General features: G+C 33.1%; 6 protein-coding genes across 7 annotated transcripts; 2 read left to right on the forward strand and 4 right to left on the reverse strand.

The window, feature by feature from the left end:
* Nucleotides 1–8,395: 8,395 nt before the first annotated feature.
* LOC25501585 (ankyrin repeat-containing protein BDA1) lies at nucleotides 8,396–8,890 on the reverse strand. The gene has a single exon (XM_024773067.1). The coding sequence runs from the start codon at nucleotides 8,888–8,890 to the stop codon at nucleotides 8,396–8,398; it is 495 nt and encodes a 164-aa protein (XP_024628835.1).
* Nucleotides 8,891–15,820: 6,930 nt separating this feature from the next.
* Nucleotides 15,821–18,299, reverse strand: LOC25501587 (uncharacterized). Its single transcript, XM_013590868.2, has 2 exons — nucleotides 18,144–18,299; nucleotides 15,821–17,656 (listed from the first exon to the last, which is right to left on the reverse strand). Exon 2 carries the CDS (start codon nucleotides 17,322–17,324, stop codon nucleotides 16,182–16,184), a length of 1,143 nt encoding a protein of 380 aa, XP_013446322.1. The 5' UTR covers nucleotides 17,325–17,656; nucleotides 18,144–18,299; the 3' UTR covers nucleotides 15,821–16,181.
* A 5,984-nt stretch (nucleotides 18,300–24,283) lies between these two features.
* LOC25501588 (uncharacterized) lies at nucleotides 24,284–30,281 on the reverse strand. 2 transcript variants are annotated; one of them, XM_013590870.3, is made up of 9 exons: nucleotides 30,125–30,281; nucleotides 29,832–29,944; nucleotides 29,360–29,488; nucleotides 29,129–29,244; nucleotides 28,531–28,612; nucleotides 27,980–28,039; nucleotides 27,790–27,897; nucleotides 26,726–26,771; nucleotides 24,284–24,744 (listed from the first exon to the last, which is right to left on the reverse strand). In XM_013590870.3, the coding sequence occupies exons 2-9, from the start codon at nucleotides 29,904–29,906 to the stop codon at nucleotides 24,530–24,532; spliced, it is 831 nt and encodes a 276-aa protein (XP_013446324.1). In that variant the 5' UTR covers nucleotides 29,907–29,944; nucleotides 30,125–30,281; the 3' UTR covers nucleotides 24,284–24,529. The 2 variants fall into 2 exon arrangements, with proteins under 2 accessions (XP_013446324.1, XP_024627698.1); XM_024771930.2 differs by lacking the exon at nucleotides 30,125–30,281 and having other exon boundaries at nucleotides 29,129–29,185.
* A 5,377-nt stretch (nucleotides 30,282–35,658) lies between these two features.
* LOC25501589 (uncharacterized) lies at nucleotides 35,659–46,477 on the forward strand. Its single transcript, XM_013590871.2, has 24 exons — nucleotides 35,659–35,849; nucleotides 38,261–38,394; nucleotides 38,599–38,683; nucleotides 38,950–39,003; nucleotides 39,119–39,210; nucleotides 39,304–39,407; nucleotides 39,554–39,623; nucleotides 39,744–40,140; nucleotides 40,715–41,038; nucleotides 41,151–41,354; nucleotides 41,472–41,567; nucleotides 41,667–41,715; nucleotides 41,817–41,944; nucleotides 42,069–42,315; nucleotides 42,633–42,787; nucleotides 42,881–43,005; nucleotides 43,842–43,965; nucleotides 44,044–44,102; nucleotides 44,424–44,520; nucleotides 44,618–44,795; nucleotides 45,170–45,277; nucleotides 45,640–45,764; nucleotides 45,962–46,021; nucleotides 46,139–46,477. Exons 1-24 carry the CDS (start codon nucleotides 35,808–35,810, stop codon nucleotides 46,244–46,246), a joined length of 3,165 nt encoding a protein of 1,054 aa, XP_013446325.1. The 5' UTR covers nucleotides 35,659–35,807; the 3' UTR covers nucleotides 46,247–46,477.
* A 966-nt stretch (nucleotides 46,478–47,443) lies between these two features.
* Nucleotides 47,444–48,994, reverse strand: LOC25501590 (HMG1/2-like protein). The gene is made up of 7 exons (XM_013590872.3): nucleotides 48,792–48,994; nucleotides 48,533–48,634; nucleotides 48,374–48,431; nucleotides 48,191–48,235; nucleotides 47,992–48,072; nucleotides 47,816–47,884; nucleotides 47,444–47,709 (listed from the first exon to the last, which is right to left on the reverse strand). Exons 1-7 carry the CDS (start codon nucleotides 48,830–48,832, stop codon nucleotides 47,677–47,679), a joined length of 429 nt encoding a protein of 142 aa, XP_013446326.1. The 5' UTR covers nucleotides 48,833–48,994; the 3' UTR covers nucleotides 47,444–47,676.
* Nucleotides 48,995–51,381: 2,387 nt separating this feature from the next.
* Nucleotides 51,382–59,063, forward strand: LOC11428291 (protein GET1). The gene is made up of 7 exons (XM_003629083.4): nucleotides 51,382–51,670; nucleotides 52,395–52,474; nucleotides 53,742–53,812; nucleotides 54,375–54,433; nucleotides 54,519–54,600; nucleotides 54,842–54,891; nucleotides 58,550–59,063. The coding sequence occupies exons 1-7, from the start codon at nucleotides 51,566–51,568 to the stop codon at nucleotides 58,622–58,624; spliced, it is 522 nt and encodes a 173-aa protein (XP_003629131.2). The 5' UTR covers nucleotides 51,382–51,565; the 3' UTR covers nucleotides 58,625–59,063.
* The last annotated feature ends 1,529 nt before the right edge of the window (nucleotides 59,064–60,592 follow it).

Below are 60,592 nucleotides of genomic sequence, written 5' to 3' on the forward strand. Positions count from 1 at the left end.
CATGAATCTGATGCCATATCTGATCTAGTCACTCATCACATCCCTATCTGCAAGAAGGATCCCCTGGATGTGCAAAGGGCTTACATCTTGGACTTCTACAAAACTTACAAGAAGAAGATCAGCTTGAAAGATGTCCCTGAGGAGATGTATGGTGGTGATTTGCATGTGGCCAAAGGCAGAAAGTCAAAGAAGAAGCAGATCACCAAGGAAGAATATCTTGCTGAGGATGCTACTGAGAAGGGTGCTCAGAAGCATTAGAAAGCTAAGAAGGAAAAATCAGCACTATCCATTATTCAAGAGGAAGTGGAGAACTTGGATGAAGTCCCAATCATCAGAAAAAGGACAAGGAGTGCTCAAGAAACAGCAGAACAGCTTGCTTCTGAACAACCTGCTTCTGAACAAGCTGCATCTGAAGAACCTCAGAGTCCTAAGAAGAAAAGAGAAGCTGCTCTTCAAACCATCAAAAGGAAGAGATCTTCAAGAAATCTGAAGACAGCTGAAGGACGAAGGGAGGAAATGTTGGAAGAGCTGCAAGAAAACTGGGAAGAAGACTCAAGTCCTAATAAGGCAAAAAGGACTATAAATTCTGAGACTATAGTCATGCCCAGTTTTGAAGCTTCTGAGGAACTAAAGCAATATGCTAGGGAGTATTCTGCATCCAAGATAGCAGAAAGGAAACGGATGAAGGAACTGTATGAGAAGCAAAGGGATGAGCGTCTCAAGGCTGCAGGGTATGTGCCTACTCCTGGCATTGCTGCTTTAGCATCTGAGTTAGAGCAAGAAACAGTTCAGTATGGAGCAACTCTGCTTTCACAAGCCTTGAAGAATAAGCAAGCTTCAGGAGCTACTTCATCAGAACCTGTTTCAAATGCTCCAGAAGCAGTTCATCCAGAAGCTCAATCTTCAGGTAATTCATCCAAACCTGATATCTATACTCAGATTCCTTCTCTACCCTCTTCACCCTCATCATCATCAACTGAATCAGATGACCAACCCCTTAGCCAACACATAGACAAACTTCTAAAAACCAAACCTACCAAACTAACAGAATTTGGAACACTTGACTATGAGCAAACTCAAATAGAATTTTCTAAGAATAGGATTAAACTTTGTGAGAAATTCAATTTGTCTGCTACTCATCCACTTTATCCAGAAATTCCAGAACTTGTTAGTGTACAACACCCTGAACCCAACCAAGAACCTAACCAAACAAACCCACAAAATGACCAAACTCCACAAAGAGCCTCTGAAGTAGTTTCAGAAGCAACTACTTTAGAAATCCCCCAACAACAAGAATCCTCAACCCTTCACAATCTAGAAAAACACTTAGGTGGTGAAATGCAACCTACACCTACAAAGGCCTCTAAGACAGTCCCTGGAAAGACTGTTTTAGAAAACCAACAAACAGAAACCATCCCTGAGCAAACTGTTCCTGAGCAAACTGTTCCTGAACAAGCTGCTTCTGACCATCAAACAACAGAACAACAACAACAACCAGAACCACCAATAATTGACCTAACCTCTTCTGACCAACAAACAGCCTCTGACCAACCCTCCACATCTCATACAACTCAATCTGAACCTTCAACCATCCCTGACTCTATCCTTGAATCTGAGTATATAGATGAACAGTTAATAAGGCTTAGTGATGAGATTCAGACACTGATTCTTCGCAGAACAGTTCTTGTACCTCCTATTCACTATCTTGATCAGTGGATGGATCTGAAAAAGAGTTTTGATGAGCTGCTGGATCAGCTAAGCTCTAAGTGTGTCTCATCTCACTCTGCCATGCTGCAAAAGATGTTGGATGATATGCATGAAGCAGCTAAAGTGAAAGAGCTGAATTATGTGCCTCTGCTGGACATCACTCCTTTCTATCCAGAAGAAGAGTACATCACAAGGGCTGCAAGAATTCATGCTGGGTTTAAAAGAAGAATGAGAGAAAAGGATGAGCTACTTAAGAAGAAGGATGAGCAAATTAAGTATCTTTTGGAACAGATGTACAAGCAAGCCCAACCTTAGTTGCACACCCATTTATTCTTTGCTTGTTTTAATCTTTGTTCTAAGTACTTTAGTTGCCTTGCATTTGTATCTTAACTTTTCTATATATATATATATTATCATTGTTTCTGGATCTTGTGCTTTTCACTTTCAATATGTTTTACAAGCTTTAACTCTGATGATATTTACTGTTTTTAATGTTGTGTGCTCTGATATACTGTATTTTAAAGGTTATATGTTTATTGCTCTGATACTCTTTCTTTTGTTTTTATTCTTTTTGTTGATGACAAAAGGAGGAGTAAATGGATAGTATTTTAAGGCATTGAGCCCCACTATAACCACTTCTAAACTTTTTTAAATACTTCTGATATTATTTTTATGAGTATTTTATTGAAATTTAATTAATAAGAATAGAACTCAGGGGGAGCTTACAAACCTCACCTTAAAGATCTATTAGACTCAGGGGGAGCTTACAAACCTCTATCCCAGTGGTCAACTTATTAATTAGATCAACAGCAATTGAATTTTTTAAATACTATTGTTTGTCATCATCAAAAAGGGGGAGATTGTTGGAACAAAATGTGTTTCAAAATGAACCTTATTAAGTTTTGATGATAACAAGGTATTAAAAATTGTCAATTGGTTATTACTAATAATTGTTCAAGTGTACATGACCAAAGGCTACTCAAGTTATTTCAATAGGTCTTGGAAGAACAATGGAAAGAAAAAGAAATTTTGAGCATCTGAAGAAAACTGCTCCTGAAGCTGAAGTGCTTCTGAAGTGATGACGTCATCAGAAGCAGAAGGTCATCAGAAGCAAAAGTTTTCATCAGAAGCAATATCTTCACCAGAAGCTACGTTTGATCCTTTAATCAAACTGAAGATTCAAAGTAGCTGATTCTCAATTCAGTCTTATTCAAGAAGAACGAAGAATTGAAAGGGAGGTATCAACGGATATATGGATAGCACTGAGCACTTGTCTCTCGTTAATAGAGTTGACAAAGTACAAGTGTACAACCACTACCTCCACTACTCTGTTTTTTGTCTACGCTACAAGACAAAACAACAGCCATGCCTGCAGAAGTTGTACGTTCAAGATGGGAATGAATTTGAAGTTTATTCTTCAAAGGACTACACCCAAATCAGGCAAAGGATTACTGGTGGATGATCAAAGGATTTCAAACGACTCTTTAGACGTGCTGATTATCTCAACGTCTCTTTCACGCCTCTATATAAAGGTGTGAAGACTTGAAGATTAAAGAAAGAGATACATAAGTTAAAAAGCGCCAAAACTCTGTCAATTTGATTCTACAAAGCACACTGAATTTCTGCACTGATTTGATACATCTTAGAAATTCAAAGTCTAGAGTCTGTACTGTATTGTATTGTGAACACCACTGATTGTATATCAAGTGTTCAACTCAAACTCAATTCTCTGTATTTTTGTTTGATTAGAAGTCTCTTGCCTGCGTGCTTGAGCATTAGAAGTCTCTTGCTTAGTGCTTGAGCATTGGAAGACTCTTGCGTGTGTGCTTGAGCATTTTTGTGAAGTCTCATACTTAGAAAGTATTGAGCAGTTGTAATCTTTGTGATTATAGTGAAATCTCCTTGGAAGTGCAAGGGGGACTGGACTACTTCCGTGTTGTGGAAGGAACCAGGATAACTGCTTGTGTCTTTGTCTTTCTTTTCTCTGCTCTGTTCTTTTCCGCTGCAATCTGACTCTGATCATTTCATCAGAAGCACTCAAACTGCTTCTGAAGTTTTATCAAAAGAAGTATTTTTTTTTAAGAGAAAAAGAAAACACAATTCAACCCCCCCCCCCCCCCCCCCCCCCCCCCCGTCTTGTGTTTTTCACCTTCAAAGAGCTTAGAGAGAGAAACTTGGATTACAAAGGAGGAAACTCTAGGGTTGAGTGTCTTTGTAGTGAGGATCTCTTGGGTTGGGAAAAACATTGTAAACACCTTGGGTAGTGAGATTTCACCATTGGAAGGATCTTAAGCTTCCTCTTGTGTCTTCTCTTTTAGGGTTCATATTGTGAGAGTGGGGAAACACAAATGGGTAGAAACTAGGACTTGTTCTTGTGTAAGCTTGCAAGCTATTTTTCTTGTAACCCTTTGTAACACTTTCATCATAGTGGATTGGAGAGCTGCTCTCTCCCCCAGATTAGGTCATATTGGACCGAACTCGGTCAACAATCTTTTTGGTGTGTTTGTTCTTCCTTTCTTGCTTATCTTGGTTGCTTTGTATTTGCTTGTGGTGTTGCTCTACACTAGACTAGGGCTGTTTTTGTTGTTGTTGCTTGGAGACACTTTACACATAGATTACCACTTCCTTTTGCTCCACACATCTTTGTTTACATTGGTGTGAGTTTTTATCCGAATTCACAACAACACCCACTAGTTTTTATGTGGGAGTGTTTTAGCAAGTTATAACTAAAAAATTAATAAATACACCTTAAGGTGTATGTCGCTATAACACACCTTCTAAAAAACAAGTGGGTGTGTTCTAGCAAATCCTATAGGCATTTGCTAGAATACACCAACTTATTTTTTAGAAGGAGTATTTTAGCAAATCAATAACTAAAAAGTGGTTAAATACACCCTAAGGTGTAGCTTTGCTAAAACACTCCCACATAAAAACTAGTGGGTGTGTTCTAGAAAATGCTATATATATATATATATATATATATATATATATATATATAGTTAAGACTTGAAGTCAATTTGCATTGCATTTTAATTCAAAATATCATGTGACCACCAACTAAGAACCCTAATTGGTCCACCACCCCTGTTTTGATTGTTTATGTTGTTCTTATTGTTGGTGGTGTTGTTATTCAGTTGTGTTGTTAATTTCACCAATGTTGTAGTCAGAGCATTGATGGTCGTGGTAAGAGTTTTGGTTATGCCAACAAACTTTGCACTCGTCACTGGTTGATGTTCCATGGCTGATCATGTTACGAAAAGAACTAGAGAAAGTTGCTCTGATACTAACTAACGCAGTCAAAAGCGTAGGCTAGCAAGCGCTAAACCTAGATTGAGAAATTAAAAAAAAAAGTTTGCAAGAGATAAACTTATGAAAATAGGGTTCTGCAATCCAACCGACACTGAGAAAACTCTCTAAAACATTATTGAAGGAATAAAATTTTCCTTTTAGACTACAACTGTTAAGCTTAACTAGGAAAATAGAAAAACCCTAATTGGCAAGAAATCCAAAATAGAAAACAAAACAGAAAAATAATAAAATTGGGCTGAAATAATAAAATACTAAGGAAACTCTCATACATCATAATGTCTTCATAGTTGTAGAACCGTTTGACTGAGAGAGAAACAAGTTTAGAATTTCTTCTCCTAATTGAAAATGATATTTTAACATTGATGCAATAGATTTCTCACTAATCAAACAAGAAAATAGGGAAATCATTCTCATTTTACTTAAGAAAAATATATATGCTAGAAAATATATATTATTCAATAGAATACAAGATATGATGCAATAACTGAGACGTAATTTGCTAAGATTAACACACACAAAATATCATAACAATGAATTCAGCCAGCAGATGAATTGCAGTCTCATGGCATCAATGATCTTTACCATGCTTTCTTTGTAATGATAGGGGCAGTGGACTAATACTAATGCCCTTAATGATCCCCACACATCAAACTCATAAATTTGCATCTAGGAAACACCTTGAGTGAAAAAGTTGTTCCACAAAGTCTAAGATTGACCGTTATTGGAAAATCATTTATAACTTTTACAACGAGCGGTCTTTATGGTTGAGATGGTGACCTTTTCAGAGTTAATTCGACAACAAAAAAATAAAACAAACATAAGTTGAATTTTGAGACAATATAATTAATACTTGTTTTTCATATATTTTTTGCTAAACTAGTTGCCATTGAGTCACTCTCTCAGCCTCGAGGATAAGTAGTAGTACTATATGAATTATTATTACTTACAAGGATTTGATACTTCAAACTATTTTCAAGCATTGATCCATCATAGTTCATATGAAGCATTTCTCCACACTATCGTCGCCTTACAACAATGCCATAACTACCACTTATTTCCTACTATTCTATTCCTAATTTTGAGTTCCTTATTCTTACCATTACTCTTAAGTCTCTTGTACACAATAAGAAACGACCAATACACAAAAGAGTAGAAGAAGGTGCAAACAATCACCATAGCTAAATTCAAAGTTGAAGTGGCAGAGGTAGGAGATATCAACCTCATATTATTGATATAACAATATGCAAACCAAAACATTGGTGTGAACAATAAACCACCTATTGACCTACTTGGTGTCAAAAGATTTATTTTCATGGTTGATAACAAAAGTGAAACTGTATTAAAAATTGACAAGGAAAAAAATTCACTTTCATTTATAACCGATTTACCAACATATTCATGGGGCATAGTTGCATTAGAATTGAGAGAAGTGGTGTTCACATTATTAATATTGTGATCTCCAGCATTACCTTGATAAACTCCACCAGGGAGTGTTGTTTGATAAGTAGCAGTTGCAATAAGAGTAGCAACTATTAGAAAAGAATTGTGTTCTTCCTTTGATATATCTTTTCTAATGTGTAGTACATAAATTAATATTTTGTCCATAAATATGACATATGATCTTAATTTATCTTCAAGTTTGGAAGCATCTTTTACTTTTGAGCAAGGTTTTGCTCCAGCACTTAGTAATATACCCTTGATCTCTGCACTGGCTGCTATGTCTAATGTTGTTGAGTTCTCTGAATTCTTTGCATTCAAATTTATCTTAGTCTTTACCAACAATTGAAGTGCTTGTGAATTGGAATAACTATTTATTGATTTGTAAATCAAATTTTATTATAAAAGAAAAGAGTAAATGGTTACTTTAATCCCTGACTCTGCATCTTGCTGTCACAAAAGTCTCTGACTCTGGATTAAATGCAAAGTAGTTTCTGAATGTGCACTTCTGTTATCACTTTAGTCTCTGGAATTAAATAATTTTGTTAACTGATGATGTGGCAAATGTTTTATGCTAACAAGGGGTATGAGGTGTCACGGGGACTAAAGTGAAAATAGAAAATGATCACTTTGGTCCCTGACCTGAAAATCATTATCACTGGAAAACAATATCCATGAACCGAAAATCAATATCCCCAAACTCGTCCCAACGAAATGTTGCTCTTCGTCAAGAACTAGGTCATCTTCCTCGATGAAGTTGTTCTATGGTTGTGTGAGATTTGATGTTAGGTCCCTGACTATGCATACTTACTATCAGTTAGATCCTTGACAGTATGCACTTACTGTCACTAAGGTCCATGAGAGTAAACACTTACAGACACAAAATAGGCCTACTATGATCCTATTTTATATCAATTTATCAATTCTAGCAAATAGTATGATCTTATGTCAGGTCTGGTTATGAATCACATTTTCCCAAATTTTGTATTTGTATATCTTGAATTCCTTCATGGTTTCTTCTTTATAATCTCGACGTTAACTTCAAATTATACTGTTTCGTTTTTTAAGAAAGATTATTAGCTTCAAGAATACATATTCAACTAAACTTGAATTGATTATTTACAACTATTGTCCTAGTATATTTATCTAAGCATGTGCATTTTTGCAGCATGATTGCAGAACAAAAACTCAAGCCACTTCATTCAGTATTTATTTTTATATTAGCCATTATAATAATAACTTATATAACACCAAACATGTTATGTGACTTGTTAGCTAATATTTAGTGTTTGCTGTCATATTTTTAGGCATGTTGTGTGTTCATGGAGCAGTCATTACATGAAAGCATGATAAATGTTGTAGGCATGGAATAGCAGTCATTGCATGGAAGCATAATAAATGTCGTGTGTTTGTAAGTGTTTATTGTCAGGGATCTTAGTGACAGTAAGTGTTTACTATCAGGGACCTAACTGATAGTAAGTATGCATAATCAGATATCTAAAAACAAGTCTCCCGCCACCGCAGAGCAGCTCCATTGAGGAACATGGCCCAGTTCTTGACGAAGATCAATACTTCGTTGGGACGAGTTTTGGGATATTGATTTTCAGTTCAGGGACCAAAGTGACCACTTTCTACTTTCATTTAGTCCTTGTGACACCTCGTACTCCTTGTCACCATAAAACCTTTGTCACGTCATCAGTTAATATAATTATTTAACGTCAGTGACTAAAGTGATAACGGGAGTACATATTCAGGACTATTTTGTATTTAATGCTGAGCCAAGAACCTTTGTAACAACGAGGTGCAGAGTCAGAGACCAAATTGACCATTTACTCTAAAACAAATCATTTTTAAGTAAAAATAAGTGACATAGCAAAGTTATAAGTTAAATTATAATGGAGGGTTAAAAGAAGAGATAGATAAAGAGGACATGTTTATTAAACTAGAAAGAGTAAGATACCTTTGAGTCATTGTTTAGAGATGAAACGGGCAAAATAGTGTTTCCCATCTCATCCATACAGTTGAGTGTTAATTTCTCCAACTCCCCAGCACCTTTCTGGCGATTTGTCTTCAAATTATACTGTTTATTTTTTATAGCAACATGAAGTGCAGTCTCACCCCTCACAGTAACATCTTGGATCGAATTTGGACAAACAAATAGGAAATTAGCTACAAGGTCAACTTCTCCATTTTGACAAGCAATATGAAGAGGAGTTAAACCTTCCCTTCCTTTGATTCTAACAAGTTCCTTATTCATGTCTACGAAACGAAGCACCATACTCTTTTCAAAATAAGTTCCTTGATTCAAAGCAATATGAAGAGTCTTTTGGTTGTTTTGCAATGCAAGGTGGATTGGACTGAACCCTTGTTGATTTAGCTTCAAAGCAAATGAAGGTTTCAATCTCATAATTTCAGTGGCAAATTGAACATGTCCCATAGATGCAGGCAGCAGCTATATGTCCCATATGGATCCTCCTCAATTAGTGTATAAAGAAGGTTTATATCACCTTCTTGAGCTGCAAACTTCACCTTGTCAATAATATCATTCCTTGCGTTCATGTTTGAAGCTTTAATTATATTAGATTAGATTTGGGGCATATTCACATCTCTTAAATAAGCATCCACAGGAACAACTCTTGTTTCACACGTAATATTTTTTTCCTATAATAATAAGTGACATTGGATTATTATCATTTGTTTATTTATTTAAATAAATTGAATACTAAGACAGTCCCTTAAGTAGTTTGCATCAATAATCGTGTAATTATTGTAAAGACAAAGGTAAAAACTTATTAAATAAATTGACGCATGGGAGCATTACAAGTTCATGCTCTAAAAGTGTCCAAACCATGGGTTTGATGATGAGACCCAAAGACATATCTTCAGTCCAGCGACACCTAAAACTGACTAATACAGTGCTACAATTTGTTGACAGTTCTTGCATAAAGTTATGCGGAAAAAGTTTAAGATGTTCACATACATGTGGATAAATTTTTCATTCTTGGAGGACCTTTTAGTGATGAATATGGAGGATGGGGAAATTTCTCGCTGATACTGAGTCGTCCTTTTATCAAAGAAGCTCGCAGCATTACAATGGATGAAGACGTTAACAGATTGGCCATAAAGGATCAAAATGAGGAAGTTTGTTACAATTTGTTTCAAAAATCCAGTGCAACTGTTAAAGCCTAGGAACTCATGGGAAGAGCTGTGAAATCATCCTCACTACCATCTTGTTTGTTGTTGCAATAGGTGTTGATCTACTGACGTAAAACAAGTGCTTATTGCGACGCAGCCCAATTTTCTTTCTTTTGTTTGCTTAAATTATTTATCAATTTTTGCAGTCTTTTCAATATTGAGCTTAAATATAAAATTGATAAAGTGCTTTGATGATGACAAGAAGGTGATTTGAGCTTATATTTGTTTTAGTTGAGTCATGTAAAGAAATCATTCAAAGTGTCATGAAAGGACAAAATGAGGGAAAAAGCCTTGAAGCCATGAAAATCCACCTGAACTAGACAATTTTGTGACCGAGATATACTTTTACAAGTTTAACATTGATGGTGCTTGTGGCATAGTCGTTACGTACATTCTGGTGAGAAGAAATGAGCAAGGAATGAAGAAATCAAGGAGTCAGCTACTGCATCTCTCGCATTGCAGGCCATTAGCCTCGCTTCGCGAGAATACGATTGGAAATCAAGGTAATCGTCACTGTTTATCTCACATTGTGGTCTATGAGCCTTGCATTGCGAGTAGAACATGAGGCCAAAGAGATCAGGTTTGTTAGACTCGCATCGCGAGTCAATTTCCTAAAACTTAGAGAAATGTGTGCCTATAAATATGGAACCCCTAGGTCAATGGAAAAATACCTTTTAACAAGCAGACGAAGGCATAAACATGATTTCTTAAGGATTGAAGCGATCATAGCCATTCGGGAGCCAAAGAATTATCAATCGGTGATCCATTTCTCATGCTTTCTTATTCACATCTTATTGTATATGATTAGAAGCTATGAGTGGCTAATCATTTCTAGATCATGTCATGAAAGATGAACTTTCTTGTAATTATTTGATCATGTAACTTTAAATTACTTTATGAATTCAGTCGATTACTTTGTTATTTTATTTAGTCAATATTATTCTTAATGTTTTTATGCATTCATTCATGTTCATAAATCAATTTAGGTCATAACAATTACTAACCCCAACTTTGTGACTTGACCTATTTTATCCGTTCAATTATTGATTAGATTTAAACATGAACTAATTACTTATTTTGTCGTTCTTAAACCTTCAATAGTGATTGGTCACATAAGATATTAGGATTTACACTTGTCGACACACTAGTACATTTGCTAGTATTTTATCATCATTCGACTCAAAACTTTGTTTTCTAAGAAAAAGAGAACCTTTTCTGTCAGATTCGCTAGACTAGTGGACATGCTTGCCATGAAAATTGTGACCTGTTTAAACTTAAATCTTTGAGTCACAATTCACCATAGACAGTTGCAATTCTCCCAGAGAATTACCACAATCTAACTGCTACACTTTTGAAAGTACTCACTCACTCAATTAATAACTCATTAATCTTAAAAATATTAAATATGAAACAAAGTATGTTTTACAAAATGAAACCAAATTTGAGTAGTGAGGGCAATTTCACATTTTTAAGTAGTGAGGGCAATTTTTAAAATAATGAATAAATAATTTCTATTTAGATTCAAAAATATTAAACAGAGCATGTTTTACAAAATGAAACCAAATAAAAGAAAAATAAATATGAAATCATAAATAATATTTATGGTATATTTTTCTAAACGTATAATTAATAAAAGAAAAACAAAAAACCCTTAAAGAAACAAAAGGGGAGAAATGGATGTCTTTCCTTCTTAGATAGACGAAATGGTAAAGTTATTGTAAACTTACACACGTAAGTGGATGTAGGTTTGAACTTCAATCATAACGTTTGGCTTAACAATTTCGATATTTTTATCAGTTAAGTTAGGAGTTGTGGACATAAATAGATGGCTTTAATGGTTGCATATGGTATTATATTGTGTTATATTTATAAATATAGGACATAAAAGAAAAAGGACCAAAATTACAAGCAAAATCATCTAAGAAACATACATGTATGGTAGAAAATGATTAAAGACCGCTTCTTTTTTCATCCTATGAGTTTCTCACGCGTCCTATGCAATTTGGATAATCGAATCTGAACGGCATAAATATTCCATAAAAATTTCCAAAACACGTTAAAACATTTCAAATTTTAGAGACCAAATAGGATGCGCGAGAAACTCATAAGAAGAAAAAAATAATGGCCAAAATTAAAATGGAAGTAAGGGACTTAGCCCACAATGTTGGCTAAGTGGGGTTCGTCCCTGTGAAGGAGATCGTATGATTGTTTTTTGTGATAAAGTGGAATAAAAAATTTATGGTGTTAGAACATTTGTGTTATGGATGTTAATAAAGCTGAGCAATGTTGCGTACTAAGGCCCATTTAGATTGAGTTTATTTTAAGATTGTGAAAAGAGCTTATGCAAATAAATAAGTTTTTATCTTAATTCATAAGTTTTCACTATCGAAAATTGTAACTTTATAAACAGTTTTTTCGTAAACTACTTTAACAAACTTAAAAATAATACATAAATGCATATTTATTACCATAAGCTCTAAAATAAGCTAATCCAAACAGAGCCTGCAATTTTCATGTTATCAGATAAAATTTGTTTCAAGTTATCAGATTATGATTATTGGTAAATTTTAGAAATTGTTGAGCCTGATATAACCCCGCAAAACCGGCTTGTGAGGTGAGGATTGCCCTCACTTCTAAACATATGTTCAGGCTATATTTTTTTTCGATGTGGGACACTTTAACATAGCTCATCACCGCCAACATTATTGGGCTTGGTTCGTTCACATAAATGGTGGGTGGCCCGATAGTGGAAATCTGATAACATGTGGTCCAATGGATCTTGTAGAGGTTTTGATACCATCTTAGAAATCTTTATTGGGCCTAACACAGGCTTGTGAGGTGAGGATTGCCTCCACTTATAAACACATGTTCAAGCCATATTTTACCCGATGTGGGACTCTTTAACACACCTCCTCACGACCATCCCTATTGGGCTTGGTTCGTGGACATAAATGATGGATGGCCCGATAGTGAAAACCCGTTAACATGTGGCCCAACAGATTTTAACAGAGGCTCTTATACTATATTAAAAAACGTGGTTGAGTCTAACACAGCCCCACAAAACTGGCTTTTGAGGTGAGGATTGCTCTCACTTATAAACATATGATCATGCCATATTTTGTCCAATGTGGGACTCTTTAACAATAATTTATAGTTTTAAACTAATGTGAATTGTGTAATTACATATGCATGCAAAGAGAAAACAAAAACAAAATGTTTCATTTAGATCAAGACTGAATGCACCTTTGTGCACCTCGAGAAAGCCATTGGCTCAAGGTGGCATGTCACTTCTAATAGTTTCAAACCATTTACATTATGTCGTTCTCAAACAAACAAAGTTTTGAACGCTAACTTAAAATGATTAAAATAGTTGAACAGTTTACATTACCAAGGAGTAATGAATGACAAAACCAAGGAGTATGTTTCTGCTTATCTCGCATCACGGGCTATGAGCCCCCCATCGCGAGAATACGGTTGGAAATCAAGGTGATCGCATCTTTCTATATTTCATCAAGGGCTTTTACCCCGCTTATCGAGATAGAACGACGGGCCAAAAGTGATGCTCATTGTCTACCTCGCATAGCGGGGAATAGGCTCGCATCACGAACCAATTTCCCTAAACTTAGGAAATTTGGGGCCTATAAATATTGAACCACTAGGTCGGTATAAAAACACCTTTTGACTAGTAGATGAAGGTAGAACCACTTTTTCATAAGGATTGGAGTAACCAGAGACACTCGGGAGCCAAGGAATCATCAACCGATGATCCTTTTCTCATGTTCTTTTATTCATATATAATTATATGTTTAGAAATCATGAGGAGCTAAACCCTCTCTAGGTTTGTTCATGAAAGAGGAACTTCCTCATAATTATGTGTTCATGTACCTTTATGATTCTATCAATATTCAGTCGATTACTTTGTATTCTATTTGTTTAAGCTTGTTCTTAATGCATTTTATGTGTTCAATGACTATTAACCTAACTTTTTCCATGAATCGATTCTAGGACAACAAGAATTATTAAACCTAATTATGAGACTTAACTTATTTTGACTGTTCAATTATTAATTGGGTTTTAGACATAAGACAAATAATAATAGGTGCTTACTTTGGCGGTATTAAATCTTAAATGGTTATATTGAGCTAAGATATTAGATCGTACAACCACTGAAAAGAGTTAGTGGGCAAGACATTGGCCTAACTATTTAGTTCAAAGGTTATAAAATCAAATAATCAATAGCATTTATGTTCGTAGTTTGTAGTTACGCAAATGGTTCAGAGAAGGAAATCTAACATGACCTAATCGCTTCCTTACTCCCTCTTAAGAAATTAAAATTAAAACCAACCACTTTGTCACGTGCAAACCACCCCATTTACTATGATTGCTTCTTTAAACAAAATTCACACTCATTGATAACATATACTCCCTTCGTATTTTATCATAAATCATTTTGACATTTCTACATACGTTAAAAAAATTAGTTAATTTTGTGTTAGAAAATAGAATTATGAATTATTTTTGAAAACTATCTCTTATCTTTTATTAATGATATAGAAAAAGAGATTAAAAGATTAGAAAGAAGAGAAAATAATAAATGAGGCAGTAGTGACCAAAATTTGTATTGGAAAAGTGAATAATAAGTAATTTTAATTCTAAGGTTCAAATCAAATCAATTCTTCTAATTTTGTTATGTTATGTTCTTCCACAATTAAACTATTTCAACAAGAAAACCATAACTATTTCAACATATTTTATTGATTGATTCTACGCTGTCACACTTCTGTTCTTTCTCACGCTATTTGATTCCATAACTGTGTAAGTGTCACGTTGACACTTTCTATGCATATATATCATCAACCACCCATTCCTGGTCCAAGAAAACGTCTAAAATCAATTATTATTATTGCATCAAATCTATTTGTATCATGATCCACGTGGAAGACAACTATCACCGCACCCAAACCCTAAAATAAAAAATAAGTAAAAGATAAATTGTATTCCCTTATTTGTTTTGTAAGAAGATTAATTTTATTGATCCCTTAAAATGAAAAAAATTAACTTTATTGTTTATTGTGACAAACCAAGTTTTTTCTCTAAGACAAATCAAGTTTATTAAATTTGTTTTCTGCAATGAACAAATTAAGATTTTTTTTTTTAAAATGGTTATGGTTATGTCTATAATTAGGTAAGAAAAGAGTATTTTTAATTGATTTTTTTCAAATGTACTCTCTAATTAATATTTTGTGTATCACTCGAGTTATTATCTTTCACTTTGCTCATAAATACATAAAAATTATTAATAGGAATAATGAAGTAAAATCATCGTTCTCTTTCTTTTATTTATCACATTTTCTTCAATATGTGTGAAATAATCAAATGATAATTTAAGACACTTGATTTTGTTTGTTTGTATGACTCTGTGTTTGTAGAGTAGCTCTTTTGGCACACCTTGTGCTACATAAGTTGTTTTTGGTGGTTAATATAAATTCCATTTTTTATTGTTCAAAAAAAAACTTAAGACACTTGATAAAAAGCTTAAAATGAAAATTTTATCTTGGAATCTTTGTAATCAACACATTTTATAATCAAAAAGCAATTTTTTCTACATAAAAGTGATCTATTGTTTCTATTTTTTACTCCTTAAACATTTGTTAGCAAGACTCATGCACAATCATGACATAATGCACAATCATGACGTAGTACATTGATGGTTACTACTACATAATGCACAATCATGACGTAGTACATTGATGGTTACTACTCCCTCTGTCTCACACAATTATTTTCCCTTTAGCATTTTTTCTTTTTCTCAAAATAATTGTCACTTTACAGTTATTATACCTTTATTTATTAAATTTCATCCAACTTAACTACTCCACTAACTATAATTAATAAGGGTGTTTTAGTAAATACCACTAATTTTATCATTAAAATCAAGACAATTAATCATTTCCTTAATTATCGTGCACAAACCATAAACAACTAATATTGTGAGACGGCGGGAGTACTAAGAAGAAAGTTTAATGTTTGTTCAAGGTAGGATTGCTTCCAAGTCTTTAATGCCCTAAACCCTATTTCAATTAAAGCAGCTAGTGGAAAACACATTCAACAGCATTAACATATATTTTGAGCATAAGGTGAAACAAACAGAGCAATAAAAAAGGAGTATAAATATAAATAAAAGACCAACACACTTTCACCTTTTATTCTCATTACAAATGAGTAATAGAAATATGCAGCAGCAGCACATTGAAAAGGCTGTCCAATTCAAATCATACTCCTACCTAAAACTCTCAACATTTCCTGTCAATTAAAGTACATCTTTAAACTGAAAGAAAATAATGCAAACCACTTATATCTAAATGTACATTAAATCGGTACAAATTCATTACAAAACATAAGATTTTACAAAAAGATAAATGCCATATTGTAAAAAAGAAAAAAAGAAGCATCATGGTTCCTACCTCAGCTATCAACATCTTCTATGAAAGTAGCACACAGTCATCACAATGTAGTGTAGTATATGAATATTATTATGACTGCACCGCTTTATTTTGTTTGATACAAGCCGGTACTTTGAAGTCCTGGCATTTCCATGTTGATGTTGCCTCGATCGGCTTCATTCGGTCAGTCGATGGCTCCACCGGAAACACTGGTATAGTATGAACATGCTGATTGGTAGTGTTCATTTCAGTCAATGAAGAACTTCTTCTGACTTTTATTTCTTCCCTCGGCTTCGCTTTATCTTTGGAGGTGCAAATGCTTAAGGGTAACTTCTTAAGCTTTGTCCTTCCTCTCTTCTTACCTATGGGAGGTGAATGTGAGTCTTCACAGTTTTTCGGTTTTGAGTGGCTCGACTCTGCTTCGCCGTTATCTATCTCTATTTGGCTAGACCTATCGTATTTGATTGCCTTCTTATCTTTCTTACTTGAGCATACCTCTTGGTTGGATCCTTCAGAATCAATCTTTCCGCTTATTGCATGGCCATTGTTCAAAGATAAGCAATCTTGTCCAACTGCCATGCCGCATTCAGAGCCCTCGGTCATTTCAAAACTTGAAGAGCTTCTAGGCCTCTTCGATCTACTACCTTTTGAGTCCGATTTGGGAGGGGTCTTAGAGATTCTAGGTGAACTGTTCATGGCTCGATGTAACTTTCGAGCCAATTCTTCATCTTTCCTACAATTTTCTATTGGTTTATTTTTCTTGTACAACAGCTGAACCGGGAGATGCTTCTTTGACTTGTTCTTTTTCAGATTTCTTTCCTTGTTGTTGATTGCATCCTCGGAAAAAGAAGCAACCAAATCTAAAGCACTCTTGGCCGCAGCAACCGCCTTTGCTGCTATCGCAGCTTTTTCTTCAGCTGCAGCTCTTGCTGCCTCGGCAGCCTTAGTTGCAGTGACCGCTGCTTTTCTCGAGGCCTCCGCGACCTCCTCAGGTGTAAGCTTAGGGTTATTCGAATGACAATTCAACAAATGCTTAAGCCGAGCTTCAAATTCACTTGAAAAGGATGTAGATGAAGGGGAAGCAACATCTGTAACACAAGAAGCAGCAACAGGAGATGGAGATGCAGTAGCATCACTTTCCGAACTCTGTTTTTTCAATCCGGCTAGAAGCCGTTTCCGAGGTGGCAAAAGAACATCAGCATCCAACTGATTCACATCGCACACGTTCTCCATAGTCCCCTCAATAAATTCAATTCAATACTCAGAAAACAAAAAATAAACACTCACATCACATGAATTAGATCACCATTTCATCGACAATCATATCAACAGCACAATGATCAAACTTTTCCCAACTCCACATCTTTGATCAAATCAAAATTTAAATAAACCTACAAGATCCTTAACAAACCCTAAATAAAACTTACACCAACCAATTCAAACACTATCCAAGGTGATACCATTTTCTATTGTCAAAATCAAAATCCTCTATAAGAAGAAAGAATATAACTCATACCCAACATCAATATCTTCCATTTCTGATTCTACCACTTTAATTCTTGAATCTGAGAAACAAAACAATAAATCAAACTCAAATCAAATCTAACAACAAAAGATTCCATAATCCATTCATCAGAATTACTTCATCAATCAAAAACCAAAATCACAACAGCATAGAAGGTCAATTCTCAAATTTCATCAAACCCTAGCATCCCAACCAATCCAAACAAAATCAAAAAACCACCAATTATACATAATTCAGCAACATAATCACAAGATCAACCACAGAACATGAATTAGAATCCAATCCAATCACCACCATGCAGCAAAAAACAGGGTTTTTTATTAATTTCCAACACCTCAATTACCAAAATGAATTCAATTCAATCCAAAAACCAATGAATCCCTTTCATCAAACAACATAACAAAGCTCAAATCCAGATTCATCAAAATCATGCAAAATCCAATAAACAATTTTCTTCCATTAGTCAAAATTCAAAAAAGATCAAATTATAGTTAAGGCAATCTAGATTGAAAGAGGTTGATATGTACCTGATCCTGTTGAGGAAAGGATAAAGAGAAAAGAAGATCCAGAATTAGGGTTTCAAGAGAGAGAACAAGAGGTTGTGTTGTGATGGTGAAGAAGAAAATCTAAGGCATGTAAAAAACCCAACATCTTTGTTTATATATCACATGTTATTATATATATCTATATATTTGTATTTATATGTATATATTTGTATATTTATTTTATAATTTTTATGAGAAAATGTGAAATTCAATTGGTTATTATGGTTTGAGAACGGTAAACACGCAAATCCCATAGAAAAAACTAGAATTACCAACACTTGATTTTTTTTTATTTTTTTTTAAAGTTTACCAACACTTGTTTTCAACCAACCTCGTATATTTATTTTTACTTTTGTTGCCACAAAAATATGTTATGTTATGTCAATGACAACGTTGGTGAAGACATTGTAGTTACCGATTTTTAAGTTGCTAGGAGTTTGGTGTCGGAGGAAAAATGTAATGAATGAAGTATGTGTTAAAGATTTGTTGTAATAAAATGAACATGCATATATCTCCGTTGATTTACTTACTTTTTATTTCCTATTTTACCTCAATCATGATTTTTTTTTGTGGCCGGGGTTTAAATCTCGGACCTTACATACATTATACATTGTTCATATCAACTGAGCTAAGCTCACGAGGACCTCAATCATGATTCTAATTCCTCGTTTTAAAATTTTAGATTTTTAGTCTTGTAGCTTCATAATTTTCAAGATATCTCATAATATAATTTCAGAGTTATTGTGGTAATTAACAAAGCAATTAGACTCTCAAACGGTGTCCTCGTGAACTTAACTTAGTTGACAAAGATAATGTATAATGTATGCAAGGTCCTTGATTCGAACCTCGAATACTACCAAAAAAATGACTCTCAAACGGTTTATGAGCTACAATAAAGGATGAATTGTTCATAAGAACTTGAGTTCGATTTTTAATAGATAATTCTTCGTTAGACTTTATTTACCTCAAAATCGAACTCCAAATTATCAATGTCTCTTTCCCCCGTAAACAAGGGTCACGCCAAAAAAAAGGGCCTAGTAATCCAAAGTTCAACCCTGAGGCAAAGATAGCATGGCCAAGAATTGTTCCACACAGAAATCGAACTCGGATTCTTCCATACGATTCATCTTTGGTGAAGCTCATATTATTAATTCTTTGTTGATGTTAGATTTGATTATTTAAATTATATAATTTTAGTTTTTTTTTTAAAAGGTAGAGGAATTTTACTAAAAATAACAGTGTTAATGACCATATTACAACAATCATCGGTGGTTTGAACCGTATCCATAATGTTATAAATTCAAACTCTAATTACAAAGCTCACACCTCTTAGACATATTTTAAATTACTAATCACTTAAAAGAAATTGAAAATATGAGAAGAAAACAAACTTTTAATGATTTTCTCTTTAAAGAAACTATTGTCATTTTCTTATTTGAGTAAGTTGTCCAAATGAAAAATATCTCTTAAAATACGTTTACTAAAGTGACTTTATTAATTTAGAGTTTAAATTAAGACATCAATTCTTAATCAATAAAAGTTTGATCGATAATAAACATTTAAACAACGGCGTCATCAAACCAAAAGAAAATTGAAATTCAAGTTATAGGTAAAGTTACTCATAAACATTTGAGTGATAGAATGCTCCAATGATAATAATCATAAGAAAAACTCTGAACTTTATACTTGATCATAGACCATATCAAAAGTTTATGGAAAATGCTTTTTTTTAGTGAAGAAGTTTACGGAAAATGTTAATAAGTGTCATTGAAGCACTTCTTTAAAAGTCAAAAAAATAAATTTTTTTTTTAAAGTTGTGTATTCAATACATTAAAACTTTAAAAAAAAACTTTTTCTTTATAAAATTTGTAAATCATTTCCTCTTTTGAACCTGTAACAAGTGCCCTTAACATAACCCTTTATTTATTTTTTAAGAAGTTAAATTAGCCTATTTAAATTGACACCGGAGATAATCGAACCTGAGACCTCGAGGAGGGGGATACTCCCAGATCCCAAGCCAATATCACCGAAACAACCCAAGTGGGGTTTGCATAACCCTTTATTTATGTTAATAACTTCAAAGTTTATTTATGTCAATAGGTGTACTTGTTAAACAATCTTGATGATTGAATACAATATGGTTACAATGCTTTCAAATTGACACATGCACACCAATTGAATTGAATGAAGACATTCTTTCACTTTCTTTCCATGAGATACCAAAATGTGAATTGCATGACAAAAAATACCGTTTATCAACGCACAACAGATTCCTAACCAAGAAAAAATATTCGATATAATTTATCAAAAAAAGACCAATGGCACAAATGATTGGATGTTTCATTCAAATTAAATTCTTCCACACACACAAAGACGGTGTTAAATTTGGCACCCCTCTTTAAATTATAACTTTTGGTTGGAAGTCGGACATTTAATCAACTTCAAGAAAATAATTATAACTTTGATGGAGCCAAATTGTTTCAAGTAACATTATACAAAGGAAAATATGTTATTTCTTCAAAATTATATATTAACAAATAAGCTTCTTTGATTGAAGATATAGCATCGGAATTTAGGTCTCAAATTCATATGTCATCCACATTATCCTGCAAAGAAATGTTAGATAATAATTATATCCACGTTCCTCCCCTAACTCACCTCCCAAACAAACAAACTTCTTATCCAACTCCAAAACAATGTTTTATTACCATTCCCTATATTTTTAGTAACATTATCCATAAACCACCTCCATCCGCTCACCTCGTCACTCCTCTCAATACTATAATAGGTTAAATACATTTTTTTATCCATATAAATATCTTAAATTGATTTTTTAGTCGCACTAAAAACTTTCATCAAATTTTGGTCCTCCAAATGTTTTATATGTCACGATTTTTAGTCCCTATTTTTAAATCAACTCATATGTATCCTTTACGTTTTTGAAAGAATTTATACATAAATGCTTATAATATTATAAAAATATCTCCCACAAAATTTTCGATTTTTTTAACAAAATATGAGTTAAATATGAATTTTTAAACGTTAAAAACTAAAAAATCCATCCCTTGTTAAAAAATATTAAGCTTTTGCAAGAGATACTTCAATAATGTATTAAACATGAGTGCAAAAAATAATTCAAAATTTCGAAGGATGGACATGAGTTTACTAAATAGAAAGGACAAAAAAATCATGCCAAAAACATTTGGTGGACCAATACTTGTTAAAAAAAAAAATAGAGGGGTTAAAAACGAAGAGATATTTATAGGGACCTAAAATTTATTTAATCTACTTTAAATATCCTTTCACCAAATTGAAACTTAATAGCTAATCAAAATAAGATCAATTCATTGAATTGAATACTTTTTCAAAATCAATTTTGAACATAATTAACCCATTTGGGTTGGCATGATATTGACTTGGGACCTGCGAGTGTGATTATCCTCGAGGTCTCAGGTTTGATTCTCTCTGATACCAATTTAGGTAGGCTAATTTAACTTCTTCAAAAAAAAATTGAAAATAATTAAATCTTTTTATTCTTCTTAGTTTTATCCACAATCTTGTTTGCAATCAAAATCCCGACAAGAATTTGTTTGTCCTTCACAAAAGTCGGCTAAGTTATGTAGACAACACCTTATTAATAACATTTTTTAGATAGTTTACCAAGCATTTTGAAAGTACCTTGTACACACATCCAACGGAAGAAATGAATCTAAAATCTGACAAATATCAAGGAGTTATATTCTTCGAATCAAACCAACTCACTAAACTTCCATTGTCATGGAATTTCTAAAAGAAATTAAAAAAAAATATTCTTTAAACACTTCCCAAAATTCTTGTCAGAAGGCAAAATTCGCACCTGAAACTATCACAATTTTAAACACAAAATGTTTTCTGCACCAATGAAAATATTTTCTGCACCAAATCTCTTAGGTGCAAATATTGCCTTTTGAGATCAAAACAATGTTTTCTGCTCCAAGCATTTTGAAAAGTCGTAAAGAAAATTTAGACTTTGATATTCGTTCTTCTATATTTTGTCTATACTTATTATCTCAATCACGAAGACTATCCTTCAACTTTTTAAATTTGTCCTTCAAAACAAAACCACCCTAACCAGTAACTTGAATATCATTTCAACTCCCTTTCACAAAGTCACAATATCCATCGAAATCATTTGAAGCATCATAAAAGCACAGAGGTTCTCCAATTAAGTTGAATACCATACAACACAATTGGCACATGATCAAAAAGACCTACGTTGAGAGTCCATTGGGAAAAAGTTTCTAGCATATTGCACCACTCATCGAAAAACCAAATATTATTTGCATTCAAGAAACAAAGATGGAACAAGTTGTGATCTTCATCTTTGCTGCATCTCCTAACCCTCTTATATATTACTACCTTTACAAGACCTTTTTGCCAAAATAACGGGAATTATGAAAGTTGATATTTGTATTAAAGTTGTCTATTGTTTTTACAATTTTATCCTTTAAGAGAGAGTTAGTTTATGTTTTCAACATGCTATTTATTACTGATTGAAGAAAAATATGTATAATAAATAAGAGTATGTAGGTAAAAAATTTAATTAATGTAGTTAAAAATAAGAAAGGAGTATTGCAATGAACACATCATCCAACATTCCTAACGGCTCAAACCCGTCATAAAGTCAGATACTATTTCAGTTTGATTCGGTTTGAATTGTTAGTTTCGTCAATTTTACCCAAACCACTAACATCCCTAGCACAAAATAAACTATTGAGCTTAAATCGCACACGAGTGTATTCTTAAAATAAGGTAGGATAAAATAATAATGATTTGCTTAATGTTTTGCTTGTTAAATGAACTCCTTTTCTTTTTATATATTGAAATGATGATTTCAGTTACAAATCGTACAAGTTGTTTCAACCAAAACACCTTTTTTCTTCCAAAAAGTAACACACGAGTGAAGCTCACGTTCTTTTTCCTGATTAAACGTCAACAATTGGGGACCCTGAAAATAAATGTCAATTGTTACCTTCCACTACGGTCAATATTATCTTACCCTTGCGTCAAAGAAAATCTTACAGCGTAAAGTAAGATAAATGTAATGTGCATAGGACGAACCATTTGTCAAAAAAGTATAGTAGTTGAGTAAAAAAGTAGTACGAACCATTGTACAAATTTTTGGAGAATTTTTATAAATTAAAAAATTTTAAATTTAGTAAAATATGATGAAATAAATAAATAAACAAAATCCAAACTCATAAATTGGTTCCAAATATTATTATTATTTAGTTTATTTTTTAAAGGAATTATTATTATTTTTTAGTGGCTAGTTTGGGTCGATATTAGTGTACTAGTTCAAATAAAACAAACTTTAGTAGCTTCATCAGGAAGAACAAAAAAAAAAAAAAAAATGGAAAACTTGTAATTTAATGACAATAGGCAATGGCATATGGTAATTAGAACTAACGTTTTTTACAAGGATACAACTAAGGTTGTTATATGTACTTTCCGAAGAAAAAAAAATTATTGTTTTTTTAATTTTAATTAAATTTACAAAACTATTCTCCTATTTAAAATTCATGGGAATAGTTGTTACCTTGCTAAAATAAAACAGACATGAAACAGGGAGACGATTACGAAGGGGTGAACCACTTGTGCCTTTTCTTTCAAGATTATTTCCAACATAGTCAGCATCACACTAACCTACAAGATCAAAATGTGAGCCCTTATTGTACCAAAGGCCAAGATCTATGTACCTATCAGTATTTAAAAATTCTGTTCACAGCTGTGTGATGAGATTCTTTAGGATAAGATCACCTTTTTTTTTCTTTTTCTTCTTATAATTTAGGTCAGGACAAAGAAAATGAGTTTTTTTTCTTATAATTTCATACATGGAAGGAGTACATATGAACAACAATGCGCACACGCACACACTCCCCCGCGTGTTATATGAGATAAGGGACCTGAATCAATTGCTATCAAATACATTATCAATTACTAGAATAAAGAGATATTGTTATGATGGACTAGTTTTTAATCAACAATGCATGATTCTCTTTAGAAATTAACTTGGTCCCTCAACTATAAATTTTTTAACTACCGGTAAGAGTGTTAGTTGAGGTGAACAAAAGTTAACTAGGAAAACATAATGTAAATACACAATTTGCTATTGAAGTTGAATTGCAGAAAATTACAGTTTTATTGATTGGTGCATCTAAAATGGCTTGTGCAACTGGTTTTTATACAGCAAAACAGACAAGGCCCTTATCTTTCGCCATTTACTTGCAAGAATGGCTGGCTATTACACATAATGTATACTCTACGGTTTGTCAATAATGACCAACAAATAAAATTATGCAGGCGGGAATACAGGATATGGAGTAATCTTAATAATCTTGCGTGAGTAACCGCTTTTCTTCCTCCTCTAACCTTGCAAGCCATTTGAATCCAAGATCACAGCCTGCTTTTGCAGCTATCTGAAATTTTTCTTTTGCCATCTCTACTGGATCAATTGTAATACTTTCTTTGTTCTTACCTCGCATTTGAGCAGCCGAACCTCTCTTCAAACTGAACTTTATTAATGATTCTGGAATTTTGACACCTGAGGCACAATATCCTTTCTTTTATTAATATCAGATTTTAAAAAGGGCATCCTAAAGATGCAAGAAGCAACCCACCAGAATCAGCCAGAAAACATAAAAGTACAGTGAAGCAAGCCATCTAAGGCCAACAAAGGTTGTTTGTTTTAAGGCCTACTGGTATTAATGTGTCTTGCTTCCTGTTTATAATTCCCAAACATGGTTTAGTTCGAAGTTATAGGAGCAATCCATAGTTTGAGACTGTTGAAGTTATGGTTTTTTATTAAAGGATGAGAAAAATAACAAGAGCTTGAATATCATAGGTTATAAATTGATATTCTAAGATACTTTGATATAGTATCGAAGATATTATAAGATATTTTCTTATTTCCAAGCTCAAGCCACACATTAACAAAGGTAGTAGCATTATATTACATTTCCTTGTTTCAAAGTGCTACAGCATCAATTAAAATTCAACCACAGGTAGTTAGATGTTCCCTCTAATTCAAAATATAGTATCTTTATATTAGGATTGTTTAATTTTATGTCACTATAGATAACTAAGAAGGCATTAATTATTTTTTTCCAACTTTATATTTGTCTCAGTACCATAACTATTGTAATCAGAGAAAGCAGTGCTGGAATAAAAGCGTAATTCACTCAATTGCTTGTGTTACCTAAACGCAAGCTAATAAATATTTCTGTGTTATGAAGAATGTGAAACAAGAAAGTCATTAACCAAAATGCTAAAACTTCTATTTATCAACAAGATTGTTACATTAGTCTAGAATCTTTAGATCAATTCATAGCCTAATGTTACTAAGCCTGTTTAACTCCATTTCTGGTTGTGGCTTGCTTAATCTATTTGAAAGGAATTGTTTCAGCTTTGCTACATCTTAACCTATTTGAAATTACTTTGCTCTATAGTACAAACAAGCCAGCACCTAACCTATTGATGTATATAACATGTTCTACAGGTGAATTATAGTAAACTCGAGATATACATGCATCATTCCTATTCATCATCGTGACTTTCGGTTTTAGAAAGTTTGGTGAATCAACTCTAACTCCACTAGGAAGGTCTGTTGTAAAGTGTAATTGTTCTTCTGCACAAATACACCCATTGTGCAAAGTATTCAATAATTTACCAAAAATGTTTGGTGTCGGGTTTATCTATTGACACTTTATCCGCTTTACTTTCAGCAATCACAATCATGTAATCAGATTCGTGTGTCGACCTATTTGACATTACTTTCCTCTATAGTACAAACAAGCCAGCACCTAAGCTATTGATGCCTATTACATGTTCTTAAGGTGAATGTGTGTACGAGAACATGATATTTCTGCCTGAGTGAGCTCTGGCGAGTCAAAAATTGAAAGTGTTTGGGCACAGAAGAATCGCCCGCAAAGCCGTAAAATCGGTTGGATTGTGCTATTCAAGTGATTCAATGAAAAAGATGCATGCGTTCGGGAACACATGGCCAGGTTCTACAAAAAATGCAGAGTTGGGTTAAAAAACCCTAAAAACGTGTTTTCTGATAAAAATGAGGCAGATATTTTGTATTCTCTTTTACAGGGATACCTTTTGTATTCTCACGTTTACCTATATAAGGCATACATTTTCTAATGTAACTTTTTCCTATTAAAAACGTGTAAACTTATAACCTGTGAAATTGGTAGATCTTACGATCAGTGTTACAATCTTGTGCCTCCTTCCTGATCCTGGGTAGGATCTCAATTCTGACTACTTCATAATAAATAAAAGACATCTTTTGTAGAAAACTACCTTTTAAATGGTGTACTAGTAGGCATTACAGAGAGCTAAGTGCCTATAGTTTCTGAATATTTACTTGTTATGAAAATATGGTTTTAGCATCAGCAATATACTCCCCATAACCAAGTGCAGCTTGAAAGGAAGTGGGGATGGGATGGGATGCATGGTTAAACTTTTCTACACAAACAGTGCATACCAAATCATAAATTAAATAAAGAACACAAGCTGACCTTTAAGAAGAAGAGATCCATATGCAATAGCAGCCCCAGCATGTCCCTACAAATACATGGAATAAATTAAAAAAACCAAGGCAAAATCTCTGAACAAGCGCAACTAAGAATTAATCTTGTTCACATTTGTGAATGAGAAGAAAGCAATAACAATCAAACAAATGGAATATCAGATAATTTTATAAATTAGCAAAAGTAAATAAATGTGTTGTCTTTAGCTAGGTAAAACATGATCATGAGAAATATATATTTATACACATCAACACATTTAACAAAATACTTCCTGCTTTAATTAGGACTCGGCTAAAGGGTCATCAAGATTCAATATTACATCCTCCCTGACTGAATGCTATAAATCACGAGTATAAACCATGCTTAAAAGCTCCTGGTTCCTGACCAGATGTTACCTTTCAAGATAACCCAGGTAACCACATTTCCCCCTCCCCATGTATGTTTATTTGAGTGCGTGTTGGCCACTAGGCCAATAGCAAAAAAAATGTTACATTACATGCATACTGAACCTTTATTGAAATTCTCATGCTAGAGCTATTTCTTGTTGGGCCAGTAATTTTAGAATACAACTCTTTGTTGAGTCTCAACAAACATCAGACATATAGTATAAATAAAATCACACTTAATTCTAGTCACATTAGCTCTTAGTAAACCAGTATAAGTTTTGAAAGAAAAATTGGACTAAAAGTGCAACTTTGAAAAACTTTAACTGCTGGGAATCAGCGTATGAGTAATCAATGAAACTCTAGAGGTTTAGATCTCATGAAACACTTCTTCTAAGCTTTTCATTAAGGTATAAAACTATAAATACTCCATCCCATGCGAAAACTGTCAAGTGCGATAACGTATTCACTTTAAGAGCAAGTGCAAACAAGCATTCATAACAGCAGAAACAAATGACATACAATATATGCTGAACTCATTCTAACTCACCACACGTGAAAAAGTACGAATATACATTTTGTCCATAAATACTAAAAAAATATTTAATACACAGTGCAAGGTTTTAAAGAAAATTAGTTCTTAAAATTTGATTAATTGATATATAGTACCTTCTCTGATGCCCTATGGAAACACCACAACGCCGAAGCAATATCTTTCTTAACACAGTCGCCAGTCAAATATACAGCACCCAGAAGGTAAAGAGCATCTGGATGCAACTGGAACATACAACATACACAATAAGGTTTCTTGATGCATTTTGAAATTGTGACAAGATCCAATTTACACAAGGTAACAAACCTGATCCACAGCTTTCTCCAAATAATAAAAAGCTTGTTGATCTGAATGGATATCCTCATTCTGTCTCCAAAAATATATATATTAAAACATTTCAGTAAAAAAATCTAACAAAAACTCAGGATCTTCATACTTCCTAATGTATTCAGTTATGAAAAAAAAATTAAAAAATAAATAAATTGAAGAAAGGGAGAACAAGATTACATGGCAGAAGTATTCTACTCAAGTAAACCTTAGAAATCAAATATAGTTGCAAAAATGTAATAGAGCAAGACAATAAAAACAAAGGAACCACTGGTAATTCAGCATTAAGAACGTATAATATCCCATGACCCAGGTCATTTTGTACGCAGATTAGCCAACCATTCTCCTCACCAAGGTCATATACCACATTCATTAACCACAAAAAGTTAAAATACAATCTAAATCTACAATGAATAGTAATTTGAGGAGGCATGGATGAATAATGGTTCAAGTGATTGACTCAATCTTCATGTTTGGCTATAATATACTTAAACGAATTTCTAACAATATAAGGTGTAGAGTAGCCTCACCTCTACTCTTAAATGACAACCCAATGCATACTGTGCATCAGGATCACCCATATCTGCTGCTTCTACCAATAATGCTGCCGCTCTGTTGCCAGGGAAAAAGCGGAAAAAATCAAACCACAAAACTAATATGAATGTCATTGGTGACAAAAAGAAAAATAAATTGTGTTTTAAACAGCTACTTCATCATACATCAAAAAAATAAGATTTATAATGTATTGAAGCATTCCTTTCCATTTAAAGTCTAATGTTTACTTTGCCATTCTTGTGGATAGCTATTCAGCTGAGTTCACATCATAAAGAAGATCAACACAAACAATTTCATAGCAAAGCAGAAACACCGTGTAATGATTTGGATAATAAAATAATAATCGTCAATACCATATTATAAAGAAACTCCAAAAGTAACTACTAGTTTTTTATGGACCTTTTTTCTGTTCAAATTTGCGCAAGACTCTTTCCACTAGAAATAATAAAAAATAATGAATGATAATAAATTTATAGATATGTTCTTGGCATGGTATAAATGCATTTCTTTGATGGGAAATAGTTGCGGCATGAAGAAACAAAACATAAACGGAAGACAAAAGAGTTGACTTACACAGCCTTATTTGCTCCAGGAACATGGTATTTCATATGCAATCTGGACAACCAATACCTAGCATGAGTATTGGAGTTGTCAGCCTCCAAAGCAAGCTCAAAATTCTCCTTTGCTGTCTATTTATGAACCTCAAATAAACAAAGGTCTATCTATGTATTGTTCTGTTCTGTCCTATAAAATCTTAAAATAAAGAAGTAAATGGTAGCAATTATTTGAGAAAGCGGCGATTACGTTAAGAAGAGGGATGAGACGCCTATCATTGAGCTCACAATAATCGATGACTCTATCAACCTCCTTCAAAGCATTCCATCCTTTGGCAATAAACTCCATGGCTTTCTTGTTCCTGCTATGCAATCCTCTCTGCATATAATTTCCAACAAAGATAAACAAATCTGTTCAAAAACAATAATAATCTAATTGTCTAGAGGACCGACACTTTAGATTGAATAACTGTCTCGAGTTCCACACGACATCGACACATGTGATTATATTATATTAGATTAATTCTATATCTTATAAATTATTTTCAGTGTCAATCTATCAGTGTTGTATCTAGTTTTTTTTAATTTTAATAATGGCAAGTATTAGCAGTTAGTTGTTAGATTAATTTTCTCTCATTGGTTGTTCGGGTTGAACTTGGACCTCGAAACCAGATGAGCTGCCCTTATAGTAGAAAGGTAAATGTAAAAGTGCAGTTACTTGCCTGTTGATTGAATTGGAAAAGAGAAACATTGGAGGGCTTGAGAATGAACTTGGACAACAATGCCCTATGCAACATGTTGTTCTTACAAAGAATGAGATATAAACAGAGGTTTCCTGTAACATAGAAACAAGAAAGGATTATAAATTCATCAAAACAGGAGAAAGAAAAGAAGACATATGTTACAGCAAGGTTAGAAAGAAAATGAAAGCACAATTACTTTAAACCTAAAAAGCTCATAATTGCCTAGTAGCATGCATCGGAATAACAATATAAGCTATGGCGGTGGTACTGACCTGAGATGAGAGAGTGAGACCCCACGGCGGTGGCGGTGGCGGCAGTGATCAGTTAACCCAGTTAATCGGAGGTATTTTGGTATTTTTGAGAGGTTAAAAAACCAGATTTAGAGGTTAGAAGAGCAACATCCTTATTTTTCCATTAAGTTTTTTGTTTTGTTTTTGTAAGGGTTTATCGATTGATATTTTGACCCTAATTGTAGGGTAAATTTGTAAAACAATTAATACAATAAGACTGGTGCTGGTCACACCCCAAAAAAAATAAGTTACACCCAAATTTATTTAAAATTTTACAATAATACCAAAATTGTCTTCTTCATGTAAATTTTTAAAAACCCATCTTTTATGAACCCTTACCCCCTTTCATCCACAAATCACCATAGATGTGCAACCAATATCTGAATCAACATCTTTGTTATTGATCTGTACTATATTCATAAAGGTTAGTGAATTTCATGAATTTCATTTTCGATGAGTTTCTATTTGTTTTTTGTTTGTTTTGGTATGAGATATGCCTGTCAATTTGATTTTAAGTGAGAGGTTAGTGTAAATTAAGTTTATGTGTATGTATATAAAAGGGGTTAGTGTAGTTTACGTATGTAGGTTAATGTAAAGTTTACGTATGTTCAATTTAGGTTAGTGTAAATTCAGTTTACTTACGTTCAATCTAGGTTAATGTAAATTAAGTTTACTTATGTTCAATTTAGGTTAATGTAAATTAAGTTTACTTATGTTCAATTTACGTTAATGTAAATTTAGTTAATTTGAAATTTTTATTTTAGTTAAAGGATATATTAGTCATTCTGGAGTGTAACTTATTTTTTTTTTTGTGTGACTAGCACCAGTCATACAATAATCTTCTTATTTTTTATCAAAGATTCCTACATTTAGGGAGGGATGTAGTACTTGTTTTGGATTTGATCAATGTCCAATTGCACGATTAAAAGACTCGTCTTGAAAAAAAGATCCATCAACGCCACACTTCGACCGTCATTTATCATCACCTCCGAATCAGTACTAATTTATTATGTTTTATAACTCTTTACATTTATTTTTAACAAATTTTGATTTATATAGGCATCAATTATTTGTTTATTGGGACAAATTTAAATTTAAATTATAAGACATTTTCAAACTTTGTTTTTGCTCTGTGGGGGCATATGCCTCGTTCTCATATGAATGCATCTCTCAGTGCATGAAAGTATACATGCAAACTTTATTTGGCGATGGTCAATTATGGCTAAACTTATTATTAAATATTTTGGATAATTGTAAATTTATTCTCAAAAGTACACTTTTGGACTAAGAAAAAGATAAGTTACTCTGTCACGTGAGTTTAGCTTAGGAACATTGCATATAATATACTAGGACTTTTGCCCGTGCTAACGCCCGGGGTATTAAAAATGGAGAAGCTAATATATTACAAAGAGAAATTACCGGGCTTTTCTTAAGGTTATGGTGAGTGATAATCGCAGACTTGACATGAATTTTGGTTCTTATCCGTTGTGTGTTTTATTTCAGTTCATGTGTTATGACTGTTATTTGCTTGAGAAATTTTTTCAATTAGACTGTGAATTTGGTTAATTTTGTATCAGAAGTTAAGTTCACGGTGTAAGCATAACAGATTTTATATCAAATGTAGCAGTATGTGCTTCATCCAAACTGCTATCCCTTGCACACACATTGGATTCCGTCTATATAATCCACATAACTTAACCACCAAGATCCCTAAGGCTTTAAAATATGAGATAATTCTTCATATACATATCTTCTAATTGTATATTTTTATATCAAGCTGCATAATCAACCTTCTTTCAAGATTCATAGAGTTGAATTTGTCTGCTGCAAAACCATTCAATCTGCAAAAATAGATAAGGAAAGTGTCAGTATTTTAGATGAACGGGTATGTGGTAGAATTGTCAAAAGACACATAGTAGTGATTTCTACCAACATACACTCAATCACAACAAATATAAACTAAAGAAACTGTGAGGGAAAATATATAAAGAGAAGCATAGAAAACTTTCACCACATCCTATTGAAAATCCAAAAACTGTCTGAAATTTCTTACATGGTAAGAAAGGAGTAAAACTTCAACAATTCATTTATCACTTAGACGGGTCTAGTGTGCTAACTATACTGCTGTACATTAGTAGATTCAAATCAACCAATATTGAATAAGTGATTTTTTAAAATGATAACCAACATATAAATTATTTCAAAAGAAGTAACATATTATAATTAAATTTAAGAACTATCAGAAAAAGAAAAAGAAAAATCTGCTTACTATTTGAGTTGGTGATCATATTTTAGGTGCTACTGTTATTCCATCTTAGTCTTGATATCATATTATTTTTTCCAGTTCTGGAACGTTGGATTGATATTATTTCTTCTGTTTTTAAAATTTAATTGATTTTTTCCTCAAAAAAAAATAATACTTGATTTTGTTCTTTATGTTCATTAATACTTGATTTTCCTTAAAAAAAATAATACTATTTTTATCAAGCAAAAAAGCATAGAAACACATGAGTAACACTTTCAATGATTAGATTATTTTGTGTTATCTTGCGCTGTAGATTTGTCTATTCCATGTAGTAGTAGCATGAGTAAAAAGGGGAAATATTTAGTTAGTTGCCAAGTTTATATATATATGATGAACGAAAGGTGAAGATAATGTTGCTGATAAAGAATAGAGAATTAGTGAAAAGAATTGACTATCAAACAGTTATTGTTTGTCTCAAAATGAAAAATATTTAGTTAGGAACTATGAGCATATTCATATCTGAGCAACATCTCACAAAATATTTATCCAATTGCATAGCTTCAAAAAAACATAATATGTTTGACTTTCAATAATTTGGATAGACCAATTATTACAACCAAACATCACAAAAGTTGGAAGTAGTAAAAAAATACACCATTAAAATTTACATCACATGACAGTTGACAAAATTTGAAAAAAAATATAACTCCACACATAAAAGGAGAGTTCCAAATCATTGTTTGATCTAATTTTCGTTCAAATCACTACTGGTTGGCAATATGGTTACAAAAGCAAAGTAGCACCAAGCACCATCTATCTCAAAATCATCTTAGAGGTGGAGAGTGATTAGACTCAAAACACAATTCAATTCATAGAAAGGAAAAAGCTATTACCTTGAGAGAAACTTTGCAAAATTAGCAAATCTGAACAGCGATGGCTTCTTTCTCTTTATCTGGAGTGGCAGATTTTAGGTGGAAAAATTGTGTTGTTCTTTTTGTTTGCCTGGATGATACGATGCCACAGACGACAACGGCGAAGGTGATGTTGGAATCGAGAGCATTGGTGAAGGGCGACGACAGGAGAGAGTTGCGGCGACGGAGAGAGTGGCGACGGCAAAGAATTTTGTTTGAATGTCTGAGAGTGAGGTGGAAGATGAACAACTCAAAGGGGGAAGAGATTTTTTTGAGTAAAAGCAATCTGAATTCCAACACATAAAGAAGGAATAATGGGAGAGGAGAGAAGAGAACTTAAAAATGAAGGAGAAAGAGGTGGGCATCGATAAGTGTGGAGTCAATTTGGGAATTGGAGGATAATTAATGAGTCAAAACTTGGATAAGTGCATAGGAAATATACATCAAATTTGAAAGTTTGACTCAGATTAGATCAAAGGATGAGATACATGCTTAACCAAATGATGAGATCGAACGGCCTCCCTTGTTTTGGAGCCAAAACCATTTAGGTTTAGGATTTGCAAAGTCATTAGCAATGTTAACAAAGATTAGATATAAGTATGATATATAAGGGTTGAGGTTCATCTCCTAAACATCCAATTTATTCAACTTAAAAAGAAAATTTCTAACCACTAAACTACTTAAAAAAAAATAAAAATAAGCTATTTCATTTCCAATCGTAAGCATCATCAAAACTTTTCACATCCATCATTTTCTTAAGCCTCGGTTACTGGTAAATCTCCAAATTTGACATTGGATACGTTGTTAAAAAGATGAAAATTGAATACGTTGAGTTAGTTATTGTAATTAAGGGCACATTACTTTTATCCAAAAAAAAAAAAGGGTCATTACATGTTCAATAAGATTGTTTTTCTTGGTCGTGGTATCAAGGGTTGCTTGACGTTTATATTTTCCTTTTGCTAAATATAGATATCATTGAAGTGGTTTTATATATTTTAAAAATATATCATTCCTTTAAAAAAAAAATCATATGATTGAAATGGTTGATGATGAAAGTAATTTAAAGATGATAAAGTCACAAAAATTTAAAAAGGAAAATTCAAGTTCATGAAGCAAACTCCTTTAGGTGGTGCCAAATACCTTACAATAATATCCGGGGTCCTACATGTTACTATCACAAAATGATACGTGTTATTATCCAACTTATCCAAGGAAAACGGTACAACAATACAATCACAATCATATTAGTATTAATTTTTCTAAATCTTCATTGATATTTTATAATAAAATCCGGCTTTTCTTGATCACTAAAGTGAAGATTAACGCGGTCAAATATTTGTTGTCTTTTGGACAAATCTTATCAACTACAACTAATTTTTTTTAAAAAAATTGGCTACAAGTGTTAATTAAGACTTAAGAGATGAAAAAAGTAAAAGATTTTCCAAATATTTTTGGTAATTATATTATTATTGGTGTAAAGTATACACTAACTTATCTATAACTAATCTTTATCTTATCGGAATAATTTAGTTGACCACCTTTTGTGAATCTTCTCTCTAGTTATAATTTTTCTTCCATAAAACTCGAATTTGATACATTGATCAAAGAATTTGAATGTATCTTAATTAATTATGGTATCTTAATATGAGAATAAGTTTATTATGTCACTGAAAACGTTTAACTTCTACATAAAGCATAATTATAAATAAATTGTTTCAATAATACAACATTTGATGACATTTAAATGAATAATGTATATTATAAAGGGACTTGTGTTTCAATTTTTATTCATTAGAAATCAAATTGGTATTCTAAAATTTACGATACTCGTACACCCTCCGTATCAATTACTTGCCCTAGACTACAATGGTATGCATATGTTACATTTGAATAAAGATATAATTTTTGTGCTTATTGTTAGAAGGTCTTGGGATCCAATATTAAAAAATATATGCTAAACACACTGCGAGATATCAATCAACTTTTTCTATATTTGGTAACTATTTAAGAATTTGATCGACCATCTTTAATAGAGTCTTCCGTTCTAATCATATATTTCTATTCATAAGGCTTGAGTTTAAGACTTCTATTAAGGAAAGCGAGTTCAGACTTATTTGAAGTAATGTCTTGTCGGTATAATTTAGTTATTATTATTATAATTTAATTTAGAATTTTACCATGTATGCATTTTAGGCCAATAATCTTTACCATGTACTGCTGTATTTTGTGATTGATAGGAGGAGATGTGATACTTGAAGATAAGTAGGTAATTAATAAATATTAAATTTATTTATGAAACCCATGATCACTACATATATCCAATTACTAGCTTAGTTGATTTTAAATGTACCCTTTTGTATGTATCAGAAGCATATATTATAAATAAACAATTGTCCCTTCTCACACCCCAAAGTAACCATCACAAAACAAAAGAAACTGAATGGAATGAACTGCTCCTTGTACTAAACAAACAAACAACCTTTTCAATATCTCTGATCCTCTCAAAGAAATGTTTGTCAAGAAACTCGTTGAGAAAGCTTCCATTAAGAAGGTAAACTCAATTTCTTCCTTAATTCCTTTCATTTCATTTCATCATCTTTTTCTTCATTTTGCTTCAATTATTCATCTCTGATTCCTGCCAACTTATGTATGATTAAACGATCAATCATTTTCAAATTTTCTGATGAATCTGGATTACCTTTCCTTTCTTCAACTTAAGATTTTCGGTTTTGGTTTCTGCAAAAAAATAACATAACATTAAAAAACGTTAAAAGTTACTTTATGGTTGTTATTTAGTATTATACTCCGGATCTTGGTACTCAATTTCATGTTTTACTTTAACGTATACTTCTCATTCAACTTCTATGACTGAAACATTAACAATGCTTTAAAAATGGATATCTTTTTCTTTTCTTTTTTAATTAAGGATATTGATACTATATATTTTCCTTTTAGCTCCGATCGACATTTTTAATCAAAGATGTGTCTAACTTGTGTGAGTGTCTAACGAACGTAATTGCATTCAATTATGTTATATGGTCAAATTATTATCGATGTTGATGTCACTGACTGTGTCTTACCGATTCTTTTTCAATGTGCAATTCCGTTTTTGGTCCGAATTGTTAATATAATTCGAATGATGTTGCATTTCTGGGTTAAGGAAATTCATGATATATATTTCTATAGTGCGGAATCATTTAGAAAACGAAAATGAAAAAGTTATGGTCGGTTGATTTATATGCATTCACAATTATTTAGTATCATACTTCAAATATTTTTGTCGTCATTTGTGTAGTAATTGTTAACTATAATCCATTCAAAGTAATTTTAGTAAATGTGTATGCCGCCACATCACTTGGTGTATCTAAAGGTAGTTAGATATATTAGTTGGACTCGGGTATGTGGTCAAAATCTAGATCGTCTGATCAAGAGTGATGGCTCAAATTTTAAATTTTATTAGAAAATAAAATTTCAATTTAAAATTTGAATCATCCGATGAGATGTGCCGGCTACACGTGCCAAATTGTACACAATACAAATCCATATTTAGCTATGTACATTGTTGTACCATATTAGATAATTTAACATGCCATTTTCGTGTCCATTACAACAACTGAAAATGAGATCTAGAGAAAAAAAAATTAGTTTACCAAGTCTTTTTCTGAAGAAGATTTTTGCTTCTTTGGAAGGAAAAACGGATAAGACATAGCATGTGTTTGGAATACCGGTGGAAAGCTCAAAAAAGCACTTCTAAGCAAAAGCTGGAATTTCCAGCTTCATAAAATCACAGTAAAAGTGATATTGGGTAGCGTGCACCGTGAAAAAAACGTGATGCCAAACACTGCTATAAAGAAGAAACAAATTAACCGAATAAACTACTTAATTATTTAGTTCTGACCTGAGAAAAAGGGAAAAAGAAACATGATATTATGTTATCTAGTTTGAAAGAACATGAACGTTGTGATGTGGTCGGTGACAATTTAATGACCAAGTCTTTGCGTGTTCCTTATTCTATGAAGTGTGGACCCAGCCAAGGTCAGAGACTCTGAATTTGTTAATGTTTGGTCATTGTTTGTGGGCCCATTTTAGATGTAGAAAAATAAAAGTATGTGATTTGGGATGAAATCGAGGATAATTAGTAAATTAGAGACCGAAGAAAACTAAAAAATTATAAGAGAAATTATTAAAAATTAACGAGTTTGATCGAAATATGATTTATGATAAAATTTTATTGCGTATTGTCTATCCCGATAAGAGTTGATTGTCTTTGGTGTATGGTTTAGATGTTACTAATGTTAGTTAGCCCACTACGGCACTAACACTGGAATCCAGTACCCAAGACACATCACAAGGTTCGGTGTTGTCTTGTGCTCAAAAATATATGTTTTTATTTTATTTTTCAACTTATATTGAGAATGAATATATTCTGTTTGTTAATTGATGGTGAAGAATGAAAACAAACTTGAGCCACTAGAATTGGACAAGTGGTAAAGGAATTGGATTGTAACTATGTATGCATGATGTCATAAGTTTGAACCACTTTGCCACTATTGTAAGAAAACAAAGGAGAGTGAAATTCAATTCAATGATACTAGTGTTTTATGAAAATAACTGTAGCTAAATTCAAGTTTTGAATGTCACAAATATTAGATTTGACTCATTTAACAATACTTACATGTAATAAAATAAAAATATTTCATAAAATTAGAATCAGGCCAATAAGTTTTAGTTGCCACTTTGTCGAAGATGCGACCATTGGAGCCTCGTGCACGAGGCTCTCACTAGATGGGGTTGGATGTACGCAGTTTTATTTCAACAAGTATTAAGACTGATTTTAGGATTTGAACTCGTGACCTTCACGAATAATTAAATAATTCAAATCTTTTAGCTGTTATTATCTCTTATGAATATGATAGAATAACATGCAACAAAAAAAATTTGAATAAGTGAATTTTGATGCAGCCTGGTGGAAATTCAATAGAAGGATTAAAGGCCAGTGATGTAGATCCACGAGTTGTATTTCATCAAGGGATACCATCAGGTGGTGCCAAGTTTGCCTATGACTCCATTCAGAAGATACTTGCTCTTTCTACAAAGTATGTTCCCTTTAAACATGTCTTGAGTCTTCGATTAAACTATACAATAAGTCACATAAATTATCATTATAATATCTTGATGTAATATACTACTCTTACTAGTTGTGACTATCTTATCAAATTTGTATGATCATGATGTTAGGATCATTAAATTGGATGGGTTTTCATATGCTTGAAACTGATTTTGTTGTCTTTTTAAAAAAGGGATGGCCGGATTAAACTATATGGAAAAGATAATGCACAAGCTCTGCTTGATTCTAGTGAGCCTCTACCTAGCAAGTTTTTACAGGTTATGTGCCACTTTCCTTTTCATGGCCAATAGTACCAACACTTCACATTGAAGATGTGTCTGGTGTCCAACATGTGTCAATGTCTGACATCAACACGGCACGTGTGGTTACATTCAATTACTTATTTTCTAAAAATATTATTATTGCTGGCATGTCGATGTCAATGCCGTGTCTCGTGCCTATGTCAGTGCTTCATAGATTTTCCCCTTGTTGTGGACAATGTGTGCCTAAACACTCACAATACTATGTTATTTTATGCATGCAGTTCATCCAGAACCAAGGCATCCTTTTAAATGTCACTTCCAATAATCATATTGAGGCAAGTTTACATATGGACTTACTCACATTTACAATATTTTATTCCATTACTAAGATTCACAATGTTGTTATTCCTGTTTTTTTCAATTGTTGTCCTAAAGAAATTGCACATTTAGGTTTGGGACATAGAGAAGAAAATATTGTCTGATGTATATGTTGCTAAAGAAGAAATCACTTGTTTTGCAGTCATTCAACATAGCCTGTATATGTAAGTATAAAAATATCTAATTTGAAACTAGTTAGCATGAAATCGGTTTTTGAAACACCTCCTTAAGCTATGAACATGTATCTGTGTTGATAGGTATATTGGACATTCTAATGGTAATATATCAGTTTTGAAGCTTGAGCAAGATCCATGGCATATAGTTCGGATGAAATACACCATACCCTTTTCTGCTTCCTATGGTGAGATACATCTTTTAACCTTCTTTTTTCCTTTTCTTTTTGCGTGTGACTTGTCAATCTTTAGACTCACTTTTTGGATATGAAAAAAATATATGTGTAATGATGATCAGTACCTTCTTATCATTTTGAGTTTCGTCGTTGTTTAGGGAATTCTGAAGTGTCTGATGACACTACTGTCATGCATATACTCCCTCAACCAGCAGCTGAAAGTAAGAGGTGATCTCCACAAACACAGCTTTCTTGTTGGATGAAATTATATAATTAATTTGGGTATCTTTTTTCCTTGATCGTTCATTTTTTAATACAAATTACGTGTTCTCTTCTGTTCCTTTGCAGGGTTCTCGTAATCTTTCGAAACGGCCAAATAATATTATGGGATATTCAGGAAAGCAGGACTGTTTTCAGAACTGGTGGAAATATGTCGCAGTCACTGCATAATGAAACAAAGAAAGTGACTTCTGCATGTTGGGCATGTCCTTTTGGAAGTAAAGTAGTTGTTGGATACAGCAACGGAGAGATCTTCATTTGGAGTGTCCCTTCTCTAAATATAGGAAATGGTTCTTCTGCATCTGATTATTATAGTAGTCAAAGCACTCCTTTGCTCAAACTTAACTTGGGATACAAGTCGGAGAAAATTCCCATAGGATCAATAAAATGGCTTTATGCTGGAGGAAAGGCTAGTCGATTATATGTCATGGGAACTTCTGATTATGCAAGTTCAAACTTGTTACAGGTATTTGAATGTTTAGCACTATTCATTTAACAAAATACCGTCTTTCAGGATAATTTCATCCGAGCATTTATGTATCAGAATCAGTATTGTTAAATAGCAGCTATAGCGCTCTTGCATAGTGAGATTTGAACAGATCTCTATCTACTATCCTATGATACGCTGATTAGTACAAAATATTGTGAAATAATCACTATAGCATTGTTGCATAGCAGAAATCGAACATACTAATATTTTCCGCGATCCGCAATTAAAAACACTGATCAATATCTACATGTATAATGATATTAATGACCTATGATAGTCTTTTTCTGAAAGAAATTAAGCCAGAATTCAAGTTCACCTACTACCACTTACATAAAATTGTGATTTTCTCAAGGTTTTTAGGTGATCTTACTTGGTTTAATGAACTTGAGCTAGGTAAAAATTAACTACTTTAATTAGTATGCAATATTTTTCACTTTAACAACTTTCTCATTAAGCTAAATGAGATGTAGATGTAAAAAAGAATTTGTCGTGTCTTTTCTGTGCATGATTGCAACTAGATCATACTCACTTATTTGATTATGTAAAGCAGGTAGTGTTGTTGAATGAGCAAACGGAATCTCGCACGATTAAGTTGGGACTTCTTTTGTCTGAAAGCTGTGTTGACATGGAGATCGTATCAACTTCATCTGAGCAAGGCAAGCAAAAACAAGATTCTTTCCTTTTGCTTGGGAAGTCAGGTCATGTACATCTATATGACGATACTTTTATTGAAAGGTATCTCCTACAATGCCAATCTAAGTCAACACCTTCACTTCCAAAGGACGTAACTGCGAAGTTACCACTGGCAGATTCAAGCATCACAACTGCCAAATTCATCACCAACAATACCAATATGTTTTATTCTGATGATGAGGTACTAGGGTTATGAAACTATAGTTTCACTTCACTTTGTTCATTCTGTTTGCAATCTCTTTTCCATTTAAATGTATTGATTCGGCTCATTTCTTATTTCTCTGGACACTTAGTACTACAAGCAGCTGGTGAAAAATCATCCACTTTTTGTTCCTGTTGAAACAAATCAAAAAGATGGGATTAGCCCAAGTTCTGCTAAATTTTCTGGATTTTCAAAAGTTCAAAACTTGTATATAACTGGACATAGCAATGGAGCTGTAAACTTCTGGGATGCTTCATGCCCACTTTTCACCCCAATTTTGCAATTAAAACAACAGGTAATAATATCGTCCCGTTCTCTCAAGTTGATTGGTAATGGAATTTATAAATGTGATCAGAAGTTCATAGAGAAGAAAAGATTATTTTTCTTATTTATTTCATCCGCCTTAATGCAGAGTGAAAATGACTTTTCATTAAGTGGTATACCCTTGACAACACTGTACTTTGACATCAACTCTCCTCTTCTTGTTTCCGGTGACCAGAGTGGAACGGTGAGGTTCCTTCGATTTTGTATTTAATAAAATCTGATGATTACCTTGTCTTAACTATTTATAGGATGTATTTATGTATAACATAAACATGATTTGCAGGTTCGCATCTTTAGATTCAAACCTGAACCATATGCCACCAACATCTTTAGTATGTCTCACATAGCATATGACTTTTGCTTAGTTATCAAAATGCAAGCATAATTATATTTAAATTGATACCAACTTCCATTTTCATACCTTTTTTTCCAGGTGGTTCAAAGAAAGGAACTGATCATATTATCCAAAGTATGAAAATCGTAAAGATTAATGGTGCCATAATTTCTGTGAACATAGATCATAGCTCAAAGCATCTTGCTGTTGGTTCCGATCAAGGGCATGTGAGATAATTTTCTAGTGTTTTTCATTCAAAATATTCCAAAAAAATGCTTTAGCTCACTATTTCGTGTTCTTTTTACAGGTTTCAGTTTGCGTACTAATTTATGTTAATCCAATTTGTTACAGGTTTCAGTTTATAACATGGATGACCTAACTTTGTTATATCAGAAACACATTTCAAGTGAAATTTCTGCTGGTATCATCTCGCTGCAGTTCCTAACATGCAGTTTGAATGGTTTCGATAAAAACATTTTAGTGGTTGGAACAAAAGATTCTTCTGTTCTGGCACTTGATGATGAAACTGGTAACATGATGGGCACAGGAACTGTTCATCCTAAGAAGCCCTCTAAAGCTCTACTTATGCAGGTGTTTGGTAAGGGTTCCCAAAGTTTAACTCTGAATAATTTTTTAAAATTTATCAATAGTGAAAGCACGGACACTCCTCGGATTAGGCGTGTCCCAGTGTCATACACGACACATGTCCGACACTGACACATATAGTTAGACTGAATTGTTTGATTTTCTCAAATTATTAACGGTGTCGGCGTGTCAGTGTCCGTGTCCATATCAGTGCTTCATAGATAGTGACTAACATGATTATTCTGTTATGGATCAATAGTTCAATACTGTCTTGATAGATGTAAAGTAGATTATTGAAAAGAGTAAAAGTAATTCTATTTTGGTACACAGATGGACAAAGTGGACAATTAATTGGATCAATTACAAAAGATGGACTAGACTTGAGTGCCGCGAATCATATTGAGAATGCAACAACAAAGCAATTGCACATTCTGCTTTGTTCAGAGAAAGCTTTATATGTCTATTCATTAGTGCATGCTGTTCAGGTAATCCGTGATTTACTTCCGTCATAATCAGGAGTCATGAATAATAAGAACATTTAGCTTATAGTTGCAATGCCATTTTTTCTTATGTTTTAGGGAGTTAAAAAGGTACTTCAAAAGAAGAAGTTTCACTCCTCTTCCTGTTGTTGGGCATCAACATTTTACGGTCCCTCCGGTGTCGGCCTTGTACTCCTTTTCACTGACGGAAGAGTAGAACTAAGGTGATACTTTTTTCTCACTCTGTGCATATAATGAAATCATAATTTAATTGTAGTAACATATGAGTGAACATGATTTACATATATTTACGTATGAGAAGACTTATCAAAGAAGAAGAAATATATCATTGTTGGTATGTTAAGTTAATTTCCTACTATTTGTTGGCCCTACTATTTGTTTGCAAAGCATAATTTCAGTGTGCTTTGCTAGTCAAACATGCAAAATGCATTTCGTATCAAAGGGGTGTTTTTAAGAGCTTATTTTGGTGTATCTTATGACATAAAACACTTATTTAAGTGATTGAGTTTGAAAGAGCTTTTAGAAATAGCTTATCAAGTAAAAATAAGTTGTTTTCAACTTACTTTCATAAACTCTCGGATATAACTTTTAGAAACAGCTTGTACAAAGCTTATATGAACTTTATTCCTATTCACTCTTTAATTGTAGATACAACTTATAGATAAGCTCTCATTTAATAACGGCTTATTGAATAAATGTTTCATTAAGTAGTTTATCCAAATGTCTCCCAAGTATAGAAATTTTGAGATTAAATTTTTTTTGGATGTTTATTATTTTTTGAACAGTTCTTTTTTGGTTATCTGTCCAACATACAATTTCTTACTCAAGCAATAGCATGGATCAATTATTTGAAGGATTTTAAATAGTTCCAATTGTAATTTTATCACTTATCCAAGAACCAAGAAATATGTTTTGTTGGATGATAAAAAATCAGAACATGTTATTTCTAGTTAGTTATGATTAACTGCATGTCAAGTACTTTCATGCGGGTGTGTCCGTCATAGCGAAATAACACGTAGAAATATATTTCAAATGATAGGTCTTTGCCAGAGTTATCCTTGATTGTGGAGGCTTCAATTAGAGGTTTCAACTATTCACCTCCAAAATCAAAGTCAATTTCTGATTGGCAAATATGTTGTTCGTCCAAAGGAGATCTTGTTTTGGTATGAACATAGATTTTTTCTATTACAACAAATTTCTTTAAGTGTTTGATTTTGAATTTGCCCAACTTCCATTTGCAGGTGAATGGAGACCAAGAAATTTTGGCTGTGTCATTGTTGGTCCAAAGGAGTATTTTCAGGTATCTAACAATATAAAATATATGGCTATTGAACGGTATTGGGAATCTTATTATCAATATCTTACCCCAACCAAAACCCAATAGAAAATCACACCAATGTGATTAGGAGACGGGGCACTTTTGTCCCTAGCAATGTGGCATTGATGTGGAGTCCACGTCAAGTATCACATCTTCATTTAGCGTGTCACATCACATCATGCTCTATAATGATTGAACTCAACAAATCATTAAGATTGACATGTTACAATTTCAAGAACGAAACTGTTAATTCATAAAAGTCATTTTGATTAACATGTTGCATTTTACTTGACTTCATTTTAGGATTTTGGATTCTGTTAGCTGCATCTACAGAAAAGAAATGATGCTGTCACAAGAAGAACTTGTCACTGTCCCAGTCATTCATAAGGAAAAGAAAAAGGTATACCTTAGTTTTATTAACTTTTTAATCTATATCTATATGATATACATCAGCTTTGTAATAAAAATATGTTCAATCTTCTTTTTTGGTTTCCCAGGGTCTATTCAGCTCTTTCTCTGGCAGTAAAGAAAAACATGCCCCCCTCATAGAAACAGAAGATTCTAGAGAAAGTATCCAGAAACTCTCGGTGATCTTTTCAGAAGAAAATTTTCCATCTGAGGCTGATAATAATGATAACCTGACTGCTGATGAAGACGAGGTCGAGTTAAACATAGGTAAGCAGGTACCTTATAAATGTTCTAGTCAAGAGCAAAATTGTTGTGAAACATGCTTGCTTCCTAAGGCAGTTCTTCATGGTTTTTCATATCTTAGTAGGCATCTATACATAATACATATTGCATTTTCTCTGAGGATTTAATTTATATACATCGTCAGTGTAAAGAATTTTTACATTGTTTACCAATCATAATCGTGAGATCATAAAAACAATTTTTTGAATTTAATTATAAAGTCTCATATAATTTGTTGTGATATACTGACAGTGTCAAACTAGTTTTGCACGGACAGCATCAAAATCAAACTCAGTCTATCAAATGGATAATGAAGTTTGAACTAATCAATTTGAGATGTGTTCCTTCCTTCTTTACAGATGACATTGACCTAGATGATCATGTAGAAAAGCGCAAAGATCACGGGATATTGGGAATTGGAGCTCTTAATAAGAAGAAATTGACTGGAAAATTTCAGGCTCTAAAAGGTTAGTAACAATTAGTTTTCTTTTATTTACAGCTAAAATATCGAAAAACTATTATTAATAACTTTCTCGATGATTTCACAAGTTATAATAACTTTTTTAATTTCTTAATAGAAAAAGGTTTATATGTTTGGAGTCCCTATAAAATGATAATCTTTTAAGTTTAGCCCCGATTAAAAGTTTACATCGATTCTCAGTCCTCGCCTTATTCTTACAATTTGTGAACTACAACTTAATGAGAAAATAGGAGCATGACCCTTTACATTTTAAACTTGTTCATCTACTAACTGCCATCTAATTATACTAAAGATAATCGAAGTGTTTCCACTAAATGATAGTAAATTAGTTAAGCATCCAATCTGCAGGAAGATTGAAAGAGATGAAGGGCAACATCCAGAAAACATCAGCTAAAGAAGAGCAACAACAAGAAGAGCAACCTGCTACTGTCGACCAAATCAAGAAGAGATACGGATTTTCTTCTTCCTCTAATGTAAGTATATAGCCAGAGTATGCAACCTCAATTATACTTGACTTAAATAGTTATATTATACAACATTTCACAAGCATGGAATGAGAAATTTCTTGACGAGAGTAATATTTGAATAATGTTGCATTTATTTAAGATTTTAATGATTTTATGAAATGTGTTGTAACCATGTTTCAATTATGTATCTGGTGACACTGCAGGAAACAAGCGCTGCTAAAATGGCAGAAAGCAAGCTACAAGAGAACTTGAAAAAATTGCAGGTATCTTCTTTTTTATATAAAACACACGATATTTTATCATAGCCTAAACTACAGTGCTGCAAAATGTGTCATATCAAATTTGTTTGATGCATCTATAAACATTTTCTGATTTGTCAGGGTATCAACTTAAGAACTACAGAAATGCAAGATACAGCAAAATCATTTTCATCAATGGCAAACCAAGTACTGCGAACTGCTGAACAGCAACAAGACAAAAGAAGTTGATTAACAATTCAATTCATTTTTTTACTAAGATGTGAATTTTTTTTTGTTTATATTATGTATGTAAGGTGGTTCTGTTTCTTTTTTCTTTCTTTATATACATATTTTTGTTGGTGAAGCTTTTTCTTTATGTTAAACACTGATGAAAGGTTTCCAATAGTTTTGGTTTTGGATCGACATTGAGTATTGTATGCAGTTTCAGGCATTTGTAGAGTAAGATTGGTTTCTTCAATATCTTTTTACATGTCTATCATGAATCAGATTGTTATAATTAATTCTGCATAACGAATGTAAATAATAGTAGAGAGCAAGCTTTTTTATCAAATGGAAAAAGAAAAACAAGAATTAAGCCTCACGCTCCCTAAGGCATCATCGTTGTCCAAGATAAGATCCTGAATATGTGATTGAATGTGAGAAGGCAGCGTAGTATAAAGGTTATCAAAATCCCATGAACCAATCTTATAAACATCGTGAAGCTTCAGATGAGCGTCGCTAATGTGGACAAAAAGAACTTGTTTGCAAGGAAACAAAAAGAAATGTCACTCTTACTTGCACATAAGATAAAACCTCGTTGAAAGATTTGACAAGTTTTAAAAATTCCTAGATAGGGGGCTTCAAGAATGTGAGTGATTTCTCACACAGAACTTTTGTTAATTGTGTCATGTCCCAAACATATAAGAAAGAATATCACAGCAAAATCATTTTCATCAATGACCAGTATGGGAAGGGAGCCAAAGATTCCGCATGTATAAGAAGGAATATCATAAATCATAAATAACCAATCTGAAATGTTGACCTCGTTATTTTAAGCCACACTTCACTTCAATGTATTGTGCAAATTAGTGGATTGTGATTGGCTGAATTGGGAGATATTAGCACCGTTCTACATACAAACATGTCCTATAAACATGGAGAGCGAGGTTGGTGTGTCTTTAAATGGAGGAACTACTCCATATGCAACAGAATTCAAACACAGTCAATCACATTCATCTCTTTGGTCTCAACATGACTTAATGCCAGCATAATTTTTCAATTATTTAACTTTAGTTTATTATGCAACTGAATCACATTACTTTATTTAATAAATATCTAACGTTATTTGCTTGAAACCCATAAGTGGTGGATCTGGTCGTTACAAAGTACAAACAGCATCGTTATGAAAGACAATAAACGAAACAAAACTTGGAAGTTGGAAGAGAGTACCGAACAGAACAGAATTGAAACGTATCATAACATTGACTTTAAGTACACAGGAGGATAATGATACTGAACCGTACTTTAGAGGATTCTTCACTATCTAACACTTCAGAAACTATCTTATCTTAAAAAATAACATTGCAACATATTATAAGCCATAACCTAAACAAAACATATTTTTTTCCAACAATTTTTCCCTAAACTTCATCATTTGGTGTTACAAGCTTACAACAATTTCACTCATCATCTTCATCATCATCCTCATCCTCCTACAAGGTTAAAAAATAAAAATAAACTAAGTTAAAACCATTCAATTATTTAAGTACCATCACACATATAAGACAAAAATCAAATTTTAGATGAATCTATCTATACCTCATCTTCATCCTCATCATTGACTTCAGATTTTGACTTGTCAGAACCATCTTCCTCGTCTTTTCCCTCCTAATAAATGAATAAAACAAGTTAATTCAATCTATTATCATTAATTATTATTATTATTATTATAAACAAATAAAACACCAAAATTACTAGTATGAATGAATATTCACCAGTTTCTTGTTGTAGGCTTGTGTAGCAACCTCATACTCTTCTTTCTTCTTCAATGCCCTAGCAGCATAAGGAGCCTTGTCCTAAAAAACAAAATCAAAGTACAAACTAAATTAAATATAATTAATTAATTAAATCACATATTATCGATTAAAGTTCCAAAAAAATTTAAAAACAAAAATCAAGCATAAATTAACTCACTTCTTCAGACATCGATTTCCATGCTTCACCGCAAGCTTTTCCGACCTAATTAATTTTCCAAAAATTAATTAAAATTAAAATAATAATAATAATAATTTTCCGACAGTTAAAATCCACAAATCATGATCCGAAAAATTAAAAATAAAATAAATAAAAAATAAAAAAGTAAACGAGATTTCTTACAGCGGCAACGGATTTGTTGTTGGGATGATCCTTCTTATACTGTTCTCTAAAATCGGACCTAAATCATCAATTAAAAAATAAATAACCGTTAAAAAAACAACAAATCAGAAACAAAAATTCACAACCAAAACAGAATCAAATCGGAAAAAAAAATTATACATGAAAACGAAGAAAGCACTTGGAGGCCTCTTTGGCTTGTTAGGATCCTTCGCTGCTTTCTTCGTCTGTTTCCTTCCAGCTCCAGCACCTTTGCGCTTCAAGCTAAAATCAACAAAAAATTCGAAAAATCAACAAAAATAGCAAAAAAAATGAACAAAAACTAGATCGAACGAATCAGATCTAAAAAAATATTTAAAAAATAAGAAAATCAACATAAGGAATCATAGAAGAAAAAAACGAACTGTGAGAAGCGATTTACCGGTTATCAGCGGGTTTGGAATCAGCTTTAACTTTCGGCATGGCGAAAAACGAAAGGAGCGAGTTACGGAATCGGAGCGAGTGAGAGAAAACGAGTTAGTGAGAGAGAACGTGTTGCGTTGTTGTGAGGTTTTGGAGCGAACGAGAGAGGGGATAAGAAGGGTAGTGAGTGAAGGGTATAGGAGAGAAAACGCAAAGAAAAAATGAATGAATGAAAAATTGAAGTTTAGGGTTTACGCGGGATTTTCATTATATTTTGCCACGTCATCGATCCGTGTGATGGGATTTGATTGGTTGAAGTGGATCAGTGTGTTTGTTTTGTGTGTGTGTTTTGATAAATGGAGTAAGGTGGATGTGTTTGATGCGTTGTGTTGGTTTTGTGTGATGACGGGTTTAGCCTTTTGGAGAGTGGGGAGTTTACGGATTTGTCCTTGTGTTATGACCAACGTGCCACGCGAATCTGACGAAGAGATATTTTGTGGCTTGTAGGGTTGTTTTTGTAATTTTGTGTTTGTGAGGAATGTGACCGTTTTGTTTAGTGAACCGGGTTTTTTGTTCTTTTGAACAAAAATGGGCTTCAAGAAATTACAAAACCCAAACTCAAGGCGATTACTTTTTCCACCTTATGTGATACTTACGCACCCTATTTACTTTTCAAAATTATCTTTTGCTCCATTTCGAATTGTATCTTTTGAACTTCTCTTGAATTCTTCGTAAATCCAAATGTATGTAAATATATTGTTCAAATTATAAAAATGGAACCTGAAGGCATGAAATATTTTGGTTTATATAATTTGAAACTTCCCTGTATATAAGTTTGCTCGGAACCTGACAGAATTTCACCACATTTTTCATCAAACATTCCATATACCTCTAAAAACACATCATTTTGAGCGAAAGCATGATTTAGAGTTGAAATCTAGTCATCAAGAGGCGTTTTACAATGTAATATGAACAACACACTCAAAAACATAAATGTTATAGTTACAACAAACAATATCGTGAACCAAATGGGAACAAAATCCGCCATTTTCAGGTACATGATCAAGAAGGTGTGGGGTTTCGAAGTTCAACTGATTTGAGCTAATATATAAGAAGTTTGAGGATTTAAATTCAAATCCGAATGAATAGATAAATATTAATCTAACAACTAATTATCAATATTACCAATATTTGTCATTATAAAAAACTTGTATAATTGTAACAAAATAACACTATTTAGATTTTAGATTAGCTTCTCGTTATAACGTTATTCTATGGCAGTGAAACCAAATTGTAAATTCAAACTGTACAAAAAGAAACATTGTAAATTCTAACGGTTTATTTTGGGTTTATTTAACCTTTATCAAGAACTAGTCTTGCATGTAACAATAACATGGATGGGAATAATTAATCAAAATAAAAATACTAAAAATTAAGGATAGACCCCTTCTTATATCAAAAAAAGAATGAAAAGAGTAGACCCCTTTAGACTTTGTGAGGGTCAGATCAGAGATTGGTTGGAAGAGTAATTCTTTTAATTATCTTATACTCCATAATGCAATAATGCATTGTTCTATCAACTGAGCTATGCTCACGGACACAAACTTATTACTTTAAACTTATAACACACATGTGTAAGCACTATAATAAAAGTGACATATTTCAACTTTGCAAAACACCAGTGTGTTTGTTTCAAGTTATATTTGTTGATTCTCAGAAATATATATATCTATGTTTGTTACGATTTTATTAAATTTTATTTCCGAATATAAAATGTTCTTCAGAATAGAAAAAAATTTCCAAGAAAAAGGGTGGGAATAAAGTTCCCATGGGGATAAATTCATAAATAGTTACCTATTATAATATCTATTTTTATGGTTCCTAGGAATATTATAAAGTTAACCAAGCATATATTTTTTTCTAAATACTTTGAAATAAAATTCTCATCTTTATATTCCAATGAATGTTATTCCTAAATATAAATTTGATAAACTTGAAACAAACACACCCCAATATATAATGTCTTTATTTCCACTTATGACATAATATTTTTTGCATGAGTAAATGATATTACTTACTAAAAATACACGAACATGAAATTATATGAAGTAAATTTATACCAATTAAAATTTTATGAGGAATAAAATTGACGGTTAGCAATGACCAAAAACATATTGATAGTTAGTGAGGAATATATATTTTCCGATCATTGATAACTTTATGAACATTAATGTGTAAATATCAGAGTTTAAATTATGAATTTTCTACTTCTCTATACAATTTGTGAGTTTAACTACTATAATATTTGAAAAAAAATGATATTTTTATGATAGAAAGATGAAATCACAAAGACATTATAAACTTATATACATAAGTGGAGGTGTTGAGATTCAAATTCAATGCGTCTGATCTAACAATTTTGACATTTTTTGTCGGTTGATTTAAGACATGTGGATTATCTTCAAATAAAACTTAGTGGAGAAACTATAGAAAAATATACATATTGAAAACTATTAAGATTGAATATTTGTTTTATATAATTAAACATGGATTTTAATAAATAAATAAATAAAAAACAATAAATAACTATGCGAATAACCTCCTAAAAAAAACCATGTTTGTAATCAACATTTGTCTAAACAAGAAAAGAACAATGGAATAAATTATCTCTAAATTAAATTGGATTTTGATATTCACTTTTTGATTCCAGTTTTCATCTTAAACGAGAAACTTGAATTAATCATTGATTTGATTTTGTTCCTTTAAATCAATAATTCTCTTGGAATTGAATCGATGATGGGAGACGAAGAACATGAAAGATCATTCGCAGCTCCTCTCATATTCTTAATCGTTCTCGCTTTTCAATTTGCTTCTTATTGGATTGATCAATTCAAACAGGTTATTTTAAATTTACACCTTATTCTCTACATGCATTGCGTTTATCTTGTTTCCTTTGCTTAATTGGAACTTTCTTTATTTCGTTATTTGAAATGGCTTATGCTATAAGCTGCACATTAAGTTGTTTATCCAAACAAGGTTTAAATATTGTATAACAAAACAACAGTGATTTGTTAAAATTCTGTCAAAGATCAATTCTGTTAAAATTCTGTTACGCAAAACAACAGTCTTTTTTTTTTTTTTTTGAATCGGCAAATATTGTATTGTAGCGCAAAACAACAGTCTAAATATTGTATTGTAGCGGACACCGGACATGACACTGACACATCTACATAAATTTTGAGAAAATGACATAATTCAATGTAATCACAAGTGTCGAGGTCATGTGACACGCGTCGGGCATCTGGACATGCCTTTGAGCAAAAGTGCCTGTGCAACAGAAGTTTATAAAGATACACAATGTTCGTTTATGCAGTAAGACAAATAGTGGTTTATTCAAATTCCTCTGCGCAACTGCGCTATAGTTGCTATATGATAATATTCTGTATTAGTGGTGTCCAAGTGTCCTATATTTTTTACATTAGCGGTGTTTCAGTGTTGTGTCACAGGTGTCCGTGTTTGATAGAGTGCTATTGGCTTTGTCGTGTTTGGCAAGCGATATTCTCTAAGATGCTGACTGGAGATTGTGTTACTAATTTGTTTTAGTGATATGTTTTTGCTACAGAGTGGATCTGAGAAGGAAAAAGAAACTCAGTTGCGTGCAGAAATAAAAGAACTTTTGAAGGAGGCAAGCTCCCTTTCGCAGTAAGTAACCCGTGCTTTAGCAACCACTATCTCCTACAATAGAAAGAAACTGGTTTTTCTGGGGTTCCAAATTCAATTCAGAGCATGTTTGGATCAGCTTCCTTTTGATGCGCGTCTAGTGGCCATTTTGCCGTGAAAAAAGAAGCTAGTAATTGCTGCTTCGGAAAAACGAGCGTCTAGGGGCTCGGTTGACACGGATCCAAATACATGCTCAATTAGTTACAATATTATTGTGTAGTTGTTTTTTGTGCCAAGCGATTAATTCAAAAGTTGATAAGACAACTCTCTTCCACTTTATATATAACAAATGCTGTTACTTCAGGATTTAAGAGTCTCAAAGCATTTAAGCTGTTTAGATTACCAGAAAGGGATGGAGTGGAATGACATTAGTTTCCAATCTTCAAACATGGTGGAAACAAGTGTTAATTAGTTGATATTGATTATCTGAAAGGGGTGGAATGGACTGATATTAGTTTCTATTGTTTGAAAGATGGTGGAATGAAGTGAACTTGTTGGAATCCATTTCATTCCATCCATCCAATACCTTATTTTTCTTCCCCCTGATGAAACCAACTTATAATTTCACAATTGTCTACTTTACTTCTCAAATAATGGAATGAAGATTTTCCTCATATTTCCAAAAAAAATATCTTAACGATGGTATATGGTAGTTCTATTCCATCCCTAATTTCCATTACATTGCATTTGTTAGTTGATATTGATATATCTATATAAAATCCCAGTATATGATCCGTATCGAATGGGAGAGCCCCTCCCTCCATCCCCCAATGAAAAAAATATCCCCAATCCAAATATGCAGCTCTCATGGATACAGTCTTGTTTGGGCTGTTTTACATGTTATGTGTGTGCCTTCTGCAAGCTGGTAGGTGTTAATTAAGATTTATATTGAACTTAATATTAGAGCTGGCACAAGACTGATAAAATCTAGTGTTTGGTCAACTGGTCATCGAAAGTTAGAGGGTAAGCCTATGGTTTTGTCCAAATGCACACTATGCCCTATGTTTAAGATATTTTGGCTGTAAAGTTACAAGTGAAACTATGGGAATTAAGGATGAAATATTGAAGGGGATTACTGACAGTCTGGCAGAGAAGCATCAATATGATTGCTAAGAAACATAGTTCAGACATGAAGAGTGTAGACTGTAGAATCAAAGAATACAGCAATTTTTTTTTCCTTCTAGCTCAATGCTCTTTGTTTGTGCGAAATGCAGTATGAATGATGAATCATTTTTTTTTGTTCTCTCAGGCCATCCACCTTTGCACAAGCAGCAAAACTCAGAAGACAGGCGGCTGCAAAGGAGAAGGAACTTGCAAAGTGTAAGTTATTTCCTCCTGCGAGTTATTTCACATATAGGATTCTATATAAATGTGCATTGACATAATTTTTTAGTCTTATGTGAAGATAAAGTTGTTACTATACCTAAATAGAAAAGTTAGGATTCCTTAGTCTCCAAAATTTCTATAGTGGATGCTATTTCCCTACTAGTGAAACTAGGACACCACTACGGTTTTCACTGTGAATTTATCAATATCCACTATGCTATAGTGCCGCTATTAGTGCCATTTGACAACAATGTTAGGGAGTCACTCTTTTAAGCTGATCCTCTTTGTAGTTTTCTAAGGAAAGTTTCTTTATCACACACGTCAATGATAGGATGCCCCTCTTGAGCTGATGTTTTTTTCAATTTTTGTTTCTCATCCTTTTGCCAGTTTGTCTTTGTAGGAGAGACAAATAGATGAGAGAATAGAGAAAAAGTTAGTTAATAGAATTTAAGTAATCTAAACAGCGATTCTTACTACAAAATTACAAATGAGAAGACATAATAGTTCTCTGCCTTTTCCGCTTCATAAAACAATTATTGTTACTTTTAATATCCAGGTCATAATTTACATGATGAGGACACAGCTTTGTATTCTAAAGTTCTGTTCAGCACAAAGGTATTCCTGATATCAAATTTGATTATCAGTTCACATATTTTCGTTGCGGAGGCTGATAAGATACATATGTGGTCATTATTTGTAGGTTTTAACACATTTAACTTTGCTTATCTGGTTTTGGAGTACTCCTGTGGCTAGCATATCTCAACAACTTGTGCAACCATTTGGTAATGCAATTATGATCGACACTTCAATTCTACTAAGTTATACCATAAACTCTGTCCCCTATTTGGATAAAACGTGCTGGATTGATTAGATTGCCGCACAAAAGTCTGTCCATATTTTTTTTCTTTCTTTCTGGGATTTTGTCCACCTAGCAGTCCGTGGCATGACTCATCGCCTTTAACGTTGAAAGAAGAAAACAATGTATTTGAGTGTATGCTGAACTTATTTTCTGCTCTTTTGCAGGGAGATTATTATCTTGGAAGACTGGAGGACTTCAAAATAACAATATTATGGTTAGTAATTGCTAGTATCTTTCCTTATTATATTTGAAATATTTGTACAAAAGAAGCAATTTTCAAAGAAAATGCTGCCTATTCAGGTCCTAATCATTGAATCTGCTGTTCTGACTCTTCTGAGAGTTTTCTTTTTCAAGCAAATGCTTTTTCTCTTGAGCGATGATTTGATATAACTGGTGATGTTTGCCTGATAAATGTATATTAATGAATAACCCAAATGTTTGGATTTAAAAAACTTCTTTGGTGTCAATTGAAGTCTTGGAGCTTTCCAGCAAGATAGCATGGATAATACTGTAGTAGGTTATATTTATCTAGAGTATTTTTTATCTTTGTATTAGTATTATATGGTACGATACTGTACCACTATCCTAATACATAACATAACTATCCACATTGGGCACATTTTTCCAAATATCTCTTCATTTTACAGTATACCACGAGCCTTTTTATTTATTTCTGTCTGTACTGAAAAATATACACAAAAAAGAAAACCACAGAACACCTCTTTCCAACAAACTGACTCAGTTGAGGTCACTTTTGTTCACACTAGGCAGCCTAGCATAGTACTTTTGACTTCCAGCGAGTTTCTGGTTGTACCTGGCCAGTGAGATTGAGTGGAGGACTGTGGCTAGTGGTGAGCCTGGGTCGAGTTCTTGAAATCAGGTAGAGTTCATGCACCTAGTCTGCGTGATGTCTCAGAATAAAGCTGCTCTGTTGATCTGTTGGTGGCTTGTCCTTCTACTTTCCAGTACAGATGACGATTCCATGTGTTCCAGTGCTTGATGCACTCCTGCCTAACCTAACATCTTCAACGCAACAATTTTCTGACTCTTGTACCGGTTTGGTGCACCTGGTTTGTTTGATATAACGGAGTTGTTTTTGAGATCTTTTGTCAGGACAATCTATTTCCCAGTACAGACAAGGATGGTTGGAGCTCTCATGAGTCACGACCTCTCCTAGAGGTGGTTTTCCGACTCTTCAACACTGCTTTGTGTTTCTTCTGCTTGTTTTTTGATCCACGTCCCTGCTCTATTATTTTTGGAGGTGATTGGCATCAGTCTTTTTTCTTGGCTTCCCCATCTAGTGTTCTATTAATATGGGTGGCGACGGTGATGATTCTGTGTGACTAATAATCAGTAGTGGAAGTGTTAGTAATGAATAGAGCCAGGCAAGTGGCAGAGGTGATTGCAAAATGTTGTCCAACAATGGCAGTGGTAGTAATGAACGGTGTCAAAAGACGATGGCATAGGCATCGACTATCAAGCTATGAAGGTGGAGGATACCAGAGAGTGCTGGGGGGAGGGTGCCTGATGTTGGCGGTGGAAGATGCCAAACAACTACTTGCCAACGAAGGTAGTGGTTGAGGTTTCTTGGAGGTAGCAGTGATGCCGATAAGCATTGCCATATGGAAGAGGTGGCAGTGATACTGTCAAGCAGTGCCATATGACAATGGTAGAGGGTGTCATGCGGCGGTGTGGGGAGGGTACTTGGCGGGGGCAGCCAAGAGGTTGTTGGAAGGTGATGGTAAAGGGTGCAGGCTGGAGAGGTAATGATGGATGGTGTAAGGCAATTGTGACGGTGGAGGTTGTCGGGTGGTGATGCTTGAAAAGGGAAAAAATCTAGATCTTATCCAGCTCCCTCTCAAGATAAATTTTACATCAATGAATAGAATCGAATAAGCCACTAGGGTAATCTTTTTATATCCTATTGGTTCAACCAACAAAGGATTATGATGAGAAATATGATAACTTGTCCTATTTTATCTTTCTTATCTTGACCGCCAAACAGGCTTTAAAGTCAACCTAGATGGATCATTTTCATTCTCAAGGCTTGCACTTTTAAAGGCTAGTCTTAGACTCGCAGTGTCGACTACGCTAAAACATTCTCATCTAGCTCTGGGTTGGCTTTTGTTTGTCTGTTCATTTGTTGCCCACATCATCATTGGCTTGTGCATCTTTTTGCTGAAAATACCATTCTCCATAGTGATCTATAATAAGAAGTCTATATGGAGCAAATTAATTGTGTGAAGGTTTGTTGGTTAGATGAATCCCATTTGGCTTGAAATAATCTCCCCAGGTTTGGTTTGAGATCTTAAGTGAAGTACTCGCAGGATTCTTTAAGTTTAATCATGAGGCAATAATTGCTTTTTTGTAATATGTATTGTCAAAAGCTCTCCAAGGAAGTTACCAAAAAAATATGATTTAGATATGGTCATGTTCATATAATCTTTATCAAAAATCCATAAGTTTATGGTCATTCTCATGGTAGTCTATGTTGATGACATGGTAATATTTTGGGAGCGACACATTTGGTATAGAAAAATTCAATCACATATTTCAAACCAATTTTCCAACAGAAGATCCAGGCCATTTGAAGCACATGGGAATTAAAAAGAGATTTTCCTATCTTAGTGAAAATATTTCATTTGTTTACTGGAAATATGTTCTCGATCTCCTTCCAAATTTGCATGTTGGAAAATAGACATTGTGACACTATAATGTAAAACTCATTTAAGATGATCTAGTCTGGAAAGGTACAGGAGGTTAGTTAATACTCAAGTATCTCACTGTGACATGTCCGGACATTGCTTTCCCAGTAAGTGTCGTAAATCTGTTCGTGTCATCTCCTCTAAGTCTTGTTCGAAAGCAATTTTCCATATCTCAAGTTATTTGTAATGAGCTTTGAGTTGTGTGATTTTTTCTAAAGACTGTGGCTACATATAGTAGGACATTTCGATGCAGAATGCAGATGGCTTGATGACCTTATCAATCAAAAAATGAATCCTGTTACTGAGTGTTCCTTCCTCAGAGGAAATTTTATCCCTTGCAAAACAAGAAATAAAATGCAGTTGCAAGACCACCGTGTCTGATTATTTGGGCAATGACTCAAACTTAGTTATATGGGGGAATTGTCTATAGTCTGAGTTTGGACTAAAGAACTCTCTTTTGAAACATTAATGTGAAAGCGAGTCTGCTATCCACATTCCCTCAAACCCAGTGTTTAATGAAAGAGGGTAACTTGGGAAAGGATTTAAAACTGACGTGTATTTAGTAGACATATTTGAAGTGGGGACCAGTTAGGTAAGATCTTCCCTAAGCACTTAAGGGGAGTAGGGTATCTTTGTAACCAGTTGGACATGATCAACACCTACACTCCAATTTTAGGGTAAGTAATAGTTGTGTTATGTGTGTACATCATTTATGTGCAAAGGACATTTCTGCCTTCTGCACTACATTGTACTAAACTGTACTGCTAGCCTAAGTATACTTTACACAAAGACTTCCACGCCTGGTTCGATACAGTTCCCCAAACTTCCCTTCAATTGATGTCAACCAAATAGAAATCATCTTTAACTGGTTCTGAGGGCGGTTTTGAACTGGTGTGTTACTCAAGTACTTAAAACAATTTGCAGACACAAATTGCATATACAATCTACTGGAAGCAATTTAAACCTGCATCAGACTACATTTAAGCTCCACCACCTCAGTTTTACTTTAATCTTAAGTAGTAGTAAGTTGGTAAATTTTCATAATTTTCTGTAGTAAATGGAGCAATTCCCTCACTCCAATAATTTTGTAATGATAAAAGAGAACATATACAAAAACGTCCAATAGTTTGTGAATGTCATTCAATTTGATATTATATGTCATTGCAGGTTGGAATAATACCTTGGCTAGCAATATCTTCCAGGGTTAGCAAATTTATTTGTAAACTCACGTATGGCAAATAGATTTTCATGATCTTCATCGAGAATGACTGATTGGTAGCTGGTTGGAGCGGTATCGTGGATTTAAAACAGCAAGAACAGGACATTACTAGGTTGTACATCTTGAAATTAGTCCCTCCTGCCTCCTGCTTGTTATATGATATGCATTTCTTCTGGGCTGTTTTTATTTTTCCACTTGATTTTTTTTTGGGTACTTATCAAGAAATTTTGTCTTCAAATAAGGAGATTTGTTTTAAAGGCCTTTGGATTAGTCTTATTTATTAATTTGTTTGTTTTTGATGTTGAATTGGTAAGTTTGTAAATTTTTGATGGTGTAATTTGTGTTCTTTTTTTGAGGGTTGGTTCTATTGTATCAAAAAAGAGGGGACAGTAGTTTTGACTTGAATTAGGTGTTGTACAGCAAGTATGTCATGAGGTTATTTATGCTGTGATTAATTTGTTATTTTCTGATTAAAGTTAAAACAAAAATATTATGCTTGTCGGACAAAAAAACTAAAGGGAAAATATTGTAAAGGAAGCGATGCGGCTCTTGTTCTTAATGCCGGTCCTGTTCAACCGGGAACGTCTGGTCCAATATAATCATATACCGAAGGATGTAAAATTGGCAAAACTATTCAAAAAACGGGACAAATCCAACACATAAATCATCAATAACACAAGGCTTTGCCCCTGCTTCACTCAATATAAACAAACAATTAACGATTCATTCATATTGCATAAGAAAACCCTACATTATATACTTCATCAACAACAAAAACAACACTAAAATTCCCCCAAAAAAATAATTAGAAAACTTACGTGTCGTGTTGGAGAAGAGATGTAGCAAAAGAGAAATGCAAAGTGATATGGTTCATTGGGAGTTAAAAACCGGGTGAAGAAGGTGTTTTGAAGAGCAAAGAGGTGTTTTGAAAGTTTTGTAGCACACAAACGTGTAAGGCCGTAACTGACGACATATTAGTTCCATGGTGCCGTTTGAGGTACACCCTTATGGGTCATGTATGGTAGGACATGCATTTACAAGTTTTTATTTTTTATTTTTTATTTGTCTTATAACTTGCATTTGTAGGTCAAGCCACTATTAGTTACCTGTTGTTGTTGCAGGTCATCAGTAATATATTAATCACTAGGGGTGTTCGCGGTCCGGTTTGGATCGGTTTTGAGGTTAAAAATCAACCGATCCAAAATAAAAATCACGTGCGGTTCGGTTCGGTTTGGATGATTATGTTAAAAAAATCTGAACCGATCCGACCCAAATATATGCGGTTTAATTTGGATCGGTTTTTGGATATCCAAAGTGTAACATGTAATTTTTTTTTTAATATTAATATTACTCATACACAATAAAATAATAGGTTTGATACAAAATATGACACAAATTTATTAAAAAAGTTAACATTACACAATGAAAATGATTGATTATATTTGAAATAGATGAAGTAGTAATAATATAGATTAAATTAATGCAATATATAAGATTAAATACCAATAAGCAATATATTAGTGCAATATATAATACTAATAAAATAATAAATAAGTATAAAAATTTACTTTTGCGGTTCGGTTTGGTTTTGAAAACGCAATCCGAAATCCGATCCGATCATAGCGGTTTTTCCAAAACAACATCCAAACACATCCAAAAATATTCGGTTTTTTGCGGTTTTCGGTTTTTTTGGATCGGTTTGCGGTTTTATTTTGGATCGGTTTGGATTTGAACACCCCTATTAATCACCACATGTAACTTTAAAAATAATTTGATGTATATATGTATGTGGTTTTTCCAAACTACAAAATTAATAGTTAACTTTAATATTTAACTATTAATTGTTTGTTTTTAAGAAAAAAATAATATAAATTTTTAAGTTTGGGGGGCATTTTGCACATAAGTGCAAAACTTCAGGGGGATATTTGCAAAACGATATGTTCACTAACAGAAAAATTTGACGGAGGGGGTAAATTGACTAACATTGTGAA

The sequence above is a fragment of the Medicago truncatula genome, chromosome 8, assembly GCF_003473485.1.
Source record: "Medicago truncatula cultivar Jemalong A17 chromosome 8, MtrunA17r5.0-ANR, whole genome shotgun sequence".
Taxonomy (NCBI): domain Eukaryota; kingdom Viridiplantae; phylum Streptophyta; class Magnoliopsida; order Fabales; family Fabaceae; genus Medicago; species Medicago truncatula.

Excerpts from the sequence above, each read along its gene's own strand:
- LOC25501590 (XM_013590872.3), bottom strand. The coding sequence starts at position 48,832 with ATGCCGAAAGTTAAAGCTGATTCCAAACCCGCTGATAACCG. Across the intron at positions 48,236-48,373 it reads ACAACAAATCCGTTGCCGCT|GTCGGAAAAGCTTGCGGTGA; the intron begins GTAAGAAATCTC and ends AAAATTAATTAG. Across the intron at positions 47,885-47,991 it reads AAGCCTACAACAAGAAACTG|GAGGGAAAAGACGAGGAAGA; the intron begins GTGAATATTCAT and ends TTCATTTATTAG.
- LOC11428291 (XM_003629083.4), top strand. The coding sequence starts at position 51,566 with ATGATGGGAGACGAAGAACATGAAAGATCATTCGCAGCTCCTCTCATA. Across the intron at positions 51,671-52,394 it reads GGATTGATCAATTCAAACAG|AGTGGATCTGAGAAGGAAAA; the intron begins GTTATTTTAAAT and ends TTTTTGCTACAG. Across the intron at positions 54,601-54,841 it reads ACAACTTGTGCAACCATTTG|GGAGATTATTATCTTGGAAG; the intron begins GTAATGCAATTA and ends GCTCTTTTGCAG.
- LOC25501589 (XM_013590871.2), top strand. The coding sequence starts at position 35,808 with ATGTTTGTCAAGAAACTCGTTGAGAAAGCTTCCATTAAGAAG. Across the intron at positions 40,141-40,714 it reads CAAGTTCAAACTTGTTACAG|GTAGTGTTGTTGAATGAGCA; the intron begins GTATTTGAATGT and ends TATGTAAAGCAG. Across the intron at positions 41,039-41,150 it reads TGTTTTATTCTGATGATGAG|TACTACAAGCAGCTGGTGAA; the intron begins GTACTAGGGTTA and ends CTGGACACTTAG.
- LOC25501588 (XM_013590870.3), bottom strand. The coding sequence starts at position 29,906 with ATGTTGCATAGGGCATTGTTGTCCAAGTTCATTCTCAAGCCCTCCAAT. Across the intron at positions 28,040-28,530 it reads GTTGTCATTTAAGAGTAGAG|AATGAGGATATCCATTCAGA; the intron begins GTGAGGCTACTC and ends TTTTGGAGACAG. Across the intron at positions 24,745-26,725 it reads TGGATCTCTTCTTCTTAAAG|GTGTCAAAATTCCAGAATCA; the intron begins GTCAGCTTGTGT and ends ATTGTGCCTCAG.
- LOC25501585 (XM_024773067.1), bottom strand. The coding sequence starts at position 8,890 with ATGGGACATGTTCAATTTGCCACTGAAATTATGAGATTGAAACCTTCA.
- LOC25501587 (XM_013590868.2), bottom strand. The coding sequence starts at position 17,324 with ATGGAGAACGTGTGCGATGTGAATCAGTTGGATGCTGATGTTCTTTTG.